General features: G+C 40.1%; 1 protein-coding gene, 1 non-coding gene and 2 pseudogenes across 2 annotated transcripts in view; 2 read left to right on the top strand and 2 right to left on the bottom strand.

Moving 5' to 3' along the window:
• The first annotated feature begins 12,368 nt into the window (after positions 1 to 12,368).
• On the top strand, positions 12,369 to 12,472 carry LOC132007920 (U6 spliceosomal RNA). The gene has a single exon (XR_009401474.1). It is a non-coding gene; the product is annotated as a U6 spliceosomal RNA (small nuclear RNA).
• A 12,003-nt stretch (positions 12,473 to 24,475) lies between these two features.
• On the bottom strand, positions 24,476 to 26,265 carry LOC132007187 (heterogeneous nuclear ribonucleoprotein A3-like; annotated as a pseudogene).
• Positions 26,266 to 27,321: 1,056 nt separating this feature from the next.
• On the bottom strand, positions 27,322 to 27,833 carry LOC132007416 (translationally-controlled tumor protein-like; annotated as a pseudogene).
• Positions 27,834 to 58,383: 30,550 nt separating this feature from the next.
• TASL (TLR adaptor interacting with endolysosomal SLC15A4) overlaps positions 58,384 to 67,172 on the top strand; it is a 21,023-nt gene continuing 12,234 nt past the window's right edge. The window contains exon 1 of the mRNA XM_059384744.1: positions 58,384 to 58,590. The gene's annotated coding sequence lies outside the window, so the exon portion shown is untranslated. The remainder of the gene's footprint in view (positions 58,591 to 67,172) is intronic.

Below are 67,172 nucleotides of genomic sequence, written 5' to 3' on the forward strand. Positions count from 1 at the left end.
TGCCTCAGCCAGCCCCATACTGGGTATGGAGAGTACTTAAAAATAAAATCTTCATAAAACAAAAACAGTTGGTCCACAAATCCCTGCTCTTCAGAAATTTGTCCTACATACTTTGTACTTATGTTTTCAAATACTGTATACCTTAACTTCTCCACTACCCTTCATATCATTTTCCCTAAGTGCTGTTAGTAACACTGCAGTCTGTCTACGAATGGAAATTTTCTCTTTGTAGCCTGTGTCTGGCTGCCTGGAAATGATGGTGATGTCACAATTGCTGACTTGCAGTTAGGCAACATAGCAAGAGGAACATAGTTAAAGGAGAAATAACCTCTATTTGTAAATTAGCATTTGTACGACGAGAAGAGCATACATTTGTATGGCTCTCCTTTCATGACTCCCTCTTCTTCTGGATGGGGAGATATGACATTTCTGCCTATTCAGGAGAACTTGCTATAATCTAGTGCCAATGTCTAGACACTTTGGGATGCCTGCATATTCCACAGGTGACAGAGTCCATACTGCTGTGACCTTTGGAAGCCTCCTATCTGCCAACTTTGCAGATATGGATACCCAGGCTGACATATGTGTTCAGGAATAGGGAACAGAGTGACTACATTTAACTTATGATTCACAGCTATGTGGTTATGATACTTAAAGGGACAAGCCCCATTTCAAGTAAGGATTTGGGGCTTGTGGTGGTACCCCAGTGAAGTGTTTGCAACAGAACAGTATCCCCCCATAATAATGTTTATTATTTGGGAGTCTTCTCTACTACCAAGTATAAGAGAGCTTATTATGTAAACTATACTCAGGGAACACTTTATTTTCAATCTTTTGTATTTTCTGCCCTTGTTAAAATTCTACTGAAATGCTTCTTTTCTAAAGGAGGAAATGGAAATGAGGCATTCCAGCGAGGGTAAAACACTAGAGATACTTATAGTTTATTTTATAACTATTAAGACCAATGTTTCCATGACTGTAGAGTGACAAGTCCCCAGTTAAAGTCTTGCACCCTTCCAAAGGTATACAGGTTGAGTTATAGCAAAATGGAGGTTTTCCTAGACTCATTCCCTTAAAAATACCACACCCTTGGCTTTTGGCCCTTGTACTCAGGTGCTTCTTGGCAGTATTCCTTTATCCCTCCCTGTTCATTGTAGTTTTGCTCTATTGTTGCAATAAGGGCTTCCAAAGTGTTCACTCCACTCTGCATGTAGGCCCTTGCTTAGTCTCCATCACTCTGGGTCTATATGCCATGATTTGTCTTGGCTAAGGGGACACTAGTAACCATGATGTGAACAGAAACTTAAAATGAGCTTCCTCATTTGGGCTACTCCTCTTTTGCTTCCTCTTTGGTAGTCCTCAAACCACCATGTGGGGAAGCCTCGGCTAGCCTGTTGGGAGGTGAGAGACCCCCATAGAGGAGTGACAAGTCATTGTCACTGAACCACCCAGGTGCCCCTCTCTTAAACTCTTTGAACATGTGTCCTGTTTTCTCGGTTCATTCTCAAGACTGGCTTTCCCTCTCTGTTTATGAGGTTGCTCAGGGCTCTGAATGACACCTCCAGTTCCGAGTCTAGCTGGCCCTGTCCCTTACCGATTAAAATTTGTTTCCACATACAAACCCTTGAAAAGATGCTTTGATTAGCTCATCTCATGTACCTTTTGCTTCCTTTTAATCAGGTGGTCACCCTGATCTGGTCAGCAGTGGTGACATGGGACAGATAGGGTAGACAAGAAGTCTTTGTGCATCTACTCTTTGCCTGAGGTTCTACTGATCAAGGCTAGGTTCAGCTGGATGTCACTGCTTCAGGATGTAGCAGCTAGGGTGGCCCTTTTTCTCACCGCATGTCACATACTGAATAGGGTGGGTCTGCTCCATGTGTGTTTTTTTTTCCCTTGGTCAAGGTGGCTTGTTCTTAGGCATGTTCATCCTCTGGAGATGGCATACGTGCAAGAGAACAAATAGCAACGTGCAAGGCCTTGGCTCCTCGTTTGAGGCCTAGGCTCAAAATTGTCATGGTGGCACTTCCATATAGATATTATTCACCAAAGCAAGTTACATGGCCAAGGCCAAAGTCAAGTGGCACGGAAATTCACTACACCCAGGGTGAGACCATGGCAAGTGCCTGCCTGCTGGTAGGGGTGAAAAATTGGGGCCAGCAATGCAACCTAGTATGTTTGTCCCTTTTCATGTCTTTGACATGCTTATCTTTGGCCCAGCAAAGATAGTTGTGGTGGAGACCAATGGTGATGAGGTGGAAGAGAGCAGTCCAAGGGCTAGAGGAGCTCACTTACTTATGGGAATGGCTTCTGAGATTGTCAGCAGTCGGCAGGGCAGGTTAGAGAGATGCCGGATAGTGACTGGCTCTGGATCAAAACTATCATTCCAGAACATTCAATATAGTGCCACAGCTGCAATCTCTAGGCCATGTCAGGGCCCTACAGTGGAAAGGGCCAGCCAGGTTGGTCAGGGAAGTGCTGTACTCCCTGGAATGAGCAAACAGCTGTGCACATCGAGAAGGCAACACAGATATATGGTCATGTCTGGCCAACATGTAAGAGGTCAGAGGCAAGGTGTTAACATGACAGTAAGCACTGGCACAAGGCTAACAGGACAAGATTACTTCAGGCCCCATGCCTGCTTTGGTCAGGCTTTGCTAGGGTCAGAGATGCAAGGTTATTGAAAGTCTTCAGGGCATGGCAAAACAAAAACAAAAACAAAAACAAAAAACCCATGGACTGGTCCTGCTAACTCATCTGTCTTTTTTGTCTTGTAAACCCTCTGCCTCCTGCACCCAGCCCACCACACCACTTGTCCAAGTGACTCATTTGGTGATTTCTCATGTTTCACCTTAGTGGTTTGTCATGTATGGATCACATTGAAATCATGTAACCATTAAAAAAAGTGAATTCAAAGCAGTCCTATGTCTGTAGATTCTGATTGTTTAAATCAGGGTGACAAAGTTGGAAGACCTGGTAAGGATGACCACAGAGGTGGTTGCTTGTTTGTTTGTTTGTTTGTTTGTTTTTGACACCAAACAGATTGTGGGAGGAAAAGGCAATGAGAGTAAATCACTGGCAGGGGTTTACTCTGATAGTCCCAGAAGAGGTTCCTGATGTAAGCTAGTTACTGATGGCAGACAGGAGCCTGGGGCCTGACTGGAAGTGTTAGGAGAAAAGGGGGAGGAGCTTGTTCTGAGTACTTAGGGGAAGGCATGGACAAGGGCCAAACAGCAGTGCAAACTCTTTCAACTTCCTCATCTCCAAATTCAAAGTAAGCTCTTGTTTACCTTTCCAGCCGCACCCCCCCCCCAACTTCCCTATCTGTACTCTACCCCTGCCAATGAGTGTGCTTTCCATTCCCTCCAAAGACAGTCTGCTCTTTCCCCGTTTCTGTCTGTGCCGTTGACTGGGCTGCTCCCATCATCTAGGATGCTGTCTTGTCAATGTTTGCCTGTCAAACTATTCTCATCTTTCAAAGACTATCTCCGGTTCCACTTTTTCCATGAAGTGGATTCCTCAAGCAAATATGACCCGTCCCTACTTTACCTTCCAGAGTACATCTCATCTGTCTTGTATTATCATTTTACCCATATTTGTTTTATCCATTCTTACTCCTCTTCTCCCCTGGGTACCAAGTATCTATTGGACGTCCTATAGTTTATCTGGACCTATGAAACTGCATGTCCTCCAAGTGTCTTCTTCTTAAAGCCTCTGGTTTATCTAGAGGGAGATGCAGACTGGTAAACGGGAATTGCGACACATGGTAAAGACCAAACAGAAGTAAACATAAGTACTACAGGAGCCTCTAAGATGGGAATTTGAAACAGCCTTCTAGAATCTGAATCCTGAGGGTAAAAGGCAAAAGTCATTCCAGCATGGCCAGCAGCATATGCAAAGACCCCGGGATTATTCAAAAACTACCGTAAGGAGTAATACATAAAATATTTATGTTCAGATCTTGATACATTAATAACCTAAATGTATAAATTACATAAATACTTCCCTATTTGTTTTATTTTCTGGCAGCCTTCAATAAGCGATCATTCACCCCTGTTTATAAGTGAGGAAACCAGGTCAGTCTGGGGTCGATCAAATTCAAAGTAGCAGAGTAAGGATGACAACAGAGATTTTTTGATGCCAGAGCTGTGCTCTTTGCTCTAAATCTTGCCTCTCAGATCTGGCTCCTGCCGATAGAAGAAAACTGGGCAAAAGGTCAAGGAGAGGATCTGGAAGAAAAGATAGAAGCTGGAGGATAAATGACATAACCTTCACAATTTTTGCCCAAGACTACCTCTGCTTATGGGAAGTATACAAAATCCAGTGTCTAACAGGTAGACCAGAGTATCTTAATCCCTTCCATGGACTGTACTTGTAAAGGGTCACACCGCTGGGGCCTCTGGATGGCTCAGTCAGTTGGTTGAGCGCCAGACTCTTGGTTTTGGCTCAGGTCCTGAACTCATGGGTTGAGGGTATAGAGCCCCCCCAGTGGGCTCCGTGCTTAGCGGGGAGTCTGCTTGGATCTTCTCTCCCTCTTCCCCTTCCCTCACCCATGCTCTCTCTGTCTAAAAATCAATAAAATCCTTAAAAAGAAATAAAGGTTCACACTGCCATTCACATAGGCAATAAAAAAAGGGGTGTCTATGTGCAGGATGACCTGTAACCTATTTAAAGAACTGACGTGGACATAGCGATGGCTGCCAACAAGAATGTTGTAACATTCTAGTGTAAAGAATTGGCTTAGAGTTGCACAATCACCTGACAGGAATTAACCTCAGTGCCGGGGACATCCTAATGGTGCCCCTCAAAAAAAAAAAAAAAAAAAAAAAAAAAAAAAAAAAAAACCCAAAAGGCAATTACTATATTCTAACATAAGACAAAGTTTCACTTCATTTTCATTTACAAAATACCCCTGGGCCTTATACAACATGTTGCAGACCTAATAAAGGTTTTATGAAATCTACCAAGATTATTGTAACTCCAAAAGTTCTGCTGTCCACGGAGACAAGCACTGCCACCATCAGTAAAAGATGGAGACTGCAATTATCAAGCAAGAATATTGTACCTTAAATATAAATTGCTCCCCTAGTTAACAGTCTTGAATGATGGAATATTTGCATAGGAAGAAAACTTGGAGGTCACTCCTCACTTTCTACATTACAATTTTGACTAAGAGAAATTTGGTGACTTTGCCTTAGAAACATTCCTTTGGGATTGTCATCTACATGATGACATTTTATCTTTAAAACTTCACCAAGTGGAAATGACAGGTGGCATTCCGATTTCACTCAAAGATCTTAAGCCTTGCTTATCAGCACAACAGTAATGAATGACAATGCCAGGATTTTTCTGCTTTTTCCCGCACCATGTGAACCTTCATGAATTTTTACTGATCTAAAGGAAATGACAGTAAGCAACAATAATAACAAAGAAAACACATGGCATTTCACTGTTTTCTTTTTTTAAAAAAATTATTTGTTTCTTTATTTATTTGAGAGAGCATAACCAGGGGTGGGAGAAGGGCAGAGCAAGGAGCAGACTCTCCGCTGAGCGGGGAGCCCCACCACGGCCTCAATCCTGGGACCCTGAGATCCTGACCTAAGCCAAAGGAAGATGCTTAACTGACTGAGCCACCCAGGCACCCCTACATGTTTTCTTCTCAATCCAAAATGGAGATGGAGAGGGCTCCAGACTGGAGCTTGAGTTTTATTTTCAGGAGTTATGGGCCTTGGTCTAACTTCTTACATGTGTTCATCTTTGGAGTCACAAGTGTGGAACTTGACCTGTCTCGGGTTGGTGTGAGTCTCAAATGAGATAATGGATGGGAAACTACTGAATAAACAGCAAAATGTTAAGTGACTAGGTGGTGAAAACAAAGTCTGCATGATCCATGTTTCAGAAATGTCAGGGATGATAGAAACATTAACTGTTTGCTACTAATCGGATGAGGGGCATCTGTAACTTATAAAAGAGGACTGGACATCTTTAACAGCAGAAACGAGAATCCTGAGCACAGGAAGAAATATATATGCTCTTGTTTAGGAAGATAATATAATAAAAAAGGTATCTCACAAGTTAATTTCTATGCTTAATTCATTTCTGATTAAAATACCAACAGAGTGCTTAAGAGAACTTGACTATCTGTAAACTTGTTATAGAAAAACATGTAACCAGGGGGCATGGGTAGCTCAGTGGGTTAAAGCCTCTGCCTTTGGCTCAGGTCATGATCCCAGGGTCCTGGAATCGAGCCCCACATCAGGCTTTCTGCTCGGCAGGGAGCCTGCTTCCTCCTCCCTCTCTCTGCCTGCCTCTCTGCTTACTTGTGATCTCTCTCTCTCTCTCTGTGTCAAATAAACAAATAAAATCTTTAGGAGGGGGAAAAAAAAGGAAAAACTGCAACCAAGCAATATTCTTAGAAGAGAAGGTAACAGTGTAGGATTTACTCTGTCAAACTTTAAACGATTGCCATAATTTCTGATATTAATTTATTATTATTATTTATTATTAATAATAATTATATTTAATAATTATAATTTAATAATTATATATTAAATTTATTATAATTAATTTCACTAATAAATGTGTTAAAGAAAATGAATATGAAAATGGAGAAAAATAAAATAACAGAAATAACTTGTATCACATCCTAAATATTTCAAATTAGTTAATGAGTTTAATATTAAAAGCCACCCACAGACAATGCTAGAAGAAAGTGGAATCACAGATCTTAAGTCAGTTGTACAAGAAAGGTAATTTTTTGAGAATTAAAGTAATAAAGATAACTGTAGTGAAATGGATCTAATAAGTGAAATGTTTTCCCACAACGATGAATAATAAAATGAAAACAACTGAATGAGAAAGATACTTTTTAAAAAATTTATTTATCTGAAAGAGAGAGCTAGAGAGCACAGGAGAGAGAGCACCAGCAGGGGAATAGGCAGAGGGAGAAGCAGACTCCCTGCCAAGCAGGGAGTCTGATGTGGGACATGATCCCAGGACTCGATCCCAGGACTCTGGGATCACGGTCCAAACCAAAGGCAGACACTTAACTGACTGAGCCACCCAGGCACCCCAAGAAAGATACTTGTAACTGATGTGTAGGAATGGAAATTTTAACACCAAAATATGTAAGCAAGGGAGATACTGGTTTATAAAGGCAGTAACTATTTTCTAATGGAAACGTGGTCAAAGAATATGAACATACAGTTACATAAGAAGAAATATATCAAATGTTATTCAAAAGTTAAACTTCCGGGGGTTCCTGGGTTACTCAGTCATTAAGTGTCTGCCTTCTGCTCAGGTCATGGTGCCAGGGTCCTGGGATCGAACCCCGCATGGGGCTCCCCGCTCAGTGGGGAGTCTGCTTCTCCCTCTACCACTCCCTCAGCTTGTGTTCCCTCTCTCTCTGTGTCTCTCTCTGTCAAATAAATAAATAAATCTTTAATTTAAAAACAAAACAAACAAACAAAAAATACCCACAAAAGTTAAGCTTCTAGAAGAATTTCAAATTGTGTGAATCAGAGCAATTATGTGGTGTCATCTTAACTATAATTAGTAAAAATAAATCAGTTGTTGACAGAGTTGTGTGAAAAAAAGCTATTTTTATACTTTGTTAATAGAATTCTAGTTGAAATTGGAAGGCATCTGAAAAACCACCATGGAGAAATTTCTAGGCAAATGGCTATCTGTTTGAGCAATGAATTAATATTCCCAATAGAAATGACACCTTAGGACCATATAGATATGTGGAAGTAAATACATAAAATAATGATACCTAAAACAAACAATTAATACAATTGAACAATGTTGGTACCAGTCTTATAAAACTAATGAGTCATTGAACACTACATCAAAAACTAATGATGTGCTACATGTTGACTAATTTAACATAATAAAAAGAAATAAAAATAAATTCATAGTATAAGCCACAGAGTTGGAAAGTACCCTGCTGCTAAATAAGAAACAATTTTTAAACAAGGGTTTCTCCTCTCATTTAAACATTTTGGTTTGGCTCTATACCATTTAACTAAAAAGTTAAAACAAAAAAATATGAAAATACATTTAAAAAGTTAAGAATGAATAAGACTCTCCCCTGGGGTTGTGCATTATTATTCTCAATTTTTAAAAAACATCTATACATTGTGGCTTATTTATTGCTACTGACTGGATGTTTCTGCCCCACACCTCCAAATTAATATATTGAAACCTAATCCCCAATGTGATGGTGTTTGGAGGTAGGGCCTTTGGGAGGCGATTGGGTCATAATGGCGGAGCCCACATAAATAGGACTAGGGTCCTTATAAAAGTCCCCAGAGAGGTCCTTTGTCCCTCATGCCATGTGAAGTTTTATTGCGAAGAGATATGAACCAGGAATCTGTCTCTTACCAGACAATGAATTTTGGTGCTTTGATCTTGAATTTCCCAGCTTTTAGAAGTGTGAGAAATAATTTTTTTAATAAACTACCTCTATGGTATTTCATTATAGCAGCCCAAATGGACTCAGACATTAACTGTTTGTAATTGTGATATCTTTGATCCTTTTATCTTTTTAAAAAATTTTATTATTATTTATTAAGACATCTCTACACCCAACCTGAGGGTCAAACTCACAGCCCTGAGATGAAGAGTTGCACGTACTACCACTGATCCAGCCAGGTGCCCCTGATCCTTGTTTCTTGTGTCAACTCAACTTGTAGACTTGGAATTAGATGTGTTCTTAGAGATTATCTAGTACAACCTAATTGTGAGAATGAGGACATTGAGGCCCAGGGAGATTTGCTCAAAGTCACAGAACTTGTCAGTTGTGAATTAATTTTTAGATTATATACAAACATTACTTATTTTGTTATAATCAGATTTGTCATTCCTCCAAATGAACATGTGAATCATCAAACAAAGCAACTAAATGTCAGAAGAATTATTACCTCAATCCTGTTCATAATTAAAGAAATGAAAATCAAAATAATGAAATGCTGTGTATCACTTAAAAGGTTAGTAATAAATTAAAAATATATTATGGTGGGGCGCCTGGGTGGCTCAGTGGGTTAAAGCCTCTGCCTTCAGCTTAGGTCATGATCCCAGGGTCCTGGGATCGAATCCCGCATCAGGCTCTCTGCTCGCCGGGGAGTCTGCTTCCACGTCTTTCTCTCTCTGCCTGCCTCTCTGCCTCTCTCTCTGCCTACTTGTGATCTCTGCCTGTTCAAATAAATAAATAAAATCTTTAAAAAATATATATATATATATATATAATGGTATGTAGTGATGATGAGAGTTTGGGGAAATGGACATTGCCATATGGTGATGGAGGGAGTGTGAAATGATACAGTGATTTCTAGAGGATAGTTTGGCAATAGCCAACAATCATTTAAATGCACTTTGCATCCAGTAATGCCACTGCTAGAAACATACCCTAGATGTATGCTTGCAAAAGTTCTTCAAATTGTGTTCAAAAAGATGTTCATTACAACATTATTATAGAGGAAAAAAAGAAATCATGAATGCATTCATTAATTGGAAATTGGCCAAATAAATTGGGAATAGCCTTCAGATAGAATACTATACAGCCACTAAAAGTGAGATTGTGTATGTCACATTGGCAAAGATCTATAACATAAGTTAGAGGAAAAAAATCAAGGTATACAATCATGAATGGTCTCCTATATGTGTGGGATAGACACATATACAAACACACATGTATATATACACACACACACACACACACACACATATATATATAGATAGATAGATAGATAGATAGATACACAAATTCTAAAATAAACCCACAAGAAGCCTTGAAGAGTAGTTACCTTTGGAGAGAGGAATATGGAGGAAGGAAAAGAGGGAAAGCTTTTACTTACTATCTTGTACTAATATGTACAGTATGGATTTACTACCTATTTACATCCATTAATGATATTTTAAAATTATCAGCAGACTTTACACAGATTGTAGAGTTATGGGTTAATATTTGTTTATGTATCTTGTCTCAACTTAGTCCTTTTCTATATATTTTCTTTAATTGCTTTGATAAAAAGAATAAACATTTAACTTTTATATGGAGTTACATCTGAACTAACCTGAAAAAACATCCCTAGAATTTAAAGGGAAAGAGGAAAGTTGCAAAGTGAAATTTTTCATTAAAAAAAAAACCTGGGGAAGAATACATATCACATTATAACATTAGATGGGCAGGATTGGTGAAGCAGGACAAAAAACCTCTTTTTTAAAGTAAAAAAATCCTATAAGGTAAAAAAATTAAACAAAAAATATTGCCAAGGAGCCATAGGGGGCCTGTTTTACTTTCCTATGGCTGCTGTAACAAATTACCACAAACTTGGTGGCTTAAAGCAACACATGTTTATTACCTTAAAGCTCTGAGGCCAGAAGTACAAAATGGGTCTCACTGAGCTTAAATCAAGGTGCTGTCAAGGCTGTACTCTTCTTGGGCACTCCAGGAAAGAATCTGTGTTCTTGCTCTTTCTAGCTTCCAGAGGCTGCTTGCATTCCTGGACCCAGGCCATTTTCAGAGTGAACAATGCCAGTCCCATCGTTCTCACTTGGTATCATTCTGACACTCTTTTTTCCCATTTTTAATGACCTTTGTGATTACACTGGGCCCACCGAATAATCCAGGAAAATCTCCCTATCTTGGTGTCAACTGATGAGCAACCTTAATTCAACCCCCAACCTCAATTCCCATTTGCCATAGAAGGATACTTTTGTGAAGACTCCAGAGGTTAGGACATGGAACTTTGGGAACAACCATTATTCTGCCTAAGAATGTCAGGACACCAGCCACTTCCGGGACTACACAAGGATGGTCCCAACATGAGCCACAGAATCTGGAAGGCTAGTAATTTATCTGGAGAGGCTGAATGTGGCTTTATAATCTCAGTCTAACCATACGTCTAGTAGAGCCTAAAGGAAAACCTGTTAAGACAGTTTCGTGCCTACGTTGAACCTGGAAGCAAAGTCCTCTTTCGTCTTTTTCTCCTCTCCCCAAGTTAAAAATCTGCCAGCCCTATGTTCACACTGGCACTTCTGCTCTTTTGGGGAATCCATCTACCAACACAACCACATCCCTAGGGTGAAAACAGGTCCATCTTCAGCACGTTTCCTGAGAAAGTTCTACCACTCACGAGAACCCCTGCTGAAATACCTTCCATCACTCTTCACAGACAGATGGTGTGAGTGAGGAACGCATACACAAAATCTTCTCTGGAGGTTTAGGTAGGAAAAGAAATGGAGAATACAACTTGACTTCAAATAGAAATCCCATGCAAAATTAAGAAGTAAAAGTTAATTTGAAGATAATAAGAGAAATTACCTCTACAATGAAACAAGACCATACCAGTTAGGAATAACCATCTTTTCTAAGGTCTCAAGGGCATGTTTTTGTGAACAATTATATAATCCCCCCCCCTAAATTTAATCATTCCTTCTAATTTCATGGCATTAGTAGTATTCAACTCGGAATTTGAAGATGAGGTCAGAAAGAAAATCCCTATCTGAGAGGAAGCCAATGTGAATCAAGATGGGAGAAATTAATCATGAACAGATTCTACTTAGAGAAGTGGTATGAGTTGTGAGGGAAGTAAGTCAGCACTTAAGTACCTACCTTTGGGCTCCCAGCTCCAGAAGTTTTACTCTTTGAAGTGGAGACAAAATACTGATTAGTTGCATTTCAGAGGGATGGGCAAAGCTTCGAGGCTGAGGTGGCTGACCTAAAGAAGAGAATCCTGGCTTGGCAAAGAACACAAGGAGAGTCTCCTGTTTGGGAAGCCACTTCCTATATTGGATCTACTTGCTATCCGCTAACCGTGGGGGCTCATCACAGTCTCTTAGTAAATATTCACTTGCTGACTGATGTGAGGCTTTTCTCGAGTGTAATGTTCTTTTTAATTTGATTTAAATGTGATATACATGAGAAACCAGGTGACAGCCTGTACAGTAGTTGATTCACAAAGAAATGATGTCAGGAGAGAGGGGATGAAGAGGGACTAGGGTGCACTAAGGTGTGGAAATATTGCATGGCTTTGGGCATGTTAATCTGGTGCAGGGCAACCGAGAAACACAATTCCTATGTCATTTTAAGGCAACATAAAGAGCTCCTTTTGTCTGCATGGGGCTCTTTATGTAATGTGGGTGTGTGTGTTGGGTTGGGGTGATGAACAAGGAACACGTGTGCCTTTCCCCAAGCGGGCCTACTAGAACATTCCTGTCACCCCTGCCTTCCTCTCTCTCATTTCCACCCTCTGTATGCACCATGTGGAAAGAAGGGAAGCAACAAAGCCCAGCTCAAACTACACTCAGTAAAAAGCCAAGTATCCTTGTGCAGTTAGCATATGTTACTTAAATATGTTACTGTTGTGCTTGATTCAGCAGCACATAGATTAAAATGGGAAAGATACAGAGATTCGCATGGCCCCTGTGTAAGGATGATAGGCAAATTTGCAAACTGCTCCCTATTTTTGTATGTTAACTAACTAGAATTAAAATTAAAACTAGGGGTGCCTGGGTGGCTCAGTCGGTTAAGCATCTCCCTTCAGCTTCAGTCATGATCCCGGGGCCCTGGGATGGAGCCCCAGGTCGGGCTCCTTGCTCAGCAGGGAGTCTGCTTCTCCCTCTGCCTCTCCGCCTGGCTTGTACTTCTCCTTCTCTCTCTCTCTCAAATAAATAAATAAATCTTAAAAAAATAAAAACTTAAAAAAATGAGTATGTTGCTGGAGCTGATGACATATCCCCAAAAGGTTATGTAATCTGCTTGTGAAATGCACAACAAAGAAAGGTTATATCTTTATTGGCAATTGTAAGCCGCACACCTCTGGTTTTTCCCCTGTACTCAGAGCGACTGTGTATCAACTTGTCCATCAACTTTGGAGTCCAGAACAAAGGGCACATGAACTAAAAGAGAGAAGAGTTTTATCCTGTTAAAGAATAAAAGAAGGTCAACTCTAGTGACTTCTCTAAAGCTTTATTTCCTGAGCTAAGAGCAAGGAAATATATTTAGCATTCAAAATTTAATGGTGCCATGCTTTGTTTTCTCTTTTCCAAATAAGGTTTAAGTCAAGACTTATCTTTCTTATTGTTGGAAATTTTGCATGTGTGCTATGCTTATCCTGACTATAGGTCAAAACTAAATGTCCTTCAGCAAGAAAGAACATGTTGAGAAATCGCAAATCATTGCTGTGTCTACATTTCTACTATAAAAGTTAAATATTTTTTCTAAGTCAAAGATTATTATTTTCAATCACTTCTTTTAATGAAAGTCATTTAGTGAAGCTACTCCAAAGCTAGGAAAACATGAAAATTCTGTCTTTTTTTCTTATTCTATTATGCAGAAGCAATTAGAATTCAGTCCCTGCTCTAACTTGCAGAGACCCCTAACTTACTACAGAACTAGATTTTTTGGTGTATTTTGTCTTTGTTGGACAATATCTAATGGGTTTTTTAAAAAAGACCTTTTTCATTTATTTGAGAGAGAGAGAGAGAGTGAGAGAGAACATGAATTGTGGGCAGAGTCAGAGGGAGAGGGAGAAGCAGACTCCCTCCTCCAAGGAGCCCTGGGACATGGGGCTCACTCCTAGGACCCTGAAATCCTAACTTGAGCCACCCAGGTGCCCCATAGATTTGTTAATTATTCTTTGGAAATCAAGAGGTAGTTAAAGAAGACCAAGTGGGGGGGGTGTGGAGAAAATAATTACTCAGGTGAGGAAGTCTGCAGACTTAGTTTGAAGGCTGTAATTTATTAACTGCATAACTTTGGGCAATAGATTAATCTGAATCACCTCTCTGATCTGAATGATAGGAGTTACAGATGATTTGAAGGAACGGTAACTGTAAAGCCCTAATATGGAATACTTAGTATACTGATTAGGTCCTAAAAAGGACTCTGGAGTTAGACTGCTTGGGTTCAAATCCCAGCTCAAATGCCTAATGCACCATAAACAGCAGTAAGTTCCGAAACCTCCCTGTGCATCACTTCGCCATCTATAAAATGTAGACGAAAGTAGCACCTACCCACAGAGTTACAATGATTCAATGAGCTAGGATATAAAGAACACACAGAGAAGACTATGTAAAAGCTAGTTTTTATGCTGAGTGGTCTTCATATTGAAATTGGTTAATGATCATCCCATTAACAGAATAATTTGTCACATATCATGCTTGAATGTGACCATCAAGAAGAAGAGAAAAACCTTACAGGATAACAACCTAAACTATATATGCCCACAGAGCTTACTGTCTACACTCACTAATGCGACTTTCTTACTTCAAACTTTGTTGTTGTCACCTTAACTTGCTGTTTCAGCACACTCTTGCCCAAGAAGGTAATAGTTGCAAATGACTTTATTGCTCATTCTGGGAACTTCCTGAAAGACATATTACTCCCTGCCAGACTCTGAATTCCTTGTCTTAAAACCCTCACCTTGTTGGGGTGACCAATCCTAAATCAAGACATCACCATCCTTACCTAATCCTAACCAAGACTTCCTCACCAAAAAGGCCTTCCTTAAGCCAGGCTCGAATATCTCATAACATCCTGGCTTTACCTCCCCACCCCAAATTCTGTCAAGGTTGCTGTCTTTTACTGCAGTAAGAATAAGCTCAGCTTTGTCTTATCAGCAATTCATCTCGGTGATATCTACAGAGAGCCGACATTCCACGTGGATTAGCGAACTGAAGTCTGGAACCAGAATGACAAGGGAGGAGTTGAAGTCAGAGCTCTGGCACTTGGACAAGTCACTAATTTTCAGGTGCGTCTTCTGGAAAATGTATGTGTATAAAATATATATGTAAATGTATAGTGTGTACACAAGGGCTTATGTGGTAAAGAACAATTAATAAATGTTTCTTACGTTGCCCTTCCTTTGCTTTTTTTGGTTGCCTGCTGGGGAGGGGTAAACTGGCTAAATGACTATACTGTCTGCTCAAGCCATCACTTTCAGGTAAACTCTTTTTTTTTTTTTAATATTTTATTTATTTATTTGTCAGAGAGAGAGAGAGAGAGAGAGAGAGCAAGAGCGAGCACAGGCAGAGTGGCAGGCAGAGTCAGAGGGAGAAGCAGGCTCCCTGCGGAGCAAGGAGCCCGATGTGGGACTCGATCCCAGGACGCTGGGATCATGACCTGAGCCAAAGGCAGCTGCTTAACCAACTGAGCCACCCAGGCGTCCCTCGGGTAAACTCTTGTGGGCCCCGAGTCAGCCACCATATCACTTCAGCCTGTGACGTGAAGACCATGGAGGATGGGGGTATTTGTTCCTGCCCGAGTTTTCTCTCTCTCTCTTCTTTTCTTTTTTCTTTCTTTCTTCCTTCTTTCCTCCCTCTTTCCCTCCCTTTCTTCCTTCCTTAAGATTGGTTCATTTAGTTTAGAGAGTGAAAGAGAGCACACACACGAACAGGAGGAGCAGAGGGAGAGGAAGAGAGAGAATCTCAAGCAGACTCTGCACTGAGCACAGAGACCAATGCAGGGCTTGGTCTCATGGCCCCAAGGTCGCAACCTAAGAGAAACTGGGAGATGGATGTTCAACCAACTACACCACCCTGATGCCCCATGATAGTTTTCTGAAGGGAAAGCAGGTGGGACCCAGAGCAAGTATTAAACTGGGTGGCTCAGTCTGTTGAGCATCTGCCTTTGGTTCAGGTCAAGATCCCAGAGCCCCGGGACTGAGACCCCGCATTGGGCTCCTAGCTCAGCAAGGAGTCTGCTTCTACCTCTGTTCCTCTCCCTGCCTGTGTGCTCGTGCACACATGCTTGTGCTCTCTCTCTCTCTCTCTAATAAATAAATCTTAAAAAAAATAAACTTTTTATCTGCAGAGAGATAGTAACTGATCCAAAATCCTGTGGCTGGAGGGCTGAGGAGGACCAGCACTCAGCTCCTTTGTTCCTCAGAACCTTGTGGGCTTGCGTGAGGTGTGCTATCAGGTCATCTCCCGGGTCTTCATCACTCTGTGCACTGCCTCTTCTCCTCCTCCTTTCTCACTTCCTGTGCCAGTTAGTGCTTCCTTGACTCTCAGGTCCAAATTTACCCTCTTCACCTGCGGGTGGGAAAATGGGTCAGGACCCTTGAAATTGTCTTCTACTAGCTGCACAGTGTTCAGTTCCGTAAGAGGTGTTTGAAGAGACACTGCCGGAGGACAGGATTTCCTACCAAGGTCCGATGTGTTTGCCCAGCAGGCTCATTTAGATGCTGGGCTTCACTAATGCTGCTTCTTCAGCATGCAAGTCCCACAGTGCACAGAAGCCGGCCCCATCTATTGTCCAGAAGTTTGCCTGGCACTCATCTTGAATGGTTTTACAGCAAGGTGCCTCTCTGAGGAGAGATTTTCCCCAGCAAGTTACCAGTGGGTTTCCGGCAACTTCTGCTGGCATGACACCACAACGACTTCTCTTTCATCCACTTAGTCATGACCCGGAATTCTCAAAAAGATCTGGATTTCAGCATTCAGGGAGGGGTATTTGAATTCCAGTTAACACACAGTGTTATATTAGTTTCAGGTGTAAAACAAAGTGATGCAACACCTCCATACATCACCTGGTGCTCATCACAAGTGCTCTCCTTAATCCTCACCACCTGTTTCACCCATACCCGCCCCCACCTCCCCTCTGGTAACCATCAGTTTGTTCTCTAGAGTTAAGAGTCTGTTTCTTGGTTTGCTTCTTTCTTTTTTTCCCTTCACTCATTTTTTTTGCTTCTTAAAATCCACATATGAGTGAAATCCTGTGGAATTGTCATTACCTGACTTATTTTGCTTAGCATAATATTCTCTAGCTCCATTCACCTTCCTGCAAATGGCAATATTTTATTCTTTTCTACAGCTGGGGGGGGGGATGGGCAAAGGGAGAGGGAGAGAGAGAATCTTAAGGAGGCTCCACGCCTAGCCTGGAGCCCATAACAGAGCTCAATCTCAGGACCCTAAGATCACCACCTGAGCTGAAATCAAGAGTCAGACACTTAACTGACTGAACCACCCAGGCGCGTATCTTGCTTTCACATAAACTTATTTTCTTCCAAAGTTCTGTCTATAAGAGACAAAAGGCAAATGTATATAAGAGAAATTCATTTCTCCCTCTAATACATGTTTGACTTTTATTTATTGACAAGTAACACCCTTGTTTCATTACCTTAAAAAAACATTTGCCTCAATGTACGAAAGGAATCCATCAAAATCCTTGAGGAGAACACGGGCAGCAACCTCTTCGACCTCTGCCGCAGCAACATCTTCCTAGGAACAACGCAAAAGGCAAGGGAAGCAAGGGAAAAAATGAACTACTGGGATTTCATCAAGATCAAAAGCTTTTGCACAGCAAAGGAAACAGTTAACAAAATCAAAAGACAACTGACAGAATGGGAGAAGATATTTGCAAACGACATATCAGATAAAGAACTAGTGTCCAGAATCTATAAAGAACTTAGCAAACTCAACACCCAAAGAACAAATAATCCAATCAAGAAATGGGCAGAGGACATGAACAGACATTTCTGCAAAGAAGACATCCAGATGGCGAACAGACACATGAAAAAGTGCTCCATATCACTCGGCATCAGGGAAATACAAATCAAAACCACAATGAGATATCACCTCACACCAGTCAGAATGGCTAAAATCAACAAGTCAGGAAATGACAGATGCTGGCGAGGATGCGGAGAAAGGGGAACCCTCCTACACTGTTGGTGGGAATGCAAGCTGGTGCAGCCACTCTGGAAAACAGCATGGAGGTTCCTCAAAATGTTGAAAATAGAACTGCCCTATGACCCAGCAATTGCACTATTGGGTATTTACCCTAAAGATACAAATGTAGTGATCCAAAGGGGCACATGCACCCGAATGTTTATAGCAGCAATGTCCACAATAGCCAAACTATGGAAAGAACCTAGATGTCCATCAACAGATGAATGGATCAAGAAGATGTGGTATATATACACAATGGAATACTATGCAGCCATCAAAAGAAATGAAATCCTGCCATTTGCAACAACGTGGATGGAACTAGAGTGTATCATGCTTAGCGAAATAAGTCAAGCAGAGAAAGACAACTATCATATGATCTCCCTGATATGAGGAAGTGGTGATACAACATGGAGGCTTAAGTGGGTAGAAGAAGAATAAATGAAACAAGATGGGATTGGGAGGGAGACAAACCATAAGTGACTCTTAATCTCACAAAACAAGCTGAGGGTTGCCGGGGGCAGGGGGTTTGGGAGAAGGGGGTGGGATTATGGACATTGGGGAGGGTATGTGATTTGGTGAGTGCTGTGAAGTGTGTAAACCTGGTGATTCACAGACCTGTACCCCTGGGGATAAAAATATATGTTTATCAAAAATAAAAAATTAAAAAAAAAAAACAAAAAACAAACAAACAAAAAAAACATTTGCCATCGCTCAGCCCCAATATACATTACAAAGCATGCCAGAGTTTCTGATAGTAACCGGTCACAATGATTGCAATCTCCTTCTTCAATAAAATGTGTATGTTTATTTATCTTTAAAATTTTAAGTTTAAAAAAACTTTAACTTCGAGGAACAAAACAGGTTGTGAACAAAATATACGTAGAAATAATTTATGAAAGGAGGAATAATTAGCATTTATTTCTAAAATTGCTTCCCCATCTGTACTGACCTCTCATTGACTGAAGTTATTTTTGCATTTTTTAAAAGATTTAATTTATTTATTTGACAGAGAAAGAGATCACAAGTAGGCAGGGAGGCAGGCAGAGAAAGAGAGAGAGAGAGGGAAGCAGGCTCCCTGCTGAGCAGAGAGCCCGATGTGGGGCTCAATCCCAGGACCCTGAGATCATGACCTGAGCTGAAGGCAGAGGCTTTAACCCACTGAGCCACCCAGGCACCCCTATTTTTGCATTCTTTTAACCCACAAGGCAGCTGCCCTTTGATCATGTTTCTCATTCTTTTCAATACTTCTAAGTCTTTTATACTGATGCCAAAGTATCAGATGTAACAGTGAATATCTATCTTTGAGAATACAGCAAGATAGTGGCTCCTCTGTGGCTCAGTCGGCTGGGTGTTAGAATCTTGGTTTCACCTGAGGCCATGATCCTGGGGTCCTGGGATTGAGCCCTGGGTAGGGGCTCCCTGCTAGTGGGGAGTCGGCTTGTCTCCCTCTTCCTCTATCCCTCCCCCTGCTCATGCTCTCTCTCTCTAAAATAAGTAAGTTTTAAAAAATGGATACAGCAAGCTAATTTACTGTAGGATAAAATGTAATTAGTGAGCATAACTAATATACAATGAATTTCACATACTTAAAGAGTACATTTTGATGGCTTTTGAAAGATGTACACAGATCACCAATCAAGATAAAGAGTATTTCGGCACACCTGGGTGGCTCAGTTGGGTGAGAACCCCCCTTCGGCTTGGGTCATGATCCCGGAGTCCTGGGATAGACCCCAGATCGGACTTCCTGCTTGGCAGGGAGCCTGCTTCTCCCATCTCCTGCTCTTGCATGCGCTCACTCTCTATCTCTCCCTCTCAAATAAATAAAATCTTTTTTTATATAAAAAAAGATTTTATTTATTTATTGGACAGAGAGAGAGAGAGAGATCACAAGTAGGCAGGCAGAGATGCAGGCAGAGAGGAGAAGGAAGCAAGCGCCCCGCTGAGCAGAGAGCCCGATGCGGGGCTCCATCCCAGGACCCTGGGATCATGACCTGAGCCGAAGGCAGAGGCTTAACCCACTGAGCCACCTAGGTGCCCCACTAATAAATAAAATCTTAATAAAAAATGATAAAAAATATTTCATTCCCCCAAAGCTTCTTCATATCCCTTTGTAATCTTTCCCTCCTGCACTCTTCATCCCCTTTCCCCAGGCAAGCACTGCTGTATTTTTCGTTGCTGGTGATTATTTTGCATATTTCAGAGTTTTATACAAGTGGAATCATGTAGTACATACTCATTTCTGTTTGTTTGTTTTTTAATACAGCAAAGGTATTTTGAAATTAATCCCTATTACTATATGTACCACTAGCCCATTCCTTTTTATTGTTTTAAAAAATATTTTATTTTTATGTCATCTCCACTTCCAATGTAGGGCTCAATCTCACAAGCCCAAGATCAAGAGTTGCATGCTCTACCCACTGAACCTGTCAGGCGCCCCTCCTTTTTATTGTTTAATAATATACCACCACATGATACATCACAATTTTTTAAGTTCATTCATTGATGGACATTTGGGATATTTCTAGTGTTTATAAAGCTGCTATGAACATTTATATCCAAATCTTCATGTAGATGTAGGCTTTTATTTTTCTTTCATTGGACAAGTAACTAAAAGAGGAATAACTGAATCATATGGCTGGCATATGTTTAATTATTTGATAAAGTGTTAACTTTTAAGTGATTGCACTGTTTTACATACACGGGAAGAGTTCCAGTTGCTCCACATCCTTGCCAAAACTTGGTGTGCAGTAGTAGCCTCTGATGATTTTAATTTGCATTTCCTTGAACTAATGATGTTGAACATCATCCATTTATCTTCTTTTATGAAGTATAGATTCAATTTTTTTGCCCATTTTTAAATTGGGTTGTTTTCATATTATTGAGATTTGAGAGATTTTTTAATGAAGATTTTATTCATTTGAGGGAGAGAGAGGGAGAGAGAGAGAGAGAGAGAGCACACACACAAGCTGGGGGGGAGGAGCAAAGGAAGAGGGAGAAGCAGGCTCTCTGCTGAGCAGGGAGCTCAATGTGAGACTCACTCCCAAGACCCTGGGATCATGACCTGAGCCGAAGGCAGACGTTTAACCCACTGAGCCTCTCAGGTGTCCTGAGATTTGAGAGTTCTTTACATATTCTAGATACTAGTCATTTATCAGATATGTGATTTACATCTATTCTCTCCCAATCTGCAGCTTGTCTTTTTATTCTCTTAATAATGTTTTTTTAAAGAACAGAAGTTCTTAATTTAATTGAAGTCCAACTTATCATTTCTTTAATGTATCATAGTTTGGGTCATATCTAAGAAAACAACACCTAATGTCACAGGTATTTTATTTCATGTTTTTCTAGAAGTTTTATAGTATAGGTTTTGCACTTTTGTTCCTGATCCATCTCTAGCTAATTTTTAGTACATGGCATGAGATATAATGTTTGCTTTTTTGCATAACGATATCCAACTGTTCTAACAAAATTTGTTGAATAAACTAATCTTGCTGTGCTGTATTGCCATGGCACCTATGTAAAAAATCAACTTAGATGTAAAAAATCAACTTAGATGTAAAAAATCATCTATTTATGGATTTCCTATCTTCATCAATTGATATGTTTATGAATCTTTATACCAATACCAACTGCAACTTTACAAGTCCTGAATTCAATTGATAAAGGTCTCCAACTTTTCTCCTCTTTTTGCAAGTTGTTTTGAGTATTCTAGGTTATTTGTATTTTATTTTTTTGAGAAAGAGAGTAAGAGAGAGAGAGAGAGAGAGAGAGAGAGAGAGAGACGGAGCACAAGTGGTGGAGAGAGGCAGAGGAGAGGGAGAAGACTCCCTGCTGAGCAGAGAGCCCGATGTGGGACTCGATCCCAGGACCCAGGATCATGACCTGAGCTGAAGGCAGAAGCTTAACCAATTGAACCACCCAGGTGTCCTGGTTACTTGTATTTTAATATAAATTTTAGAATTCTCTTGTTAAGTTTCACAAATTATAATGCTCGGATTTTAACTGGGTTGCTTTGAATTGATGTCTTTATAATACTAAGTCTTCTAAGCCAGGAATGTGGTATTATTTCTACTTTTATTTAGGTCATATTTAATTTCTCTAAGCAGTGTTTGTTACATTTTCAGTCTGCAAGTATCACACGTCTTTTGTCAGATTCTTTCATAGTTATTTTATATTTCTTGTGCCCCTGTAAAAGATATTTTTATAACTTCAGTTTCCAATTTTTCATTGCTACTATATAGAAATGTAATTATTTTCCGTACTGTTCTTATACTCTACAACTTACTGAACTCACTTATTAAAGTACCTTTTATGTTATTTCAGAAGATTTTTTTACATAGGAAAGTATATTATTTGTGAATAAAGACAGTTTTATTCTTCCCTTCCAATGTGGATGCCTTTTGCTTCTCTTACCTTCTTGCACTGGCTACAATGTCCAGTATAATTTTGAGCAGAATTGGTAAGGGGAAATATTCTTGCCTTGTTCCTGATGTTAAAGAGAAAGCATTCAGTCTTTCACCATTATGTATAAGGTTAGTTGCATTTTTTCATAGATGCCTTTTATGAGGTTATGAATGCTCCTTTCTATTCCTAGTTTGTTGAGAGTCTTTACTGATTACTTTTTTTAAAAAAAGATTTTATTTATTTGAGAGAGAGAAAGCACGTGGCAAGAGTGGGTGGAGGGGCTGAGGGACAGGGAGAAGCAGATTCCCTGCTAAGCAGGTAACCAGATGTGGGGCTCAATCCCAGGACCCTGGGTTCATGACCTAAGCTGACATGAAATGCTTAACCTATTGAGCCACCCAGTTGTCCCTTAACTGATTACTTTTTTTTTTTAAGATTTTATTTATTTATTTGACAGAGAGAGATTACAAGTAGGCAGAGAGGCAGGCAGAGAGAGAGAGGAGGAAGCAGGCTCCCTGCTGAGCAGAGAGCCCGATGCGGGACTCGATCCCAGGACCCTGAGATCATGACCTGAGCCGAAGGCAGCAGCTTAACCCACTGAGCCACCCAGGTGCCCCAAATGATTCTTTTTAATATTAAACCAGCCTTGTATTCCTGGGTGAACCTAACTTGATCATGATTTATTATCCTTCTTATATATTACTGGATTCAATTTTCTATGGCAATCACAGGGCTTAACTATTACGTTTCCTGTTTTTGGTGATTATTGTCCTTCATTGCTTAATGACCAATGTTTTGAAAACTGTTGTTTCATAACTTTGTTCCTGTAAATCCAGACCCTGTTACTCCATCTCGGCTAGAAACAGAAATCCAAATGATGGATTAACATAAACTCTAAAGGAATCATGGCAAAAATGGTCTCTTTTAGTCTGCAAATTAATCAAGGTGTATGTTTCCATACTAAGTCACAGCAGAGACTCAGGAACAGAATAAATGGAAATAAAAATCCAAGGCTCAGGAGACATCTTCAGGTTTGAGGAAGTTAGACTTTGATGATTGTTAACACTTCTATTTGAAAAATAAATATCTAAGGAAAGTAGAAATAGCTTCTCTTCTGTTGGTATTATTTACATTTCTTTTTTTAATGTCATATTAGTCACCATACAGTACATCATTAGTTTTTGGTGTAATGTTCCACGGTTCGTTAGTTGCATATAACACCCAGTGCTCATCCCAACATGTGCCCTCAATATCCACCACCTGGCTACCCTATCCTCCCACCCCATCTCCCCTCTGAAACCCTCAGATTGTTTGCCGGGGTCCATAGTCTCTCATGGTTCATCTCCTTCTGTGATTTTTCCCCCTTCAGTTTTCCCTCCCTTTGCCTGTTCTCCTCCGTGTTATTCCTTATGTTCCACTTATAAGTGAAACCACATGATAATTGTCTTTCTCTGCTTGACTTATTTCACTTAGCACAATCCCCTCCAGTCTATCCATGTCAAAGCAAATGGTGAGTACTCATCCTTTCTGATGGCTGAGTGATGTTCCATTGTATATGTGGACCACATCTTCCTTATCCATTCGTCTGTTGAAGGGCATCTCACCTCCTTCCACAGTTTGGCTATTGTGGACATTGCTGCTGTGAACATTGGGGTACATGTATTTCTTCTTTTCACTACATCTGTATCTTTGGGGTAAATACCCAGCAATGCAATTGCTAGGGTGTAGGGTAGCACCATTTTTAACATCTTGAGGAAGTCAAGGGTGGTATCGTATAGCTTAAAAGGCATTCAATATTCATGGAATTGCTCATCACAGAAATTCAACTTTTAAGATAAGTATACTTGTTACTGGTTGTTACATAAGCTCAAGAATAGTTCAACTTTGAGAATATATTCCAACTACTCCAATCTTTTCTTTTTTGAAAAGTTAAAAATCCCTTGGTTTTTTATTGCTGGTACCACTACCACAATTTACAAGGCAATATACCTGATGTAATGAAAAGAAAAAGAAAAAGACAAAGCTACAACAGATAAAAGACCTCAGGAATGTACATCTAATTGACACTACATTGCATTAAACAGTAGCTGCACTTTTTGCAAACTGTGGTTATGATAGCCCTGAACAAGAAGAGTTTCCTGTTTAAGCTGCAGTAACTTTTCTGACTATGGATCATCGTTCCTTTTGTGGCAGATATTTACAGTTCCTCTAATGCATTTGGGATGACTGTCTTAAAGTATCCTGAAGCTTTCCTGACAACTCCTCGCTCTCTCTCCTGCTAAGAACTGTAACCCTTTTCTTATGAAAAATTTTTAGAACCTTCTGCTACCATATGCACCAGATCCATAACCACCACCATAGGGACTGCCCGGGCTTCTTCCACCAAAACTGCCCCCCTTCACAGGTCCGTAATTGAATTGCTGTTGTCCACTATAATTTCCAAAATCATTATAGTTCCCACCACCACCATAGTTACCACCTCCAAAATTTCCTCCTTCATTGTAACCACCATATCCTCCACCACCACCTCCATATCCACATCCTTGGTTTCCATATCCTGGTCCACTACCACCATAGCCTCCTCTACTACTATAACCAGGACCACCACCATAGTTGCCACTATTACCTCCAAATCCATTTTATCCACCAGCACCTCCTCCATAACTACCTCTGCTGCCACTATCTCCACCACCATAGCCTCCTCTTCCACCAAAGTTTCCACCATGGCCAAAGTTACCACCACCTCCAAAGTTTTCTTTTCTTTTTTTTTTAAATATTTTATTTATTTATTTGACAGACAGAGATCACAAGTAGGCAGAGAGGCAGGCAGAGAGAGAAGTGGAAGCAGGCTCCCCGCTGAGCAGAGAGCCCGATGTGGGGCTCGATCCCAGGACCCTGGGATCATGACCTGAGCCGAAAGCAGAGGCTTTAATCCACTGAGCCACCCAGGCACCCCACCTCCAAAGTTTTCTTCACAACCCATGAAGTTGCCAGATCCACCTCCACAACCTCTTTGTGATCCAGCATACTGCAATTCTTGTTGAGAAAGCACCTTTTTCACTTCATAATTATGCCATTTTAATAGTGTGGTATTTCTGAACAACTATTTTATCAACTGTATTATGATGATGTATCAAAAGTTACAAAAGCAACTCCTCTCTTTTTTCCACTCTGTCTGTCTTCCATAACATTTATGGTTTCAATCTTGTCATACTTTTCAAAGTAGTCTCTCAAATTATATTCTTCTACATCTTCTTTAATACTACCAACAAAAATTTTCTTCACTGTTAGATGAGCACCGGGCTTTACAGAATCCTTGCTAGAAACAACTCTCTTTGGTTCCACTGCACGCCCATCAACCTTGTGTGGTTGATTGCTGCATCCACCTTTTCAACACAAGAGTAAGTCACAAAACCAAAACCCTTAGAACGTTTTGTTTGGGGGTCTCTCATCACCACACAATCTGTAAGTGTACCTCGTTTTTCAAAATGTTCTCTTAAACTACCATCTGTATTTTCAAAGCTCAAACCACCAATAAACAGTTTTTTCAACTGCTCTGGTTCCTTTGGATCATGGCCCTCCTCACCCTGGTGGCAGCAGTGATGGCTGGAGTTGGGCCAGGGCGACTGGGCAGTGGCTCTACCACCATTTTGAGACTGGGCTCACCTCTTTGAACTCAAGTTCAATATGGGACTGAGAGCCCAACTACTCCAATCTTTTTAAACTCCAAGGCAAAATTAAACCTCCCCAGCAAAAACTGTGGTTCCAGAAACATCTGATGTTTATAAACAGAAGCTTATGTGTGAAGACCATCTCTCCCTAATTTGTTAGCAGTTCAATATTGCACTAACAGACTAACTGGAATGATCTATAAGCTAGAACTTAATTGTGTTGGCCAATGTAGCTATAGAATCACTCTCCTCGAGTATTCATTTTCTTTTCCGAAGGATCTGAATTTAATTTCACTTTTTAATGATGTATTCATTAATTCACATAATGGTGCTTTTAAAAAGGTCTTGAGATACGGTCTCAGGATCTACGTGGAAGGCTCAGGTCCAGCAGGAAGAAGACACAGCCACAATAGCTTCCTTTAGATACATTCTTCTTATCTCTGCAGTAACTCACTTTCCCCAAAGTGAACTGAGCTTCCTCTGAGAAGGTTGTATAAACCCTTTTCACTTTCATCATACTTGACTGTTTTACTAGGCAAAGATCCAAGGGAAAGCTACCATCATAATTTTTTAAATTTAAATTTAATCTCCTTTGAATAGAATGAAATCTCAGCCACTGGAGCACATTAATTAATATGGCACTTTATACACATGACAGTTGGAGATCTCCTGCTTCACATTTTCCATCAATGAGCTTTCCATTTTTCCAAAATGTAGTATTTATGAAGCAGCTAAATTTCTCTGCTCAAAAAACCATTAATAGAATGACAGCATACTTTAAAGAGGTATTTACAAGATTGCGTACTTTGAGCTATGGTTTCAGATTGACCTAAATTAAAATCTTGGCTTTATTACTTAACAGCTGTGTAAGTGCTTCAGTTTCCTCATTTGTTCAGTTTATTTTTTCCCTGAAGATTTATTTACCCATTTAAGAGAGAGAGAGAGAGAGCAAGGAGGTGGAAGGAGAGGGAGGGAGAGACAGAGATTCTCCAACAGACTCCCCACTGAGTGTGGAGTACTATGTAAGGCTTGACCCCACAACCTCAATGTCATGACCTGACCTCAAATCAAGAGTTAGTCACTCAACTGACTGAGCCACCTAGGCGCCATCCCCCCGCCCATGCTTTTAGCTTAAATGCATTTTATTTGAAGATACCCTGACAAGTTTTTTTTTTTTCAAGATTTTATTTATTTATTTGACAGAGAGAGATCACAAGTAGGCAGAGAGGCAGGCAGAGAGAGAGGAGGAAGCAGGCTCCCTGCTGAGCTGAGAGCCCAATGCGGGGCTTGATCCCAGGACCCTTGGATCATGACCTGAGTCGAAGGCAGAGGCTTTAACCCACTGAGCCACCCAGGTGCCCCCTGACAAGTTTATTTTTTAATCTTTCTTTCTTTCTTTCTTTCTTTCTTTCTTTTTTTATAAATCACTCCACTTGAGATAAATCAAGGTCAAAATAAATGAAGAGATCAAGATGACATCAGTTCCATTTGTCTAAGTCCTGGTGTCATGTGGATGAAGAGCAGCAGTCAGCGATGACAACAGGTGATACATCCAAAGTCATAGCCAAATTCATTAACATTTTTCCATTTCCACACCATCCTTAAAGAAAATCCTGTGTGGGGTCCTGCCATCCTCAGAATAGTCCCACAGAGCAACCATGCCCTCTCGGTCCATGTTTTCATCAGGAAAGAACTGGTAGTTTTTGCAGTTAGCAAGGATGTGCTTGATGTGTTCTGCAGCCCCTGTCATAAAAGGTTTTACTCTTTCTGGCTGCTGTTCTTCAAGTTTGCCTTTGACTGATTTGATGTAATCTTTGATGTGCTTCTTGTAGGCTTCTTTGGTGCAGCTGGTTTCCGTAAGTGATGGTTCAGGACAGTATCACCACCAGCGGTGACTGGGTTTTCTGTACCTTCACTCTCGGGGCCTCATGTGGAGACGTTTCCACCAATGAGCAAGTCATCAGTGTTGCCCTCTGTCCTCCTGACCATCCTCCCCTCCACCTCCAGGCACAGCCCCTGTGTCATCTCCCAGATCTTGTAGATGGTGGACAACATCTCATCCTAGCGGATGAGGTCCCAGGAGATGATCACGATGGTGGTTGGAGATAAAGGGTGATGGTGCTAGCTTAGCAGAGCCGGGAACTCTGAGCAGACGTGGTGCAGCCAGAGCAGTGCTTGCAAGAGGTTGCGGAGGGTGAAAAGAAAGCTCAGTTTCCTCATTCTTAAAAATGGGATATGAAAAAAAAAAAGAAAAAAAATGGGATATGACTAGTATCTAACTCATGAGACCATAGAAATGAATAAATGGGTGCTCAGTTTTACAAGTTCATTATATATTTTGAATACTAAACTCTTATTTGATATGTCATTTGCAAATATCTTCTCCCATTCAGTTGTTTGCTGGTTATTTTTGGGATTTTGCTTTTGCTTTTGCTTTTGTTTTCCTTGCCTCAGGGGACCTATCTAGAAAAAAGTTGCTATAGCCAATGTCAGAGAAATTACTGTCTGTGTTCCCTTCTAGGATTTTTATAGTTTCAGGTCACACATTTAGGTCTTTAATCCATCTTGAGTTTATTTTGTGTATGGTATAAGAAAGTGGTTCAGTTTCATTCTTTTGCATGTTGCTCTCCAGTTTTCCCAACACCATTTGTTGAAGATACGTTTTCCTGATACCACATTTTCTTTATCTGTGTCATCCAGTGATGGACATTTAGGTTGTTTCCATGTCTTGGCTATTGTAAATAATGTTACAGTGAACATGAAGTTACATCTATCTTTTCAAATTAGTGATTTTTTATTTTTTTTTGATTTTTAAAAGATTTTATTTATTTGCCAGAGAGAGAGATCACAAGTAGACAGAGAGGCAGGTGGTGGTGGGGAGAACAGGCTCCCTGCTGAGCAGAGAGCCCAATGTGGGGCTCGATCCCAGGACCTTGAGATCATGACCTGAGCTGAAGGCAGAGGTTTAACCCACTGAGCCACCCAGGTGCTTTTTCAAAAAATGATTTTATTTATTTTTGTGAGAGAAAGAGGGAGCAGGAGCAGTGGGGAGGGGCAGAGGGAGAAGCAGAGTGAGCTGGACACAGGGCTCTATTCCAGGACCCTGAGCCAGAGGCAGATGCTTAACTGAGCCATCCAGGGGCCTCTAAATTAGCACTTTTTAAAAAAATATTTTATTCATTTATTTAACAGAGATCACAACTAGGCAGAGCAGCAGACAGAGAGAGGGGGAGAACAGGCTCCCTGCTGAGCAGAGAGCCTGATGCGGGACTTGATCCCAGGACCCTTGGACCATGACCTTAGCTGAAGGCAGAGGCTTAACCCTCTGAGCCAACCAGGTGCCCCTAAATTAGCACTTTTTAAAAAAGATTTATTTATTTATTTTAGGGGGAAGAGACAGAAGGAGAGGGAGAGAGAGTCTTAAGAAGACTCCACACTGAACACAGAGCCTGATATGGGGCATGATCTCACAACTCTGAGATCACGACCTGAGCAGAAATCAAGAGTTGTATCCTTAATAAATTGCCACCGAGGCACCCCTGTTTTGTTTTGTTTTCAGACAAATACCTAGAAGTATAATTGCTGGACCCTGTGGTAGTTCTATTTTTAATTTTCTGGGGAAACTCCATACTGTTTTCCATAGTGGTTGTACCAACTTATATTTCAACCAACTGTGTACAAGGAGTCCCTTTTTCCCACATCATTGTCTATACTTGTTTTTTCATCCTTTTGATAATAGTCAGGTATGAGATGCTGTCTCTTTGTGGTTTAGATTTCCATTTTGAATAACCCTTCTTTACCGTAGAAATCACTTACTTCCTCACTGAGCATATGAGGAGCCCAGAAAGATCTGTGTCACAAACTAGTATGTGATTGACATCCTTAAATTTTTTAGTGCACCAAAATTTACACAGAATATATTTACTTGAATGTGGCATTTACCCCCACAAGGATATGGGTCCAGAATTCTTCATGGGATTGGCGGCCTTTAAACTGTGTAGTACACTCAACTTTATATGCAGTAAATCTAATTTTATAAGGCCATCATTAACCTCCATACTGGCCATATAAAGAATCTTTCTAAGATTCATGGCAAAGACTGGAATGTGGCTCTCAGTCCTTGAATAGCACAGTATATCCAAGTGTAAGTGAAATAAGTATAAATTGATATGGCCATCACTTACCCCCACCTTAACATATGACAAGGCCATAAATAACCAGGGACTTTGACTAGTACTTCTTCAGTTGTATAGTGTACCCAAATGTACAAGGATACATTTATTGTCATGCGACCATTATCTATCCCCACACTGAGCATATGAAGAGATTAGAAAGATCCATGGCATAGACTGGGATCACCACTTCTGTTTTGCAGTGTACTTAAAATACATACATTTAAAATACACATCTAATTTCATGTGGCCAACACAAACTTCCACACTGAATATATGATAGATCTAGAAAGATTCATGAGATAGATTATAATATTAATAGAATCCCTTAAAGTGTGGAGTATGTTCACATTTACTTTTACGAGACTGTCACTAACTACACATTAACCACAGGAGGAGACCAGAAAGTTTCATGGTATACACAACATAAATGACACCAACTGAGTTGTGCACTGTAATTATCAGTATTTACCTCTATTTTGAGCATGTCAGGAATCAAGAAATAAACCTGGCATAGATTTTGATTTGAATGGCAACTTCTGGGTGTGCAGTATTCACAACTGAAGATGGAATAAGTCTTCTGTTATGGGGCCATTTTTACCTCCACAGTGAAGATATAAAGAGTCCAGAAAGATCTCTGGATTGCTTCTCAGCCTTTTGGCTAAGATGAAGTGCAGAAAAATCTGTGGAACAGAACAGAATGTGAATGCCCCCCTTAAGTTGTGCAGTGCACCCAGCTATATACAGAATGCCTACTTTCACGTAGCCATCACTTACCTTCATGTTCAGTACATTAAAAATCAAGAATTTTAAATTAACTATAGACTGTACAGGGATTAGTACCCCTGGATCTGTAGTGTTTTCAACTATGTATAGACTAAGCATATTTTTATGTGTCATTCAGTAATTTGCATTCACAGATGAGTAGCTCTGAATCTTTTATGGTGTACACCATGGAAGAAAGAGCATCCCTTCAGTTATTAAGTGTAGTAAACTGTACATGGTATACCTCTTTCCAATATCTATCCATTCTTTCTTCTCTGAATCCCCAAGTTCAGATTCCCAGAGTTTTAGCCAGGTCAATAGACACCAAGATAAAGACAATAGTTCTCAGCCTCCATTGTAACTAAGTGTGGCTAGATAACTAAATTCTGGATCGTGTGTTTAAGATATGGGAAACTCCCAGGAAGTGTCTGGCACTTCCTGGCAGAGAGAGAGAGAGGGAAGAAGGCTCCCTGCTGAGCAGAGAGCCTGATGTGGGACTCGATCCCAGGACCCTGAGATCACGACCTGAGCTGAAGGCAGAGGCTCAACCCACTGAGCCACCCAGATGCCCCCAGGAAGTGTCTTTAAAAGGAAGTAGACACTCTTCCTCCTCCCCTTTTCCTGCAAACTTGAATGAGAATGTGACAGTTGAGGCTAAGTCAGTCATTTTGGGACATGAGGCAGAAGCTATGTGTTGAGGATAATGGAGCAACAAACTGGAATGGGTTTGAACACTTAATGATTGTTGAGTCACTATACCAGCTCTGGACTGCTACTTTTGACTGCTGACTTGAAAGCTGACTTTCTTGGGACACCTGGATGGCTCAGTCCATTAAGCATCTGACTTCAGCTCAGGTCATGATCTTGGGGTCCTGGGATCCAGCCCTGAGTTGGGCTCCCTGTTCAGTGCAGAATCTGCTTCTCACTTTCCCTCCATCCTTACCCCTACTCATGAGTGTTCTCTCACTCTCTCTCAAATAGATAAGTAAATAAAATCTTTAAAAAAAAGAACGCTAACTTGCCTAAGCCATTAATTTAGGATATGAGTTACACAAGCATTCCAAATCCCAAAAGCAATGGTTTATTTTTGTGTCAATTTGGCTAGGCTACGGTGTCTAACTGTTTAACCAAATACTAATAAAGATGCTGCTGAAGGTATTTTTTAGATGAGGTTGACATTTAAATAACTAGACTTTGAGTAAAGTAGATTATTCTCCCTAATGTACGTGGGCCTCATCCAATCAGTTTAAGGTCTTAAGAGAAAAGACCACCTTGAGGAAGAAATGTTGTCTCCAGTTGGCTTTCCAACTTAAGACATTCATTTCTTTGTGGGATTTACAGCTTGTCAGCATGCCCTGCAGATTTAGAACCTTCTAGCTCCTGCAACCATATGAGGAAATTGTTTGAAATCTCTCTCAGAAAGAAAGAAAGAAAGAAAGAAAGATCTATGTATCTATGTCTATGTCTATATATTTCTCTGAAGAAACCTAACTTATACACCAACTAATTCAGTTTCTAATTTATTTCAGTTTAGTATAGCCTGTTTTTACAGGATGATGGCAAATTTATAGACCACCAAATTTTTTTAATTATAATTTTTTATTATGTTAGTCACCATACAGTACATCATTAGTTTTCTTGATGTAGTGTTCCATGATTCTTTGTTTGCGTGTAACACCCAGTGCTCCATGCAATACATGTCCTCCTTAATACCCATCACCAGGTTCACCCTTCCCCCCACCCCACCCCTCCGAAACCCTCAGTTTGTTTCCTGGGGTCCATAGACTGTCATGGTTTGTCTATCCCTCTGAATCCCCCTTCATTTTTCCCTTTATTCCCCTATGATCCTCTGCACTATTTCTTATGTTCCATGTATGAGTGAAACAATATAAAATTGTCTTTCTCTGACTTATTTCACTTAGCATAATCCCCTCCAGTTCCATCTATGTCAAAGCAAATGTTTGGTATTCATCCTTTCTGATGGCTTAGTAATATTCCATTATATCTATCAACCACATCTTTATCTATTCATCTGTTGAAGGGCATCTTGTCTCCTTCCATAGTTTGGCTATTGTGGACATTGCTGCTATGAACGTTGTGGTGCATATAGCTCTTCTTTTCACTACATAATCATTTTGGGGTAAATACCCAGTAGGGCAATTGTTAAATCATAAGGTAGCTCTATTTTTAACTTTTTGAGAAACGTCCATATTGTTTTCCAAAGTCGCTGTACCAACTTGCATTCCCACCAATAGTAGAAGAGGGTTCTCCTTTCATCAAAGCCTCTCCAACATTTGTTGTTTCTTGTCTTGTCAATTTTTGCCATTCTAACTGGTGTAGGGTGGTATCTCAATGTGGTTTTGATTTGCATTTCCCTGATGGCTAAGGCTATTGAACATTTTTTCATGTGTCTGTCAGCCATTTGTTTGTCTTCTTTGGAGAAGTGTCTGTTCATGTCTTCTTCCCATTTTTTGACTTCATTTCCTGTTTCTGGGATGTTAAGTTTGAGAAGTTCTTTATAGACCTTGGATGCCAGTCTTTTATCTATAGTGTCATTTGCAAATATCTTTTCCCTTTCTGTGGGTCGTCTCTTTGTTTTGCAACTGTTTCCTTTGCTCTGCAGAAGATTTTTTATCTTTTTTTAAAGGATTTTATTTTTTTTGTTTGACAAAGAGAGAGACAACAAGAACAGGAACACAAGCAGGGGGAGTAGGAGAGGGAAAGGCAGGCCTCCCATGGAGCAGGGAGCCTGACACAGAGCTCCATCCCAGGACCTGGAGATCAAAACCTGAGCCAAAGGCAGATGCCTAACGATTAAGCCACCCAGGCACCCCAGAAGCTTTTTATCTTGATCAAGCCCCAAAAGTTCATTTTCACTTTTGTTTCCCTTGATTTTGGAGAAGTGTTTTGAAAGAAGTTGCTGTGGTTGATGTTGAAAAGGTTACTGCCTATGCTCTCCTCTAGGATTTTGTTGGATTCCTGCCTCACATTGAGATCATTGATCAATTTTGAGTTTATCTTTATGTAGAGTATAAGAGAATGGCCAAGTTCCACTCTTCTGTATATAGCTATCCAATTTTTTCAGCACCACTTATTGAAGAGACTGTCTTTTTTCCCATTGGCTATTTTTTCCATCTTTGTTGATTAGGTGACTATAAAGTTGAGGGTCCATTTCTGGGCTCTCTATTCTGTTCCATTGATCTATGTGTCTGTTTTTGTGCCAATACCATGCTGTCTTGGTGATCATAGCTTTGTAATATAGCTTGAAATCAGGCAGCGTGATGCTCCCAGTTTTGTTTCTCTTTTTCAATATTCCCTTGGCTATTCAGGGTCTTTTCTAGTTCCATACAATTGGATTGTATATTCCAGCACTTTGAAAAATGCCACTGGCATTTTGATGAGAATGGCATTGAAAGTATAGAATGCTCTGGGAACACTGAATGTTGTAGAAACCAATAGTGTGACTTTTGAACAAGCCATTTTATAGCTCCAAAATTAGGTACAAGTAGGTAATAATTAGGTAGTAATACCCTACATTTATCACAGAAGTGCTTTGAGAAAAAAAACAGTTGTGTTGTTTGGAAAACAAGTAAAGGAATTTATGGAAATCCTTTTAAGGTGCGTGGGTGGCTCAGATGTTTAAACAACCAACTCTTGATTTCAGCTCAGGTCATGATAACAGGGTTGTGAGACTGAACCCTGCATTGGGCTCTGCACTGAGCATAAAGCCTGCTTTAGATTCTCTCTCTCCCCCTCTTTCTCTGCCCCTCCCCGCTGTGCACATGCATAATCTTTCTGTCTTAAAAAAAAAAAGAAAAAGAAAATCCTCTTAAAAATTATAAAGTACTTAATAAATGTAAGACCACTATATATTATATTATATTATATTATATTATATTATATTATATTATATTATATTTATTTGACAGAGATAGTGAGAGAGGGAACACAAGCAGGGGGAGTAGGTGAGGGAGAAGCAGGCTTCCAGCCGAGTAGGGAGCCCAATGCGGAGCTCAATCTCAGGATCCTGGGATCATTACCTGAACCAAAGGCAGACACCCAATGACTGAGCCACCCAGGTGCCCCAAGACCACTATTTTTGACATTGAAAACAAGTTACTTGTCAACTGTCAGGTAAAACAACTTATTAAGCAGCTACAAAAGCATATTTTGTAGCTTGTAAAGAGCAATTACTCTACTTTTAAGTGCTTCAATCAAATTTGGAAAAGTATGTTTGCAAAATTCCATTCATAACTGGGGTATTTTGTCTTGTTACAGGATCTAAGAGAACAGGGAATTGGTATACTGGGTGCTCATGCCCAGATGCCCACCATCACAATTTTAAGGGATTTGGAGGTCTTGTCAAAATTGTATACCAAGGTGCATGCCTTCTTCACATCTACCTGGATCTCGTCATCCAAAGTTCACTAGCTAGAGAAGCATCCCTTGTCCTTTACTTGAATTGGAGCCTATGTTTCAGGACTGCTCCTATGACTTCCCTTTGTTATAAACAACTACTGTAAAAAAAAAAAGAATTCTTCTCTTGTATGATGTATTCCACATACATAATTATCAATATTTGGAGTTTTGCAGGGCACCTGGGTGGCTCAGTCAATTGAGCATCAGCTCAGGTCATGATCTCAGCATTGTGGAATCAAACCCCACATTGGGCTCCATGCTCAGTGAGGAGTCTGCTTCTCTCCTTCTCCCTCTGCCCTTTACCCATTATCTCTATTTCTTGCTCTAAAATAAATAAACAAATCTTTAAAAACATATTTGGAGTTTTACCTCACTGTCTTTGTTGCATCTCCAAACTCCTTTTATTACAGGGTTTTAATTACCTCTGTCTATTGGGATTCCAACCCTCCCTAACACAAACCATCTCCAAACATCCTTTTTGTTTGCCTTACTTGTTTCTGCTGCATAAATATCTTCATTGTTTTTTTTTTTTAATTTTTTATTTTTTATAAACATATATTTTTATCCCCAGGGGTACAGGTCTGTGAATCACCAGGTTTACACACTTCACAGCACTCACCAAATCACATACCCTCCCCAATGTCCATAATCCCACCCCCTTCTCCCAAACCCCCTCCCCCCGGCAACCCTCAGTTTGTTTTGTGAGATTAAGAGTCACTTATGGTTTGTCTCCCTCCCAATCCCATCTTGTTTCATTTATTCTTCTACCCACTTAAGCCTCCATGTTGCATCACCACTTCCTCATATCAGGGAGATCATATGATAGTTGTCTTTCTCTGCTTGACTTATTTCGCTAAGCATGAGCGTATCATGCTTAGCGAAATAAGTCTTCATTGTTTTTATTAAGTCTTCCTTGCTGTGCACCCTTCCCACCTTAGAACTTATTATGCCTTCATCACACTAAATCTCTTATTCCCTGGAATATATCACCCTTTGGCAACCCTCTTGGGTCTATGTCTTTTTTCTTGCCTCTACATGTTTTGGATCACTGTAATATATTTCAAGAAGAATCTCTTTTACTGGAGAAATCTGAGTTTCACCTTTCTTAATCTTAGGTGTAATCTTAGGTCACTCTTGCTCTTCAGGCTGTTCTTGCCCTTGGACAAAGGTCAAAGCTACTTCTTGAAAAGCAGTATTTTGAACAAATTGGCAATAATTTTGAAAATTAAGTTTTTAAAAAAATAGATAACAGACACACATGGTACAAAAGCAGGGAAAGTTCCCTAGGTACCAATTCCTTTCTCCGCAGGTAATGAAAACAACTAGTTTCATCTGAATTCTTCCAGAGATATTCTTGCATTTAAAACCCACCCCCCCCCCAGTATTCATGATAAGTTGTGTTATACACAACTGATAAATTATTGAATACTACAACTGAGACGAATTATGTACTATAAGTTGGGTAAATAAATTTAAATTTAAAAAAAGAAAACACACACATACATAAGGTTGGAAGAATAAATATTGCTAAAAAGTCTATACTACCTAAAGCAATCTACACATTTAATGCAATCTCTATCAAAATACCAACAGTATTTTACACAGAACTATAACAAGGAAACCTAAAATTTATGTGTAACCACAAAAGTCCCCAATTAGCCAAAGCAATTCTGAAAAAAAACACACACACACACACACAAAGTTGGAGGCATCACAATTCTGGACTTCAAGTTATATTACAAAGCTGTAGTCATCAAAACAGTAGGGTACTGGCACCAACAGACACATAGATCCATGGAATGAAACAGAAAACCCACAAATAAACCCACAATTATGTGGTCAATTTATATTTGACAACATAGGAAAGAACATCCAATAGGGAAAAGACAGTCTCTTCAACAGATGGTGTTGGGAAAACTGGACAGCAACATGCAAAAGAAGGAAATTGGACAACTTTCCAACACCGCACACAAAAATAAACTCAAAGTGGATTAAAAACCTCATTATGAGATGTGAAATCATTAATGTCCTAGAGGAGAGCACATGTAGTAATGTCTCTGACATCACCCATAGCAACATTTCTCTACATATGCCTCTTGCGTCAAGGGAAATAAGAGCCAAAATAAATTATTAGGAAGACATCAAAATAAAAAGCTTCAGCACAGTGAAAGAAACAATCAGCAAAACTAAAAGGAAACCTAAAAAATGGAAGAACATATCTGAAAATGACATATCTAATCAAGGGTTGGTATCCCATAGCTATAAAAACTCAACACCTCAAAACTAAATAATCTAATTAAAAATGGGCAGAAGACCTGAACAGACATTTTTTCCAAATAAGACATCCATATGGTCAACAGACACATGAAAAGATGCTCATCATCACTGACCATCAAGGAGATGCAAATCAAAACTACAATGCTGTATCACTTTATACCTGTCAGAATGACTAAAATCAACAACACAAGAAACAACAGGTGTTGATGAGTATGTGGAGAAAAGGGAACCCTCTTGTGCTGTTGGTAGGAATGCAAACTGGTGCAACCACTCCGGAAAATAGTGTGACATTTCCTCAAGACATTAAAAATAGAATGACCCTACAATCCAGCAATTGCACTGCTAGGTATTTTCCCAAAGAACATAAAAATACTAATCCAAAGGGATACATGCACCCTGATATTTATAGCAGCATTTTTTATAATAGCCAAATTATGGAAGCAACTCAAGTGTCCATCAACTGATGAATGGATAAAGAAGTTGTATATTTATACAATGGAATATTATTCAGCCACAAAAAAGGGAATAAAATCTTGCCATTTGCAATCACATGGATACAGCTAGAGAGTATAATTTTAAGTGAAGTAAGTCAGTGAAACAAGTATCATGACTTCACTCACATGTGGAATTTAAGAAACAAAAGAAATGAGCAAAGGAAAAAAGGAGAGAGAGAGACTGATAGATAAATCAAGACTCAATATAGAGAACTGATGGTTGCCAGAGAGGAGGGGAAGGAGGGAATGTGTTAAATAGGTGAAAGGGATTAAGGAGTACTCTTATCATGATGAGCACTGAGTAATGTATAGAATTGATGAATCACTATATTATACACCTGAAACTAAGATAATAGTTTATGTTAACTATATTGGAATTAAAATTTAAAAAAAAAACAGAGGGAGGGAGGGGGTATATTGCACACACATTATTTAAGTCTTGCTTTTCATTTAACAATGTATCTTGAAAAGTGTTTTATATTAGTGGACATACAATGCCTTCATTCTTTTTAAGTAATTGTATTACACTCCATTATATAGATGAATCATAATTTATCCTATTCCTTATTGGAAGACACTTGGGTAATTTCTAATTTCTTGCTATTATAAACAATGCTATAATTTTTTGAATATACCTACACCCTGATAATTGGATAAATTATAAATAAACCATAATTTATACAATTCTTCATTGGGAGACACTTAGGTAATTTCCAATCTCTTCCTAGTATAAAAAAAAGTGCTACAATGGATATCCGTATATACACATTTCACACACATGTGAAGATACCTCTGATAAATAGGCTGAAGACTAAAACTGCCTTGTTAGAGGGTCTGTGTGATTAAATTTTTTTAGGTATCTTTGAGCATTTCTCTAAAGGATAATGGAATCACCTGGTTCCAATTTACATTGCTTGATTACAGTGAAATTGGGTATCTTCTCTTCCTAAATTTTACAAGGACTTCATGTCAGTTGTTTCATCTGATATCCAGATGTAGTCTTGCTGACTCTGAACAAAGACTCCAGTGTTCTAGAATATCATCCTGTCTTCAAAGTTCCCTTAAGGAAGTATGGAGAGGCTGGGTGCTCCTAGGCTGAAGAGTCCCTAGTGGTGAGACCCAGATGGTAGAGATCCACCATTGTTTCTGTCTTCTGGATTTCCTCTCTTTGGATTCACTGATGGTTATCTCAGTTTTTGGTTTTTTTTTCCACCCAAGGACTATAGTATTTTCAGCCTGTTGTAGAAGGAAGCCATTAGAAATTCCTTCTATTGGGGCGCCTGGGTGGCTCAGTTGGTTAAAGCCTCTGCCTTCGGCTCAGGTCATGATCCCAGAGTCCTGGGATCGAGCCCCGCATCGGGCTCTCTGCTCAGCCAGGAGCTTGCTTCCTCCTCTCTCTTTGTCTGCCTCTCTGCCTACTTGTGATCTCTCTCTGTCAAATAAATAAATAAATAAATAAATAAACAAATAAATAAATAAAAAGAAATTCCTTCTATTCATCTTGGCTAGCCAGAGTTTTGGTCAGTATAAGAAGCAGAACTACTAGATTTTTACACACACACACACACACACACACACACACACACACACAAATTATTACATATAATTAGAATATTATAGATATATTATCTGTATGCTATATATGATATTGTATGTATTAAATATCTATTACAGGGATTTGACCTTATCCAACTTTGGGAGCTAGTTAAAAAAAATCTACATAAGTCTGTTGTTCCTTAGGCTGTTAATGCGGGAGCTTGAGGGCTCAGGCAGGAAGTTGGGAAGGAAACAAACAAGAATGAGTTGGAACCTCTGAGGTTAAACTGGGACCTAGGAAGGTAGACTGGAATCCTTGTTATCTCTCATAGCCTTGAAGCCTCCAACCTTGATGAGGCGGGGTCCTGAAGGAGAAGCTGTAAACTTTTGTACAGAATTAATAATCACACTGTTGAATGGGGTCAGAGAAGCTAGGGGAGGAGGTGACAGAGGTTGGAAGAGTTCTAGAGCCTGCTGCTGCCACATGCCAAGCAGGCAATCTCGCAGATCAATGACATGTGTGTGAGCTGCACCAGCACCTCATACCCCACTCCAACCTTCTGAATTCAAGAGAAAATGACTGTGATTCTCCTTCCATCTTGTGAACAATGTGAAGAATATCTCATAATTCCAGCCTTACTGGAACTCTGCAGGGAAGAGAGGTCTGGGAAATGTAGTTTCAGCTTACCTAAGTTGACACACTACAAATCCTCCACAACTCCCAAAGTAGCCTGGTCATTCAGGTTTATGCTCCCTGGATCAAATGGTCAAGCCTACTTAAGCAGCTGTTCCCACTGATTCTCATCTTGGGGATGTATCAATTTGTTTTTATCATGTAACAAACCATGGCAACACTTCATGGTCTAAAACAACAAACTCTTACTTATGGTTTCTCCTGATTATGTGTGCCAGTGGGCAGTTGTTCTTCTGTCAGCAGACTGTGCTGGAGGCACAGTGGTCTCGGACATTGTTGCTTTCTGGTCGTGGTCTGCCTGTTTTGCATGTGACCTCCGCTGCCATGGTTTCTATCTGCTGTGCTAGGCATCATCTCATTACCTCAGATTGCACTGGCTCTGCCTTTCCTGATGAGCAAAGCCTTCCAGCACCTCTTCAGCCATCTTAAATGTACATCCAGCTATTCATTTTTTGAGTCTTGACTGGGGCCTCACATAAGCTCATTACCTGTCATCTCAAGGTCTTCCTCTTTAGTACTCTTGTGGAGATCTGTTGCCCACAGAGATACTGCAGGTTGGGACCTAGACCCCACCAAATATGGGGAGGTCTCCACTCCATGAGAATACTGCTGTTTGCATCAAGTGAACTCTCTTCGTGCTGTAACCCTCAAGGTATCAATATACCATCACATTTTCTGTAATCCCTGAAGTACCAAATTCAGGGGATTTTTACATGCAGAAGTGGGGAAAATGTCCATTCTCTCCCAGTCAACGTTTATCTCCTGGACACTGGCCCAGACGTGGGTTGCACCTCTGTACCAACATTTTCTTTCAAAACCACTGCCTCAGCTTCTTTCTATAGGCCATATTCTCAATGTTAAGTCTTGAGTTCAGGAGAAAGGAACCTGCAGTGGGGACAAACATCAGGCTATCCTTTTTCATTCCCCAATGGTATCCTTGTACAAATAGTTGTGCTGGTCATACCAGTTCATCAGGTAAGCCTGAACCCCAACCCAAGTGAAGGCTGGAGTCATGGCTCTGCAGGCCTGCTAGGTCCTTCCTGGTGAGGGTACCTACCCTATTTTCTTGACCCTTCCCTTTCTGTTTCTCTTCCATTCACCCTCCCCTTACGCCCCCACCTCCAGGTCTTTGTGCTCTAAATAAGTCAATTATTGGCTATTCCCTCAATGTGCATCAGTTTTCATATCTCCTTAATTTTACCCATGCTCTTTCTCCTTGGAATATTCTTTTACCAATTTCTACTTGAAGATTGCTTCTTTATTCTTCCTGAGTAAGCTCCCATGTTTATTCACCTGTCAAATTTTCCCCAAGGCTTTTGGCCATAACTAATTACTCCAGTAGCACCTTTTAAATAATTTCTCTACTCAAGTATTTATGGTATTCTGACTCAAAACTATTTATGACTCAACCTTGGCAAGTCTGTAACTGGGAAGTCAAATGCAAATAGTTGCTTGGTTGTAGGAGCTCTCTCCCAGCCTCTGCCACAAAGTTTAAGGTAAAAAAAAAAAAAACAAAAACCAAAAAAAAAACAAAAAAAAACACACAAAAAAACCAACAACAAGATGGCAATGACTGAGTAGATAAAGAAGGAATAATGTAGAAGACAAGAGAGAGAGAACACGTGGGAGCCACATGGCAGTGCCAAGGGTGAGGGCACGTACAAATGCCAAGTGTTACCTTGGTTCTAGGGGTGACATGTTATTTCAGAAGACTAAGAATGGGGTGTTTTGGAATCCTTGACTTCTTGGACAAGGTGCTTTGATGAAGGTACAGTCAATGGGAGGAGACACAGTTCTCGAAACCAGAACTTGTCCCAATCTAGGCAGTTGGCTGAAGGTATGGGTACACCAGGTATTAGGGATGTCCTAGGGGGTCTTGAAATAAGAGTAACCCGTGGGGGATCCCAAATCTTGGATTTCAGAGGTTTGATAATGTCTGGATAGACACAAAGCTGTGCCTCGTTGGTGTGTATTTATAATTAGAAATGAGGCACATGATTTTAATATGAAGGGGATAAATAATAGAAACTAGGTCAAGTCTTAAACTGGCAACTATTAGAGAGATACACATGGAAATGTGTCTGATACCTTTCTGTTAACAGTCTTTCTCCCTGTCTTTTTTCTTGCACCTTGAATTTCTATGATTTCATCTTTTTTGTATGGCAATATTCCAATCATGTTTTTAGGAGTTTGTTTCTTAGGGCAGCTGTAGGTTTACAACAAAATTAAGCAGAAGGTACAAAGATTTTTCATTACTCCCTGCCCCCATGCATGCTCATTTGATTTTCTACTTTATCATTTTTCTTTTTTTAAAAGATATTATTTATTTGACAGACAGAGAGAGAGAGCTACAGGGAGAGCACAAGCAGTGGGAATGGCAAGCAGAGGGAGAAACAGGCTTCCTACCAAGCAGGGAGCCTGACACAGGGCTTGATCCCAGGACCTGGAGATCATGATTCGAGTTGAAGGCAGATACCAATGACTGAGCCACCCAGGCACCCCACTTTATTATTTCTCAATAAATAAATCATAGAAACTTCAAATAAGAAGAAAGGGTGGGGAAGAACACCTTTTCAAGATAATCACTGTTAAATTTTTCATAGTTATGCATCAAAATGGCATGATGGCCTTATGCAAACAAACCTCTTTCTTAATAATCTTGGCTGTACCATAACTGAGTGGAAAATACCTTGCCTCACACACTATAACTTTTCTAAAGGTTTACTCTCTTTATAGAAAAGATAACAGATACACATAATACAAGCTTCAAAAGTCACCAAAGTGTATATAGCTTTTCTATACCCTCCCACAGATAATATATGTATTTAGAAATATACCTATTTTTCCCCACAAATGGTAAGCATGCTCCAAACCTTACACAATATCATGCTTCTGTAACTTACACCAGATCTTGGAGATCTATCACATTTTAATTCACTAAAACTTTCAATGTTTTGGCTAGGTGGCAAGAACTAATAAAGTTGAAGCTATCTGTTTTGGGGTAAAGCTAAAACAATTAAACAAACTGAGAGAGGGGTGCCTGGGTAGCTCAGTTGGTTAAACCTCTGACTCTTGATTTTGGCCCAGGTCATTATCTCCGGGTTGTGAGATCAAGCCCCATGCCAGGCTCTGTGCTCAGCGTGGAGTCTGTTAATCTCTCTCCTTCTGCTCTTCCCTCCATAAGCATGCTCTCTCTCTCAAGTAAATAAATAAACAACTTAGGAGAAGCTCATGTCTGTTGGATAATGCTGACAACTGCTAATACCAAGAGGCACAGAGGATGGGGGGAAAACAACTATGGAGTGGGTGGTGAGACCTGGGCAGGGGCTGGGGAAGGGTGGGGAAGGAGTTACCCCTTTCTAGCTGGGAAGGGGGAGGCTGGGGAGGATGGGAGGGGCACTAGAGATAGGAAGGGAAAAAGAACTTTGGGGAGAAGAATGAGCAAGAACTACTGAAATCCTGAGAAACTGGTGGTTTTGTTCTACTATGTTTATGGAAAGGGAAAATTCCTACTTAGCTGCAACCCCCAATTTAAGCTTCATAGCGCATCTTCATGGCCCGTCTATTCCAGTTGCTGTCCTAAGTTGGTTCCCATGCCTCTTGCTATCCTTTCTTCCAAAACAGGACCACCCTGATGTGAGGAGACTCTCCAGGCCCGTCTGTGGCTGTTTTGTGAGGCCCTGCTTGAGCTGCCTTCTTTACCATGCTGGGACAAAGCCACAATGGTCCCAATGTCCCCTCTCCTGAGACTCTTTTCCTGTTCTCCCAGAGAGCCAAGACCCTCACTCAGTACACTTTGTAGCACAGTGCTAGAGCTTCCACTTTTCACAGACTCTGTTCTTTCCCGAGAGATGAGAAGACTTGGAGAATCAATGGCTGCTCCGTGTTTTCTAAGGGAGCTGTCTTCTGCCAGGAAAGACCTCCGGCTGCCACAACGGACTGGTCTCTTTTATGAAAGTCTGGACTGTTTTGTACCATACCTAAAACAGTGCTTAGGACAAGCTCTGTGTTCCAAAGATACAATGAATAGAATTAATGAGAAAAAATAAAGGGGTAGACAGAATTGTGGTTAGGTTTCCAGGCTAGGAAAGAACAGCTCATTTCAGTTGAATGGAAGTGGAGTCGATGTGAAGAGAACTACAGATCAGAACCACTCGGTGTAGCAATACTTCTGGGATCAAGTTTTCTGACCCCTCCAGGCATCTCTGAAATGGGAGAGTAGATCCTTCCAATTCCTAGCTTCAGATGAGGGACTGGAATTCTAGGGTTGGGGAGTAAAGACTCTAATGGGAGTGGGAAGGCTTTAGGGGGGATAAGGTTGTATTAGATTTGGAGCTGAGGGGCCAGAGTGGGCAGAAGGGAAGTGATAAGCCTGGGGAAGAAAAGTTCCTGCAGATTAGACAGTGTCTTTTATCTTTTCCTTTCTCCTCCATAGGACTAGGGAATTCCTGTGGGTGATAAGCAGAGACTGAAACCTCATGGGGAGGAAGGCGAGTAGAAGAAGGGGGAGGAAGAGCAGCAGTGGAAAAGTTGTTGGTTCTTAGTTTCCAAACAAGATTTTGTCTTCCCTGCTTTCTTGCAGGTAGAGGCCTCCTACTCCAGGAAGCTTTCCTGCTTCCGCAGGCCCTTTCTGGCCTGTAGAGACTCTCCGCCTTGCCCTGCTTTGACTTGGGAAGACAAGAAGATTGGCAGAAGACCTGTTCCCGAGGTAGACATTTTCTTGAGCACATAGGGATGGAAGGAACAAGCAGGGGGCAGCATTTGTACGCTTTTTCATAGATAAAAACAAATAATCTTTCTTTCTAGATGAGGGGGTTTCCCATTGGCTGGAGAAGTGGAGTTCCACTTCAGAAAAAAGAGCTCTGATCTTGGAAGTTAACACAGAAAGCCATTTTAGTGGATTGAGTAATAAGACTGCTGCCATTAGTTTTAGAAAAAGGAAATAAACCCCAAGACAACTAATTCTTGAGGTGGTAAATGGTAAAGGAAATGGTTCTCTTGTTACACCCATGATTGTTCCAGTGCCCTGGTCTTCTCCAAGAACAGATGTGCTCTCCAACGGGTGTCTGTCATATGCTCAGTATGACAGAGACCACATCATTTTCCCATCTGCACACTGGGTCACCACATCCTGATCTTGAAAAGCTGAAATGTAAACTGAACTATGCTCCTTATAGGACTCGAAGTGATTTATGTGAATTAACTTCTTGCCTAAATTTCCAGACACTTAAGGTTTTTCTACACGTGCTTTTGCTTTGCCTTGAGGAAATGAAACATATAAACCAAGACCTTTTGATCACATGCTATTTTATATGCCAAGAGGTGAAAGTATTTGTTTCATATATATAATTTTAGGTTTCTCAGTGTTTTTAATTAGAAGATGTTTTAGCAATATTCTTTTTTTAAGATTTATTTTAGAGAGAGAGAAAGAGAGCATGAGAATAAGTTGGGGGGAGGCGGGGAGGGAGGGAATCTTCGAGCAGACACCTCATTGAGCATGAGCACAGAGCCTAACTTGGGGCTCAATCTCACCACCCTGAGATCATGACCTGAGCCCAAACCAAGAGTCAGATGCTTAACTGACAGAGCCAGCCAGGTGCCCCAACAAAAACGGTTCTGGAATTCAGTCTTCTTGGGTTAAAATCTTAGCTCCATAGTTATTAGCTCTGTGTCTCTGGAAAAGCTAAGGAACTGCCCTGGGCCTCTCTTTCCTCACATTTAAAATAAAGCTAATCTGGGCCCTGTTGGGAGGATGAAATAAGCTAATACATTTCAAATTTTGAGAATGGTTTTATTTATATTTTTTTCTGAAAACAGTTTTTCGTAAGTGTTCATTAAGACTCATACCTGTCATTCAAGCCTAGAATGGTTCAATAGAAGGAACGGCAAGAGAACAAGCTTAAAATCACCAAGATCTAGATTTTCATCTAAATTCCTGGTCCTTGCTTCATCTAGAAAATTACTGGAACTTTTTGAGCTTCAATTTCCTTATTTGTGAAATGGGAATAATGTTATCTACTGTGTGAATGCTACTGTGTGGCTTAAACAAAATAAAGAAATAACTACATATGGTAGATATTCTAGATTCAGTGATGTAAATGTAAATGAATGTTCAACTTGCGCTACCCAAATCCCCTACTGACACTGCTCTCTGGTCTTCTAGGTCAGCAGTTCTCAAAGTACAGTCCCTAAGACACTTCCAGGGAGACCAGGAGGTAGAAACCATTTTTGTAATACTACTAAGAGGTTATTTGCCTTTTTCACTCTATTGACATTTGCATTGAATGTGCAAAGCAATAAAAAGGAATTCTGGCTCCTTAGCACAAATCGAGGCAGGGCACCCTGCTCTATAAGTAGTCATTTTATTCTTCCCCACCACATGATCACAGATTTTTTAAAAAAAAGTTGAATTCAAGAATGTCCTTGATGAAGCTGCACGAAAGATTAATTTTATTAAATCTTAACCCTTGAGTATATTTTTAAAAATTACGTGGAATGAAACATGAAGTACACATGAAGCACCTTTGCTGCATATGGAAGGAGTATTGATTCCTCCAGGAAAAGTCTGTGAGTGAGCTGCAAGCTGAACTAGCAGCTTTTCTCATGAAACACCATTTTTACATGAAAGAACAATGGGGACAAACTATGGCTATTCATACTTGGAATTTTGGCAGACATTTTCTGGAAAATGAATAGGCTCTGTCACTTCAAGGAAAACAACTAATCGCATATGTTGTCTATGATAAAAATTCAAGTTTTTGAGTGGAAAATGAAATTTTAGAAAATTTGATCCACCATTCTGATCTAGGCAGCTTCCTAATACTTAAAGTCTTTCTGTTGAGATTGTGATATTAATAAATGTGATTTTTTTTTAATCTTATTCAATATGAAATGTGCCAGCATTTGGAAAAGCTGCAAAACTCAGTGAATTCGTTTTTCAAATGACCAACACATATTACAAAATCATGCATGAGTAAAAGATACACTCAAAGTGTAAGATACGCTAATGGATTTCAGTGGAACAGGGCATGAAAAGTTCACTGATATGGTTTCAGACTTCACATAACAAAAAACCTTCATGAAGTTAGCGCTTAGTGAATTTTGGTGTTGTGTCAAAGAAGGATCTCCACAATTATCTGAAAAGCCTGTTAAAATACTCTTTCCTTTTTCAACTGCTAATTTCTAAGAGGCTACATTTCCTTCATATACTTCAAGGTGAAGTCTTTAACCAAAACAACATAGTCTGATTAAAGGCAGAATCTAGCTGTCCTCTATAAGCCAACATTAAGGGGATGTGCAAAATTGGAAAATGATTCTACTCCTCTCAATGTTTTTGGAAAACAAATTTTTCTTTAAAATGATGGTATTTATATTATATTACTACTTAATGAGTCTAGGCTTCTTTTTATTATCATCATTCTTAAATGAATACTTATTAAGAATTTTCCTTCATTTTAATTTCTATTGTGAGAAATATCAATATAATCCACCTAAGTGAAAGCTCTTTGACATCCGCACTCCTTTTTAGGTGTACAAAGGGATCCTGACACAAAAACATTTGATAACTACTGCTTTGGGCCATCATTTCTGAACACAAGAACAGCTGCACACTAGAATCACCAGAGAAACCTTTCAGATACACCAGTGCCTGGTCCTACCCCTGGATAAATTAAATCAGAAAACAGTTGGAAACTATTGCCCTAGTGCAGTGTTTTCCCAAACTTGTCTAAATATAAAATTCATTTGGGACTGTGGTTAAATGTACCAGTCCCAGGTCCCTTTCTAAATTTCATGAACCATATCTCTGGGGAAAGTGGCTGGGGAATCTGCCTGTTTTGTTAGAATCTCTGTTGATTTTATTTATTTATTTGAGTGCGAGAAAGAGCAGCAAAAGCAGGGTGGCAGGCAGAGGGAGAGGGAGAGAGAGAGAAAGAGAATTTCAAACAGACTCCCTGCTGAGCATGGAGCCTGATACAGGACTCCATCTCCAGACCCTGAGATCATAGCCTGTGCCAAAATCAAGAGTGAGATGCTTAACCAACTGACCCACCCAGGCGCCCCATCTCAAGTGGCTTTTTTTTTTTTTTTTTTTTAGATTTTATTTCTTTATTTGACAGAGATCACAAGTATGCAGAGAGGCGGGGCTCGATCCCAGCACCCTGGGATCATGACCTGAGCTGAAGGCAGAGGCTTTAACCCACTGAGCCACCCAAGTGCCCCTCAAGTGACACAACTTCGGAAAACATCCCACCATTCTCTTCCCGCACTCCTCATTCTTGGTGGCAGGCTAGCTAAGGCCTTAGTTGTTAATAAGGGTCTTACTTGACTAAGTCCAACCTACGAAGTCTGGAGTACACACCTTCAAACTTCCCCTGGGAAATTACCTTCTAATGTGAGATGTTGCACGCAAAATGACTTTAGAATTTAAAGGTATAAAGATGGAGTAGTTAATTATTTGACAAGGTACTATTCTTGTATGGAGGGACTTTTCTCCCTGGTCACTTAAGTTTCACACAGTTCTGCGGGAAGTACTTCCTAATTCGGGTTGGGTGAGTACATTCTGCACACAGTGCTGACTCCTCAGCCCTAGTGTACAGAAGGGGAGCAGTGTCAGAGGACTGGCAAGAACCAGTTTTTCTTGATTTCATTGTTTTGTACCTGGGATAAAACCTTTGTCAAGAAAACAATTTCATTTCCTCATGAATTTTAAGGAGGCAAACAGATCAGGGGAGGGGTTCAAATGGATTACTTTGGAGCACAGCCTGGAGAGTGGTTTATGGGAATCACTGTGGAGAAGTGAAACTTGCTTCAAGAGAACACGCCTTCAAATTCCTACTTTTTATCTTTGGGTAAAACAGGAAGAAGGCACTGCCAGTACTGAATAGTAATTTCCTGTCTGTGCCATCAGAGTCATTCTTGTTCCTGGTCAGAGAGACATAGAAATCACTCCACTCCAAGTGAGTGAAGGTAGAAATTGAGCTTTGGTAGTTTTCATGTGCTAAATGACTAATGCCTGGCTCTCATAATAAATGTTCAGTAACTGTACTGATCACTTGTCTAGAGCTCAATGCCAAAAAGGTACAAAAATATTAATAATTCTATACAGACCATTTCTTTAATGTAACGTGTTCAGTGAAGCTCACACTGCAAATTGGCAAAAACCTCTAAGAAAAGCTTAGTACTGCCAGAAAAGAGAACCATAAGGCCAAAAACTGTATTTCTCTCTGAGGAGTGGAAATAAGGGGCCAGGGGAGTAGACTTTTTTTTAATAGCTCTCTACTATTATGTATTTTTAACCGTGAGTAGCTAGTTTATAGACTTTTTTAAAATGACACATTGACATTTTGAATAACATAATCATACAAGTGGAACCCTTGAAAGAACCTTGGAGACTCCTCCCCTCCCTCATCCCCAACCCTCTGAAAAGGCCCACCTTCCTCTTCACTGGCCTTGGTTGGGATGCCGACAACTCTCTTCCATCAAGACTTACCATCTTTTGAATATGGGTTGGCCCTGTGATTTGCTTTGATCAGTGGGAGGTTCACAACTATGCCACAAGCAGAAGCTTAAAAAACACTGGTTCACTGGGGTCTGTACTTTGGTGCCCTTCTCATTATATAGCTTGTTGATGATGAGAGACAAAGGCCTATTTGTGCTCAGTGCCTTAACCAACCACTAGACATGTTGGCAAGGTCACCTGGGGCTGCCATCTGATCTCCTACTGACTGCAGACACATCAACAACCCCACCTAAGGTAAGCCCAGCCTGGCCCAGATCTGAAGAAGCCTCTGATGGGACTGGGAGCTAAATCAATGGTGGTGGATTTTTTAAGTTTCAGAGTTTTGATATGGTTTGTTATACAGCAATTGGTTAACTGATACAGTCTTCAAATGATCAATGCTCTGCTCTAATCACATAGGTCCATTCAATCTCCACCACAAATCACTGTTCATGTACTTCTGTTCATACCATTTCCCTAAATGAGCTATCTTTAGTTTTTATTCAAGGGTCTCTTCTTTGAAGATATTCTCAATTCCTCTACTTCTCCATGATCAAGAGCATTCTTTTCTAAACTTTTGAAATGGGCTTTCTATCTATTAACTGTGCTACTGCTAGATTTTGATTTCTATGGGCAACATTTCCATAGTTAAATCAAGGGAGATTAATGAGAATTAAACCAAAGTAATTTTTCCCTTTCCAATTTTATTATTATTAAACTCAATTTTCCATACTTCTCTGATACTTGCACAACACTTAAAAATTTATGTTTTTATGTGTATGTCCAATTTCTGCCACTATCTTATTCTTTTCTGCCCTTTGTATTGTCCAAAAGGGTAGAAATGCTTCCTTAACTCTCTCTTGAAGTGCTCTGTACAAGAACTTATATGTAACACATACACAGTGGTGCTCTTCTTTGGTGTCAGAAAAGCCCGAGTTCAAATTCCTGGGACTTACTAGTTGAGTGACTTTGGCAAAAGAATTAACTTTTGAAAACCAAACTTTTCTTATTTTAAAAAATAATATTTACTTGACGGAGTTAATTTGAGGGTTGAAAGACATAATTTAAATTTCCTTATTAGTACTGCACACACAGTGGTCACGCTACAGATAAAAACTTTGGGGAGCAATAAAGTCTCATCTTAAGAGGCAGAATGCAGGTGCCTTAAGACTGACTACCCAAAGTGGTGTCCTCTGCTGACAAACAGCAGGGTCAGGCCCTGCGAGATTGCTAGAGAGGTCAGGCCCCACCCCAGACCTATTGAATGTGGATTTTGACAAGATTCCTAGGTGATTTGTCTGCATGTTGACATTTGAGGGGCGCCTGGGTTAAAGCCTCTGCCTTCGGCTCAGGTCATGATCCCTGGGTCCTGGAATCGGGCCCCCACATCGGGCTCTCTGCTTAGCGGGGAGCCTGCTTTCTCCTATCTCTCTCTCTCTCTCTGCCTGCCTCTCTGTTCTGTCAGATAAATGAATAAAATCTTTGAAAAAAAATTTGAGAAGCACTCCCTTAAAATACCTTAAAGTCAAGAGATCTGTACATTGATTTAACATGATATCTGGGCAATTAAGCACTCATAGCCACTGGATTAGATGCTCATCTAATCTCATTATTTGATGGGAATTTCTGATAATGAGCCCCCAAAAGAAAGCTTGGATCATCACCCACATCACAGTAGCTCTTCCAAGAGAGCTGAAGTAAAGGATTTCTTTTTTATCTAAACTTCAAAACCAATCAATTTATTCCTGTGAAATGTGAATGTAGAGAGACTTACAGGTTTAAAACTTGGCTTGAAAGTTTTGTTTTGTTTTGTTTTAGTTAGCCTCAAACATCTTTCTTTTCATCCCTAGGAGTTAGAGAGCAAGGAAAAGACTTAAAAAGAAGAGAAATTACTTTGTTGTTGTAAATGGTACCTATAAATAGAAGTTGCTTAAACAAAGCTAGTTCTTAAATCCATAATCTGACATAGGCATTACTTCAAATTTTACCCTACAAGGACAAGAACCAAAGGAGGGTTGGATGTGGCTAGTAGGAGATAGAGATGGGAAATTTCTACCCCAGAAGGCTCTCCACAAAGGGAGGAAATCTGGAGGCTTCAGGGCTCAACGGCACTATTTTCACTTCCCTGTTGCTCTGTGAACTGATGTTATTTGGACTGAAGTTCTAGTGTCTCCTCCAAAGGCCTCACGTGCTCCTGGGTGCCTTTATAAACATGAGTCAGTACAATGGTATGATAAAAATAGAATCAAAGGGTGTTGGGTGTGGAGGGGGGAGCAGTTGGAACTTAGAACAAGCATGCCGAAGAGAATGTCAATTTTTAAACATCTGGAACATTCTCTGGGGTGTTAGAAATTTCTACTTATTTTCAGTTGTATAGTCCCCCCTTGCTTCAGCTCTCTGCCCTTATTGTACAATCTGGTAGGACCAGAGCTCACAAAGATGAGGCAGGTTTAACTTTTCTAGGCTAGCATCTAAGAGCTGTTCAGTCAGCTCTCATGAATAAACCTATGAACTTCTAACTGCTTGGGGACAGAAACTCAACTTTTCATTAGAAGTCTGGGTGTAGGGAATAATTTAACTGTTTAGAACCTTTGCCCTCCAGAGCCACTGTCCTCAGTGAGGTTGGGAGAGAAAATGCATGTGGGTTTGAAGTTTTACTACACTCATTCTCTGTATTATAGTTCAGATTATCCTAAAATGCAGAGACAAAGGTGCTCAAGAGAATAGAATCCTTAACTTCTCTCAAAACCCAGTTTTTGCCTATTGGTTTAACATATCCTTCTTTTTCTTCTAATTCAGTCCCTCAGGGAGGCACATGTAGGAAGGGAAAGTAACAAATTCAACTTTCTCCTTTATTTCCTTTGATAGAAGTTTGAAAGGCAGAAAAAAAGGATAATGAGATACACTTGGGTTGAGGATTAAAAATGATGCATAAAAAATGAAATTCTCCACAGATTTGGCTAAGTCTTTGGCCTCTTGGTCTTAATAAAAATAAATGGTTAAGAGGCTAAAGCAGAGTTCATGCAAATACTCATCTGTGTGAGCAGCAAAGAAAAGGTAAACAAACATCAGTAAAATGGGAATTCTCAGTAACTCAACTAAGGGACTTTCTCTTCAAGACCAACTTATGGTAGAGGAAGTGAAGCATTATCCTGACTTGTGTCCCTGTGTCCCAAGACCAGAACATTATAGAGGTAAGACATTATAGAGGTAAGACATTAATAGAGGAAAATAATAAAACTAGGGAAGAGGGGCAGAGTTGTGTATAAATGGGTAAAAAGGAGCAAGAACTTGTAGCCAAACTATTGAATACTTCTGGGGTCACTTATTTTAGAGTAAATGAGAGGGATTTGAGTTTTGGTGTTAAGAACGTTTTGCTAGGTTGTTAAGGCAGAGAACATCAAGTCATAGCAAAGACGAACAATTAGAAAGCAGAAACCAAAATAGTTCATGGGGTTGCTAATTCCTTAGGCATTCAGGTACTTGCCTTGTTACCTTTCATTAATGCCAATTACCGGGTAATAGCCAATGAGGATGAGCTATTCTCTACACTACACGTGGACTTCAAATGAAACCTATGGGATGAAATTCAATTTACCATTTTAATTTATATCACATTTCAATTTTGAATCATTTTTCAACTGAAAGAATTCCAAAATGCTTCAGAAACTTTACAAATGCGGTAATCATATTATTTGATGCCAAAATGAAAATCTCTCTCAAGTGGAAAATGGGAGTTATTCAAGAGCAAACAGTACACATTACAATCAATTATATCCTAAATAACAAAATCTCTAGTGCACAACAAACCATTACAGCTTCATAGGAATTCAGAATGTTGTACTTAATAAAGCAATTACAATCTGTCATTCCGTCCTCAAGATAAACAGTACTGCCCCAGAGCTTATGTTATGGATTTCTTTATTATAAATTAGACTTACTGAAGTATAAACCAAGAATTTTTAAATGTCATATTCATTTTACTCCATGGAATATGTAACATGTTCTAAAACTCTACCATGTTTGTGTTAATTTTTAGAGAATATCAATTAAGATTAATCTTCTATGGAGGGAATGCATGAAAACTTTCTATATAAAACTATAATTGGGGGCGCCTGGGTGGCTCAGTAGGTTGAGCTGCTGCTTTCAGCTCGGGTCATGATCTCAGGGTCCTGGGATCGAGTCCCGCATCGGGCTCTCTGCTTGGCAGGGAGCCTGCTTCCCTCTCTCTCTCTCTCTCTCTCTCTCTCTCTCTCTGTCTCTCTGCCTACTTGTGGTCTCTCTCTGTCAAATAAATAAATAAAATCTAAAACCAAAACAAAAAAAACTATAATTGTGTCTGCAGGAAAGCGTGATTATAAAAATAACTAAGATAAACTGTAAGAATGAATATGGGAAAACAGGATTGTTTTTCAAGATGCTATGAGTTATAAGTGGCTATGAAAAAAGCTTATTCTTGGGACACCTGGGTGGCTCAGTTGGTTAAGCAGCTGCCTTCGGCTCAGGTCATGATCCCAGGGTCCTGGGATTGAGTCCCACATCAGGCTCCTTGCTCGGCAGGGAGCCTGCTTCTCCCTCTGCCTCTGCCTGCCTCTTTGTCTACCTGTGCTCGCTTGCTCTCTCTCCCTCTGTCTCTGACAAATAAATAAATAAAATCTTGTTAAAAAAAAAGCTTATTTTTTACCATACGTACGTGTGTCATGTGGACACGAGGGCTTCTGTTTTGTTCGCTTCTCCTAGAGGCACAACTCAAATTGATTTATAAACTACTTTGGTCTATTGAGGTGAGTTGGCAGGTACTGGTGGAATTAGAAAGAATTTCAAAGCACTTGTGTAATGCTATCAGATAGGTACAGATGTAAATTTGGTGGCCAAAGATTCAAGATTTGACCACATTTATGTGAAACAGTGAAATATCCACAACTGAGAATCTGGAGATCATAGGAGAGACATCTTGAGGACTGGTGCAGATTCACAGATTATCCAGAGAAGATAGTGGCAGGTATGCCAAGTGCTGAGTTCACCAAGAGAAGATACTGGGGGACAGAGGAGGAGTGGGGAGGAGAAGCAAGAATTTCAGTTCTAGGAAATGGAAGGCTGATAGGAAACCAATGAAAGTTCTTAGAAAGGAGAAAGTGGGGGAGGTAGGAGAATGAGGAACAGTGTGCAATGACACAAAATCCACTGGGTGGTCGTGGTAAGGAAACCTTCCTAAAGGAGCGGTTCTACCAATAAAGAACCGGGTACATGTATTACTGGAACATTCTATAGACATTGAAAGTCTGTGTAGCTGTTAAAAAGAATGAGGTCAATCTACACATATGGACATAGAAAAATTCACACAAAAAAAGGTAAGGGACAAAATTGCCTCTGTAGTATCCAATCACTGGTATACAAAAATCTTCAGAATGATACAATCCTAATTGCCTCTGGGGAGGACATCTGAGAACTGAAGATCAGATGGAAAGAGAGGTTGAATTTTCATTGCATACCTTTTGGTACCATTTATACTTTTACCACATACATGAACCTTTAAAAACAAACCACTAAAAAAGAAAAGTGAAAAAAAAAAAGAAGAAAAGTGAGGGACACCTGGCTGGCTCGTTGCTGAGTGTTTGCCTTCGGCTCAGGTCACGATCCCAGGGTCCTGGGATTGAGTCCCACATCAGGCTCCCTGGTCAGCAGGAAGCCTGCTTCTCCCTCTCCCACTCCCCCTGCTTGTGTTCCCTCTCTTGCTGTATCTCTGTCAAATACATAAATATTTTTTTTTAAAAAGAAGAAAAGTGATTTGTGAACTGTGCCAAATTCTATAGAAACATCTATTCTATAGAGACCAAGATAGAGATCATTAGACTTGTTTAAGGGGCCTCGGTAACTTTGAGAAAATAGGTTCAGTTCAGTTATTTGATAGTGAGACAGAGAAAAATGTATTGTATGTGGCTGGAGAACATAATTCAGGAAGACAAAGAATATGTCTTGGAAGTGCTGAAGTTTCAAAGATTAGCCTTATGAACTGATCAGGTGTGTGTTTGTGCATAAATAAACCGACATACACACACATATCCACCTTTCTGTGGTCAGGGGAAAAGCAATAATAGATTTTACTGGTAACTGGCAATTGGCGAGTATGATGTGACACAATGACCAACAGCTGAGGAATGAGAGTGATGGTAAGAGCACTGGGAGATGAGTGTAGGGTAGAGGAGACCTATTGAGAACTAGGGGTGAGCTAAGTGCAGATGAAATCATAATGGAAATAGCTTGGAGGAACTTTCGACACCAGGAGAGGTAATTGAATAACAGGAAAAAATATCCTGTTAGAGGCACAGAAATCAAGGCAGTAACTCTTTATCTAGCATCCAATAGAATGGCAGGAAATCATATTGTAAGATTTTAGTTACATAGGATATAATTCTACCTTATTATAGCCAGTAAAGAGAAAGTAGTTTAAAGCCAATTTCATAAGCTCGAGTCTTCTCAAAAGAGAAATGGTAAAGCAAACTGACATGGTGCCAACTTGAAAAAAAAAAATTTTTGTAAGTAGGCTCTACACCTAACGCAGGGCTTGAAACCCATGACCCCAAGTGATCAGGAGTTACACGCACTACCTACTGAGCCAGCCAGACGCCTCAACAGGGAGCTAACTTTGATGACAGAAAATATTTTCTGCACAGGATGATTTCCATAAAATGCACAACTTGAGACAAAAATCAAGAGTGTGATACAAATTCTGTATATTCTATTTGAAACAAATGATAAACTTGAGTTAACGTAACCTAGAGCAGATGGAATCCCCCCAAATAGCCATTGTGTGGTAGTATCAGGTGAGCTCTTTGGGAACCCATCAGAAAGTGTTTCTGGAAATAGATATGACCCATTCTAGAATATCCTCTGTCTACCTGGTTAGGATTGAAACTATACTCAATACAATACAAAAATAAAACAATATTTGGCCCTCAAGTTATGACAACCTCTTTCTCACAACCAAGCTCTTAATGGTTAGATTCAACACTAATTCATATTATGGCTCACATGTGGGAACCTGCCTTTCCAACTGGATCTAAGTTATGTCCCATGAAATAATGCAGAAAATACCCAGACACATTAACATACATAAAATACCAGCACACTTTTAAAGATAAAACTTTTTTAAATCAAGTCATAAATCAAAGGTAAACAAAACAGGGGTGCCTGGGTGGCTCAGTGGGTTAAGCCTCTGCCTTCGGCTTAGGTCATGATCTCAGGGTCCTGGGATAGAGCCCCAAATTGAGCTCTCTGCTTAGTGGGGAGCCTGCTTCCCTCTCACTCTCTGCCTGCCTCTCTGCCTACTTGTCTGTCAAATAAATAAACTCTTAAAAAAAAAAGGTAAACGAAACAAACCCATTAAGTGAACATATTCATGGTTTAGAAAGGGAAGTGGGTGGGGGATGGGGTAATTGGGTGATGGGCATTAAGGAGGGCACTAGAAGTAATGAGCACTGCATGTTATATAAGACTGATGAATCACTACATTCTACCTCTGAAACTAATAATATACTATATGTTAATTAAATTGAATTTAAATTTAAAAAATTTTTTTAAATTTTTTATTTTTTATAAACATATAGGGTATGTGCTTTGGTGAGTGCTGTGAAGTGTATAAACCTGGTGATTCACAGACCTGTACCCCTGGGGATAAATATTTTTTTTTAAAGATTTTATTTATTTATTTGAAGAGAGAGATCACAAGTAGGCAGAGAGGTAGGCAGAGAGAGAAGGGGAAGCAGGCTCCCCACTGAGCAGAGAGCCTGATGCGGGGCTCGATCCCAGGACACTGAGATCATGACCTGAGCCGAAGGCAGCGGCTTAATCCACTGAGCACCCAGGCGCCCCATAAATAAAAAAATTTAAAAAGACAATTGCTTCTTCCTAGTTTCTTCCATCTCCTTAGAGAAATAGTCTATGTGTAAGCAAACATATATATGTGTTTGCTTACATACCCTTTTAGAGATACAAATTGGAGCCTATTATATGTTTTTGCTGAACAATGTATCTTGGAGATCATTTCTTATGATTCCATGTAAAGCCATATCCCTCTAATAACTGTGTAGTACTCTACACAGCTCTACATTTTTTTTAGCTCATGTCCTCTTTATGCATATTTTCCAGTTGTTTCCTTACTTAATGCTGCAACAAATACATTTTCACATGTTTTTGTGCACTGATATAAATATGTGACATATGTGAATTTATACATATAAAGTTGTTGGGTCAGAAAATATGATTATTTAAAGTTTTGGAGGAAAAAAGTCAACAGATATTGGGAAATGGCCCTCTGGAAATGTCTACAATCTCATTACTAACATAGAAGAGTGCCTGTTTCTCCACAACTTTGCCCACTCAGGGTGTTATCACATGTTTTTTTTTGTTTTTTGGTTTTTTTTTTTTTACCTTGGTTAATTTGAGAGAGAAAACGGTTTTCATTTGCATTTTTAAAATTTGTGAGTACAAATCTGAGACTATTTCTCCAAAATTATAGATCATCGATGAGACAGAGTTTTCTAAATGCTATCTGACGCTGGCTCTCTTTTGGTGAAGGGATCCCAGAGAATTTACTGTTAGAGGAGTAAACTTAGGTTGATAGAGTTCTTATATAAAGTGTGGCAATGGACTATTTTAACAAGAGACAGTTTCATAGATAGGTTTCATTTTTCAAAAAAGGGGAAGAAACACCATTCTGTGGCTCAGTGTGGGTTTGTCAGTTATTGCCTCCCCCCCTTCCTGGGACTTCCCACTGTTCTTGAGCACAAATCAGACTCAAGCAAACACAACTCTTTCCATGGGATCAGTTATAAGAAGAATGGCCAGGCAATGAACAGCTGAGTTTCTCGGTCTTACCAGCGTAAGGCTTGCTGACATTTCTGAAGAAAGCCCTGGCTGGCTCATTCGTCTCTATATGGTCGATCACTGTTTCTTCAGGACCAAAGGAGCAGAGTGTTCAGCGAAGGTAAGAGAAAGGCGGCAACGGGCCGTCTCAGTGCTACCCCTTGGGTCATCTCTCTTGTCACCCTTTTAGGCAAATCTCATGAGAAGCCAGATGCAATGGTAACATCTCAGATGTCTTTCTAGTTGACCAAATCAGTGGTGAGCGGGAGTTGAAGCAAGCATTCCAGGAAGCCAGATGAGAAACAGCAATTAAGTCGGACACTTGCTTCTCCGAGCTCCCCAGTGTCACCTTTTGGGCATTTCTGAAAGACTTTTTTGACCTAACCGTTTGGACGGGTGGGATCCAGGACTGGTTGTGAGATCGATGCTGTCCCCGTGCAGTAATTGCGGCACAGATTTAGCTTCTATGTTTTGAAAAGAAAGGCCTAAAACCTGACCACAGGTTTTGCAGGGACAGCACAATTCTAGAATTGAGTTACAGTGATGGGGGTTTTGAGATGAGTCCCATTACAGTAAGTTCCAATTGGCCTTGACTCTCAATTATTCATTCCGAGAGCTTGAGATAAGGGTTTTCCCGAGTGGCGGGGCGGGGCAGACTCAAAGCGAATGTGATCTCCGGTGCCATTGCTTTTTGAATTGCCATCTGGCTGATTGGGGGCAAGTCTACCTGTGGGTATTAGACACTGCATGCCCAGGCCGGCTCTTGTCTGAATTCTCTGGAGATCTGCTCAAACATCCGTTTTCTGGCAGACATCCGTCTGTACTTCAATATAGACCTGACTTGGCCAGACTGATATTTTTGGAACATTTCTTTTGTAGGTCAGTGTAGTAACAGTGTGTTTCGGAGCTTGAGACGCTTCCTGTTGGAGTGCAGAATATTTTCTTTTTCTTCTTTTAAAGATTTTACTTATTTATTTGATAGAGACAGAGTGAGAGAGGAGAAGGTCAGAGGGAGAAGCAGACTCCCCGCTGAGCAGGGAGCCCAGTGTGGGACTTGATCCCAGGACTCCGGGATCATGACCTGAACAGAAGGCAGTTGCTTAACCAACTGAGCCACCCGAGGGCTCAGGAGAGTATTTTCAGTTCACATTAGAGTGTTCATGTAGGGGATATACAAAGCTAGGGCACTAATCCTATTAGCTCACAGCACAGTGGGGTTTCAATAGCAGTTTCAAGGTACTGAAACATTTCTAATCACATACCTAATGATTATCTCAGATATAGAAGATACTGTCTCTCTAAGCTCTTCACAAATATGACAGAATGTAAATTTCTTCATTCACTAAACAGAGTTATTTTCCTCCCAGTTCTTGTTTTGCCAGGTTTCAAACCTATATTAAAATGGAAAAAATAGTACAATGAACACCCAAATTTCCATCATGGAGATGAATCAGTTACAGCATGATGTCATACTGACTTTCTATCTTGTTCTCTCTTCACACACACACACACACAAATATAGACACAGTTTCTTTGGTGACTTTAGGACACATGTCACCCCCAGATTCTTGAGCATTTATCTCCTAAGGAAAAGGGCAGTATTCTACATAATTAGAGTGTTAAGGAAATTTAACATCAATATGTTACTATTACCTAATATATGATCCATATTTAAATTTCTCCAATTATCTATATGTTCTTCACAATTTGATTTCTCAGTTTAGAACCCAAACAAGTATATTGCAACTGCATTTTGTTGATAGGACCACGATTAAATAAATGTTAATGGGGATAATTAACAATAAAATGAACAACGAATGATTAACAATTAGAACACCAAAGAAATGTAACATCAGTCTATACCAATACTATTATGATCGATTTTCTTATTTTTCTATTCCTCTCATTTTGTGTCAAATTCAAAAAAGTGATCATAAGCTTTAATTTTTTCATTTGCGAGAGGTCAAGACCAAATATGAAGAAAATCCAAACTATGACCGAAATATATTTACACACTTTCTGCATCAAAATTTACAGTTTTTGTAATAAGGAAATTCACAGATCCAGATAACACCCTTGGGAGTCGCTGTTAGCTTTTGTCTGAACTGAACAGCAAGTTTATTTGCTGATGTTAATATGGTAAACAGAGGCCTTTTGCCTTTTATTTTCTTAGCCATCAAATTACACTTTCAGAAATCAAGAATCACTTCATGTTTGATAGAAGAGATAATCCCAAACCATATCTTTTGTAGTAAGAATTGATATACGGATGAATGATACTTTAGAGCATTCGCTGACAGATCCTACCCAAGAGGAAGTAAGAGGAATATAAGGCAGGGTAGACAGTGAAGGGAATGTTCATTTCTAGCTCTAGAAAACGTACTTTCAAAGGCAACAGTAAGGAAACCACAGAAGCTTTGGTTAGATGGAGAGATCCTTCCTAAAGAAATCTTGCTTTGGGTAAATTTCTTATATCACTTGCTGAAAAATATGTAACATAGATTTACTTCTTACGATGAAAAAAAAAGTAATGCACATTATGAACAAAATAAAATTCAAGGTTTTCAAGCAATAACCTTCTGGTAGTTTAGTCACAAGACCCAGAAATCAAGATCTTAGGCAAGTAAAAAAACAAACAAAAGTGAAGACTGGAATTATGGGATGTAGGGTTTAGATTAGAGGAAAAAAAGATGAAGAGATGGAGTATTTTGAGGATTGGGAGGGCATTAAGAATATATCTCTGATAGGTCACCTACGCATAATCTTCACAAGACAGTGCTTCATCCTTGAACCAGGATAAATCTGCTCATCTGATTGGCAAATTACAAAATAAGAATGTGTTGAAGAATGTCAGTGGAAAACAGTTAATTTCCTGTGTTGCTGGTGAGGGAATTGACCCAAGCTCCTGGAAAGGCAGTTTTCAAGGGTTGTGAGGTTGTAATTCACTTTCTTCAAATCTGGCCTAAGGAAAGGCTCATCGAGGTATATGCAGGGATGCCACACAGTAAAAAGGCAAGAAAAACCTAAATGTCCACTTTGAGAAGCCTAAGATGTGCCTGTAGACATATCATTTTGTGACTGTTAAAAGGCAGATCTCGGCGCACCTGGGTGGTTCTGTTAAGTGTTCACCTTGGGCTCAGGTCACCATCCCAGGGTCCTGGGATCGAGCCCCACTTTGGGCTCCCTGCTCAGTGGGGAGTCTGCTTCAACCTCTCATGCAGCCCTTCCTTGTGTTCCCTCTCTGTGTCTCGGTCTGTCAAATACATAAATAAAATCTTTAAAAAAAAAGGCAGATCTTTTTAAGCAGACAAGCTGACAACAGGAGGGAACCAAACTGCACCCCACCTAGGCAGGCCCAGGATCTTCTCCAAAACGTTGAACAGACTTTGCTTGCCTTTATTTCCTAGGAGCCAGCCCCTGCTGCTTCTTTCATGTAGCTCTGGATTGTTCTTTGTACGCCTGGCTCAACCCAGCCCTCAGACCTATCACTCCCAGTTTCCACCAGTCCCAATCTTCTCGCTTTCCTTTCGCTATTGCTGATTACTCCTTCATTCAAAGGAGCTTTACCCTATGATTCATGTCACTGACTTCTTTAAGGTCGCCGCTGATTTTGCTCAAAGTTCTTGCAATCCTGAAAAATACCTTGGTGATAGGGACAGAATAAGCCAGACCTCTCATTCTGGGATAAGGATGCTTAGCGGATGTCCAGGAGCTCAGAACTGTGGCTAGAGGAACTGTGAAGGGTCAAACAGGGGTTGGATAGCAAAGCAGGGATTTTGGGACAAATAAAAATGCACGAAGGCCTGCGATGGGCATGAGGTGTGGAGAATAGGCAGCAATCGGGCAAGGCTGGGTCCCCAGTCTTATGGTAACAGGCATAAAGGAGGTTGGGAAGACAGATAAAGACCATGTATCAACAGGGCCTCACGGGGAGTGGATCTTGGAGGTCACGGGGTGCTATGGGTAGTTAAACAGTACATCCCTAACCTCACTCTGTGGTTGTAACATTAAGGGTGCAAGATGATGTCAGGCCATAGCCAGTGGGAGAGGTTAGGGAAAATGTTCCCATGGTAAGTTTAAAAGACCAGAGAGGATGAATTATTGGAATACCTCAAAGACATACTGGCATCGATACACAACTGGGACATGGGTGAAGTCCTCTGGGTCATTCCTCTGTGGGGGAGAACACGGGCTGTCTTTTTGGAGCTTTTCTTTCTGCACTTCCCTGTATTTTCCTTCCTTTATTCTCAAGTGCTGTTGTTAGTAAACGGACTCCGGGTGGACACACTTCTAAAGGACTCATTGCTGGTCATGACTGCTTGATGTTAACTGCTCTCAACATGGCAGGGGTGGGATATATTTTAACAACAGACCACATGCTTTGGGGTTCATCCATTTGGACTTGAAGCTTGCCTCTAGCACTTAGTTGCTTTGTGTCCTTGGGAAGGTCATAGGTTCAATCTCAACCTCGGCTTTCTGGCTTGGAAAATCCAAATTGTGGTAATAGCTAACATGTAGTGTTATTGAGAAATGAAGCATAATGCATGGAAAGAAACCGACACAACTATGATTATTATTATGCTCTATCCTGCTACTGCATCTGCCTTTTGATGTAGGTCAAGGGTAGGCAAACCATGGCCCATGAATCAAATTGGCTCCTTGCCCGTTTTTCTAAATAAAGCTTTATTGGAGCAGGGCCACATCCATTTGTTTACATATGGTCTATGGCTTTTTTCCTGTGATGAGGCACACTAGCAGTAGAAGAGACTTAAAATATTAAGTATTTGGTCTCTTATTAAAAAAAGTTCGTTGATCCCTAACTTAGGTTTTTCCAAATGTTCCCTGTTAGAGAGGTCTTAATCTATGCCTGTTTTGTTTGGTTATAAATGGAAAGTATTTCCATGTACAGAGTAGAACAAGAGTTTTCTGAGAAATGATATCAATGCTACTGAAGAAGGAAGAATTCACATTGCCATTTCTTCTGAAATCCAAGTCAATTGTTTAACAAGCTTCTGCACTTTAGCACATATTTCTAAGATGTGAATTTGCATATAAGGTTACTTTTGGTATTCCCCTGTCTGGTAATGATTAACATAGACTAAATTCACCTGGAACATCTCATCTGCAAATGTTCTTGGATGTCTTTTTCTTCACACTTAGTTATGGGCAATTCTAAATATACCTATATATCTTCTCTAGGATGAGAAACAAAAATTCAAGTGATAAGATATCTTGGAACAATTAAAATAATCCATTGGGTTACATTTCTGGGTCTCAGATGAAATTTACTCTAATACATGTCTTAATATTTGTTTGAAGTATACCTTTGATGATATCTGTTAAGAGATTAATGTCAAGAATTTCACAAATAATCACTGAAATTTTTTTAAATGCTAATAGTTAAACTCAAATAATATTTCTCTATTTTTAAATTTTAGGATGTCAGACTATACAGCATTGCTTTCACTCTACTGGTATATTAAAAGGTTTTATGAATATTAAGTGGGTTAATATATAATTTTTGTTTATACATTTCAACCAATATTCCTCTCCATAGCTTTAGAGTAGGCTTTCAAAAACTGCTTTAGCATGCTTTCTGCTGCCCTCTGCAGCTAATTTTCAGAAACTGCTTTTGATTCTGAGTAACCCACTCAACACTGCTTATAACTCACACAATATTAAAGTTTGAGGGGACTCGACCGATGATTTAATCTTACATTTTTCATTTACAGATCAGAAGTTGAGTCTCTGAGGAGTTAAGTGACATGTGAGCGTGGGCTCTGTTTTCTGACTGCCAGTGTTTGAATATCTGGTGGCTTTGGACATAGTAATTTTGACTTCTATGTAATAAGCATAATAATAATAACTCCATCTTAGAGTCTTTGTGGGGATCCAGGGATCTAGTACGTAAAAAGCACTGAAAATAGGATGTGGGTTGTAGCTAGCACTGATGTGAGGTATTTCATTGGCTTGTTGTTAACAAGACTAAAACCACAGCTCGTGACAGGGTCAGAACCAGAAGTCTGGTCTCCTGATGACTAGTTCAAGAATTTTTTTTTTTTTTTTGCCATAGTCTGAATATACAATGAAACTTTACCTTTGAAAGTAGATTTTAAGAGTATTTTAAGAGTTGTCCAAGTTATTTGAAGTTCTTGTAGTCTTTACAAAGCTATCGATACTACTGCTCTGGCTGTGACTCATTCCTCCTTGGGCTGTGCAAGGCAGGCTCCCCACCAAAATGACTACCAACACTCAGAAGCTCCTTGAGCTTCCATTATAAATTCCCACTGCACACACCTGGAAGATGATTTCACTGTGGACTGTAAGTGGCCTCTCTAAAGGGCTCCCTGCCTGCATCTCCAATGTACAATTAGAGACTTGCACTTAGAAAGGTCATCTCGTGTGAGACTCAGGTGGAACTCAACTAAACCTGTTAGCTCCTTTTCCAGCTTTCTCTTGATCTCCCATTTTCTTCAGTGCTGGTGCCATTTCCCCAGCAGGCCCAGACTTGGTTATTTTTGGCTCTTCTCCTTCATTTCCATGTGCACGAGTCTCGGTCCCTCAAGTTCATTTCTTCGCTTCCTCTTCTGAGACCTCCCTCCCTGATTCTTGTCCTAATCCCCTCATCTGGGGATGAACCCAGCACTCTCTGCATGGGCTTAGTTACCTTCTAGAGCTTTGTATGGCCAGCAAGGTACACTGCACATCCTCAGCCTCACATGACTCGACTTGCTTCCCCAAATGCTCTTCCCGCCAAGCAATCTTTTCCTTTAGCCATAAGCATACCTCTCCCTAGAAATTAGGACCTATTTTCTGCTGTTCCATCATTGGACTTACCGCTTTCTGTCTTAGTGGCCTGCACTGGGCCCCACACGTCAAAAGAATAGGGTTCTTGTTCCACCAGAATCAAGTTACCAACAAAGCTCTCGGCTGATAATGGTGCAAAAGACCCATTATTCCAAACCAAATCCTAGACCTTCCTCCATCATTGTTTTGGAGGAAGTGGGGATGATCTATAGTGCTCATAAACATCATTCACATAAAATGAAAGAAGAGCCATTAGGGCTGATTATTTGGTATAAAAAGGAAACAGGACACATAGTGGGAGATTTGGGATAGGGCTGAATGGGAACAAGGGCTAATAAAGAAGGAAATTTTAGTAAAACCCTTAGGTGATCATGACTGTGCAAAATAGACACTTGTACCCCACCCAGACTGGTGTCTGTTACTGACAACAGGAGAATGACAACTCAAGTCTCTTCACTTCTGTTGACTTCTCTCTCTGTAAGAATTCTTCCTCTTTCTCATGCCTTGAGAAATCCTTCTTGTTTTTTAGAGCCAAATAAAAGTTTACCTTATACAGTGATTTTTCTGTCTCTTCTTCACCCTTAGAATATGTTCTATCTTTGGGGCGCCTCAGTGACTCAGTTGGTCAAGCTTCTGACTCTTGATTTCATTTCAGGTCATGATATCAGGGTTGTGAGGTCAAGCCCCAGGTTCAGCTCTGTGCTGGGCATGAAGCTTGTTAAGACTCTCTCTCTCCCTCTGTCCCTCCCCTCACACAGCACCCCCAACCCCAACACATCTGCTTCCCCACCCTGCCTGCACACTCTTTCTCTCAAAAATTAAAAAAAAAAGTGTTTTATCTTTAACCACAAACTCAGCTGTATAGGAAGGGCCAGCCTCTTCCCCCCCAACCCCTTAGTTACTTTAAAAATAGTAAGTTTCTACTTTCATTAAGAAATGAATCCAAGTTGTACATGAACATAATTTGGGTCAAATTATCCTAAGAGGCTTGTTAGGCAAAACAGCAGTCCTTGCCCCTCTTTTCCAAAAGAAATTACTTTTATCTCCTTTTTATTAAATAATTACTTAGTGTTTACTGCCAACTTTTGTATTTTTCTCTTTGGGGCCTCATTTATTGCTTTGTCATCAATCAAATAATGATTTCGTTTCTTTTTTCCCCTCCCCGGCTTCTATCAAATACATACACCAAGTACTAAGTCCGTGTTCCTTTTTCTACACCAGTTGGCCACCCAGTCTCGACATGGAGGCAAATGCCCAAGACAATTTTTATTGCTATTACATGACTCTACGTGATCAAGTACTATTCTTGTCTCCTCACTTTGTCATCCTGTGACTACACCTCAAATTTGGTTAGATCAATTTTCACCACTTTATATATTATTGTGACTATCCAAACTATGTCCAACTCAGCAATGTAGTAGACCATATCTTTTTTTTTTTTTTTTTGCTGCACAACTTTTTAACTTATAAGCTAGAGATTATAATTCCCTAGATCTGTGGAGTGTGATATGACAGCCAAATGTGGCAATTTAAATGAAAGGAAACTGTCACACTAGCTATGTTTCCTGCCCTCACTAGTCCTATGTGGCTCTTGGCTATCATGTTGGACAACACAGATATTTCACATATCCATCACCCGAGAAATATGTATTAGATGGCACTTTCATCACATCAGACCCACCTAAGAGACCACACTATTAAAACATAGCTTTTAAAAATTTCCTTGAGGGGCGCCTGGGTGGCTCAGTGGATTAAGCTGCTGCCTTTGGCTCGGGTCATGATCTCAGGGTCCTGGGATCGAGCCCCGCGTTGGGCTTTCTGCTCGGCAGGGAGCCTGCTTCCCCCTCTGTCTCTGCCTGCCTCTCTGCCTACTTGTGATCTCTCTCTTTGTCAAAT

This window comes from Mustela nigripes, chromosome X (genome assembly GCF_022355385.1).
Source record: "Mustela nigripes isolate SB6536 chromosome X, MUSNIG.SB6536, whole genome shotgun sequence".
Classification (NCBI taxonomy): domain Eukaryota; kingdom Metazoa; phylum Chordata; class Mammalia; order Carnivora; family Mustelidae; genus Mustela; species Mustela nigripes.